Raw genomic sequence first — 72,089 nt, 5'->3', positions numbered from 1 at the left:
TATAGTAATAATATTATTAATAACAATAATACTAATTATGCTAATATTATTAGTAATAACGATAATATTGATAATAATAATAATAATGATATATCAGTTTATATATATATATCAACTTATTCATACAAAGTTTCACTATATATATATATATATATATATATATATATATATATATATATATATATATATATATATATATATATATATATATATATATATATATATATATATATATATATATATTCTATTAGAAATAATAATAATATTAATGATACAAATATTAACATAATAATAATGGAAGTACTAATAGTAATAATAAAATAACAATCATATTTTTAATGTGTGATTATATTTAACCTATTAATTAATAGTATATTTATAACTGTACCACCTATAACATATGTTGAATATTATTTATTTGTTTTACTATAATACATTATATATTATGTGTTTGTATTTTTAAATATAATTGTCTTATATATATAAATATTATACGTATAAATTTACTTGATATGTTATATTCTCTTATTAAAATAAATTGTGACATATAATATCTATAACTTATATATATATATTTCAATATACATACGATAATAATTATTATAGAAATTATGTATATCTATACATAGATCAACTTATTTGTATAATATTTCTCATGTTTAATTTTTAATGAGTTAATAACATTTTATAATTTCCAATACTTACATTTATAATTATGTATATATTTATATATACTTAGTTGTTTACAAATAGTTGTTCATGAATCGTCGGTACAGTCAAAGGGTAAATGATTATACGAACAAATTTCAAAGTTTTTGAAACATCAACATTACAGACTTTGCTTATCGTATCGAAATCAAATAAGATTTAAGTTTAAATTTGGTTGGAAATTCCCGGGTCATCACAATAATTATCAAAATAATTATCAACCGCCAAGGCCGAACTTTAATCGAAATCAAAACGTTCTTTACAATCCAAATGGAACAAACAATAACTCGTATAACCAACAAGGTCCGAATAACCAACCAACTCAAAACAACACTTTCAATCAACAAAGACCTGGTTTGTATAAACCACCACAACAAACTGAAGAGAAAAAGTCAAATCTAGAAGAAATGATGGCAAAGCTAATGGAATCTCAAGCACAATTTATTACATCTCAAACCCAAACAAATGAGAGGTTTGATCAGTCATTAAGAACTCAACAAGCTTCCATTTTGAATCTAGAAAAACACGTAGGTACTCTTGCTAGCATGATGAGTGAGAGGGAACAAGGAAAGCTACCGAGTAATACTGAAGTAAATCCTCGGAATGAGAATGTTAATATGGTGTCAACAAATTCTGAAAAATCAGCACCAGAAGATGGGAAGGTTTTAGATGTGAGTAACAATGAAGAAGTTACACCACCACCACCACGTGAGTATGTAAAGCCAGTGGTGGTACCATACAGACCACCCATCCCGTTTCCAAGAAAAGGAGTTGAGTATGAGCAAGTAATAGGTAATAAAGTTTGTGATACCTCTGGAAAGAAGAAGAAGAATAAGAAAGTGCAAGAAATAAAAACCGTAGAAGTAAACCCGGTAAAGACAGTTCCACCAAAACTTCCACCTAGGTTGGGTGATCCAGGTGAATTTATTGTTCCTTGTCTACTTAGTGATTGTGTCATGTATGATGCACTAGCAGATTTAGGTACAAGTATAAGTGTTATGCCTCTTTCATTATATAAGAGATTAGGAGTAGGTGAGCTAAGTCCAACAGAAATGAGTGTTCGACTCTTTGATCAAACCATTAGGCACCCAGTTAGAATTGCTGACAACCTACCCATTCAAGTAGGTAATTTAACCTTTCTAGTCGAATTCATTGTCATTGACATAGAAGAGGACCCAAACATTCCTCTAATTTTAGGTCGACCATTCTTAGCGTCCACCGGGGCGTTATTTGATGTAAGAGATGGTAGAATGACACTTAGTAATAATGAAAAATTGATCACCTTTGTGAGTCGAAAGTCTAAATCTCCACCAACCAAAACTGTTGAACCAACAAAAACGATTGGTAAGAACCATGTTATTTTACCAACTCCAACGGTAGTGCTTAACAATAATAAAACGCCTAAGTGTGGGAAAAATGAAGTAACACCTAATGATGACCTGATAACAAAGAACCCCGTTGTTGATACAAAATTAAATGACTCCGTTATTAACAGTTCAATGAAGAAACTTATTAAATGGATTCGCGATGCTAGAACCAAGGGGAACTTTAAGTTATGTAACCGGTTAGTATCCAATCTATCTCCTAGAGAAAAGGCGAAACTAGTTGAATTTGTGGATATTACACAGGAATCCGACCAATGGCTTAAAGCAAAAGTCACAGATATGCAAGTTGATTATGGTCCAAGAGAAATTGACAATGAAGTTAACCACAATTTTGACACCACAGCTACCTAAGTGTGGGGAGATTCAAATGTTCTAAGAAATAATGCTATCTAGGGTTAGTTGTTCTGTTCTTGTGTAGTTCCGAGAATGGAATTCGATTGATCTTTTTCGCTAGCAGACACTAAAGGACTAGTTTTCTCCCCCCATTCTGATTTTTTCAAATATTTTGTAGGTTTTATATGAAATTAATATGCTTTTTAAATTTAATTTTTGTGTGATTTTAAAAAAATAAAAATTACTTTATTTCATTAAGTTTAAAAAAAATGATTTCTAAAATTCATCGTAAGTTGAAGACTAGGTCATGGAACCGAAATTGCTTTACCCGAGGGCGGGGCGACAAATTTTGTTATCATTATTTTTAATTTTATTGATCTAAAGTATATGATGTTATGCGAGTGTATATGAAATAGCTTATATTTTACTAGGAAAAACTATTAAATACGATACAATTTTACACAAGATATTTATTTATTTATAGAATGGATATACTTAAACCTTACTACAACACTTATAGGCAGTGTACCTAATCGTACAGTAGTGTAGTTTTTAGTAAGTCCGGTTCGTTCCAGAGGGAAAATCTTTTAAACAAAGCTTAACGCTATATTAGTTTTAATTTATAAAAATACAAATATATAAGTAATATTATTATTATAAAGGGGGGTTTTTACCGTTTAATGACCGGTTTATCGATTTTTAAAACTTAGTCGCAGTTAAAACTTAATGTAAAATATTAAATAAATAAAACTTAATTTAAAGCGTAAAGTAAATAACGATAATGAAATTGCGATAAATAAAAGTGCGATAAAATAAACTTGCGATAATTAAAAAGTACAATTAATTAAAAGTGCAATTAAATACAATAACAATAAATAAAAGTGCGATAATTAAAAGTACAATTAAATATAAAATAAAAGAAATTAAATATGAAATAAAATAATTATGCTTATTTAAACTTCCGTAATCATGATGTTTGACGTGTTGATTTTAGTTTTATGCCCATGGGTTAATTGTCCTTTGTCCTGGATTATTTAATATGTCCGTCTGGTTTTTGTCCATAACAGTCCATCAGTCATAAATATAAAGTGCGAGTGTCCTCGTCAAATTATCCTTATATCCGAAGTCAAATATTCCAACTAATTGGGGACTTAAACTGTAACAAGGTCTTAATACTTTGTTATCAATTATGCCAAGTGTCCTTGTACATAATTTCACCCCTGTTTTAATAATTCCATAGACTATTAATCCATTCCCGTGTCTGGTTAAATGAACGATTATTCGTACATATAAATACCCTGCCCATCGTGTCCGTCGAGTGTATATGGTTATTTATAGGTACATCCAATTGTAAATCTTTATATTAAAATTAACAAACTATCATTTAATTAAACAAATATAAAGTACATTAATAGCCCATAGTCTAATTTCCACAAGTGTCGTTCTTTTGTCCAAACCCCAATTATGGTACAAAGCCCAATTACCCAATTTTAGTAATTAGCCCAACATCATGATTACTTCGGTATTAAATAAAAATAATAATAACTTATTTACAATACATTAATTTAAAAAGGAGAACATAACTTACATTGATTATTTATCGCGTAGTGTTACACGGACAGAACTTCGACTTCAATACCCGTAAAATAACTTTTACATAACCCAAACTAATCTAATATAAAACTAAACTAATATATATATATATATATATATATATATATATATATATATATATATATATATATATATATATATATATATATTACATATGGAGTATTATTATTATTATTATGTATATTATTCGTCGAATAAGCTGGCTATTTATAGGACCTGACCAACTGTCATAACCCGACCTTAACCATAAGGACGAATACAATAACATATGATTTCATCTCGAGGTATTGACCTCTATATGCGACGTTTTTCAAAAACTGCATTCGTTTTTACAATACAAACCATAACTTTTATTACAAATACAAGGTTTAAACAAGATAATAATGATTATCGTTTAGCGATAATCTTAGACTTACAAACTTTACATGTGATAATAACAATACGACTTCCAACATATTTTACATTACAAATCCTCCGATATGCAGTTTTATTTTTGACACAAATATGCATACTCAAGATCTTGCTTAAATTAAACATGTTGCAGCGGAAGCTTTTAGTTATCACCTGAGAATAAACATGCTTAAAACGTCAACATAAAGTTGGTGAGATATAGGTTTAATGCCGGCAGCGTTATGAATATAGACCACAAGATTTCATATATAAACGTTTTAATAAAAATATTCTAAGTTGTTGAGCACTTGATAACCATACTTAACATTTAATCAACGTCGCATATTCCCTTTATTATGAAATCTTACTACACCGTACCAAGTGTAGTCACCGAAACGAAGTACTGTGCAACCGTTGAATACTGGTCGTCCAGTCCGGTTGGGGTTGTCAGGCCCGATAGATCTATCAATAGGATTCGCGTTTACAATACCACATGTAAATAGTAGTTACCAAGTTACAGGGAGATATGCCAGTGGTACAACTCAACGTAGAATATATAATTTTAATCACTTGTGTCCATAACGTAAATCATAAAATGCATGTATTCTCATCCCGAAATATTTAGAGTTTAAAAGTGGGACTATATACTCACCTTTTCCTTGAAGGTATTTAACTCGACTTGGTCTCCGATAGATATCACGAACCTAGCTATATATATAATATATCAACATATTTTCTTTTCAAGTAATCGTTACATATATATATACTTTTAATACTTTTAATATTTTCTTAGTCCGTAGTTAGCAGTCTGTTGTTAATGGTCCACAATTAGTTGCTCAATAAAATAAATAAAGACCCCATCGTATTCGTATTGATCAGAATTAATCTCGACCCATGGTACCATGTTGTCAAATGACGTGTTGCGTACATAAAGTACCGTGTTGTCAGATGACGTGTTGCGTACAATCATGAGGTCTTATGATTAATCTTCTCGTATTGTTTACGGGTGGTCCTGAAATATATAAAATCAAATCATAAGTAAATATATATTAAATATTATGTTAATTAGCCAAGATATGATTAATCTGATTTTGTCATAATATGATATATTACAGGTTTTGAAGTGTTTTAAAAATCAAATTAGAAGGAACTATTTAGTTTGCGAACAGGTTTGAAATCATTCAAACTATGTTCTTGTTGTTAAAAATTTTATAACACAAACTAAGATAGCTATATAAATATGAATCGAATAAGATCATGAATAAGGTTACTACCTCAAGTTACTTGGATAAAGCTACTGGAAAAGATAGAAAATAATCTTGATCAAACTTTCTTATGATGATTATAGGTTGTTCATGAAGCTAGTTCTTCATGAGTATTTGCTGAGATTGTGAAGAACACTTAGAGTTCCTAAGAGTGTGTTTTTGGTTAGAGAAAGATGGTTGTAAGAATGAAATAAAAAACCAAGGTGATGGTGATACTTATAGGACCGTCTGGTTGTTGAGGGAACAAGGACAAATTATTGTGTTGAAATTTTGAGTAATAATGTATGCTAGCTTACAAATAAGATTCCCTCTTATCTAGGGCAAATCTAAGGCTGATAAGGATATTGATTTGATGTGTATTTACCAATAGTAAATACGTATAGATGATGGGTATGATACGGTAAAAGAAGCTCAAAATCGGGCTTTTATTTTGGGTCCAACCGGGCCAAAAATAAAATTTTAAGACATTTTTAATAAAAAGGGGCTCTGCCCCTTGGACCCTGCCAGGGGTTGCCACCCCTTGGACCCCGCTTATCGGGGGCGCTGCCCCCGAACCCCCATCATAATCAAGATAAGTTCAAACAAGTGTGCACTCCACACTTCCCCAAACTTGTTTGATATTTATCAAGATTATTTTGGTTACAAATTAATCCCATTACACTTAAATCATATTGGTGACATAAATCACAACACATTATAGATTGTAAGTATATATGTCAAAGAACGTTACATATAGTTATCGTTTTGAAAACTTAAGTTAGTGGTCTCAAAGTATACTTATAACTCATTGTTGTTAGTTCACAATGAAACGTTAAACCATCCTTAAATCATGTTAAATATGTATAGATATGTACATATACATAATCGTATAATTATCGTGTGTTATATAGTTCGTGATATCATCGGTCAAATTGGACGGTCAAACGTTGTGTAAAACTCTTTTCAAAAATATAAGTCTCAACAGTTTGAATTGCTTATCATGTTGGTAAGGTTTAATTTATGTAAATATTAATCTCATAAGTATAGAACGATCGGAAAATTCCGGGTCATTACACCAACTTTTTCGGGCCATGCGATCGCATGGGATATGTGCTTTCTGGCCATGCGATTGCATTGCCGCCTGGGACAGCTCACATTTTTTTGTTTTCTTATTTGACGACATTTTTATTTAATAATATAATATATAAATAATTTATATAATTATTTAAATATTATATTATATTCTTGTGCATAGTAGACTCATAATTTTTGGTCCGTTGCGTCAGGCGTTGATAGTTGGCTCAGGTCCCGGTTTCGGATTTTCGAACGTCCTTTCGTATAATTTAATATCTTGTACTTTGCGTTCTGCAACTTGTACTCTTGTCATTTTTTGACGTTTCTCATCAATAATTTGAACCACTTGGATTGTATCTTGTACATTTGAGCTTTTTGGACGTTTGCGTCTTCAAATCTTCGTTTTCGCCTTTTGTCTTCGCACTTATTTAATATAAATGATTACAACTTAAAATAGGACAATTATAACTAAATAATTTACATATTGGGAGGATATTGCTACTAAATAAATGTTCATTTGGAGCACTATCAAATATCCCCACACTTGAACGTTGCTTGTCCTCAAGCAATACATAACTTGAAATAAAATCACACTTCACTCGAATCACTTTTTTATTCTCACACTTTATACATCAGTGATTTTGATACAATGGTATAAAAATGATAGTAACGATGTGGTTTACAGTCCCACATGACTATGAAAATTTAGATCCTTTAAGGAAATTGGATCTTTATGAAAACATTTGATCTTTTGAAAATTCAATCTAGCTTTTACCCTAGATAAGTTTTCCGGAATAACCCTTCACCGGTGTTGCAAAATGTTTTTGTGGGTTTCAGATTTGAAAATTTTAGCTCAACACTTGCGGTTTTGTGTTACCCACTTGCTAACCTTGTATTAGGAAAGCAACACGTCCAGTTTACTTGTCCCGTATATTACCTTTCGGCAAGCTACCGTCCGGTTGTAAAGGAAAGCGATGAACAAGAAACCGTTAAGGCAATGTCCCCTGACATGCTTTTAATTATGGTCTATAACGTGTCGGATGCAATTACTATCCTTGGTAGGAGCAATAGTAAAGCTCACCCTTATAATTTGTCGGTTTGGCACAAGGTCCTGTCTTTGACCATACTATGCAACCACCGTTCTTACGGTTGACACCCGATTTGGTTCAGGTGACCTAATGAATTTCAGATGAATTCCTAGGATTTTACGTTCAATGGTAATGAACGCATTGAAAAATGGGTTTTCAGAAAACAAATCGGTTTGTAATTTTGATCAAAATATTTTCTCGTTCAAGCTCGAGTTTAGATATCATTGAATTCCATGAGTTTGTAATTCTCAATCTTTAAGGTCAATCTCTAGGATTGAGTAATATCAGTCTTAAAAGCTGATTTTTAATCTTTAAGGAGATTATCCTTTCTGGGAATCGGATTCATTAGTCTTATCAAGCTAATTTGCACGGCGCCCTCCCCATTTTACGAGACAGATCCTCTCATGGTTAGGATAAGTCTGACCACTTGGCGACCCTGTTTGTTGCTGAGGTCCGTGGATTTCCTGCTAATTTTAGAGATGACTTTTCTAGATTTTTCGTCAACCTACAGCTGGTCTGGACGACAACTTCTTGACCTAAATCAAGAAGCGCGTGTCTTTTTTGGAAGACTTTACTTCCATTTAATGATGGAATTGATTCATCGTGTAGATCCATCTTTTCTTTTATCTTTATTATAATATTGCGGGTAAAACAGTCAATTTAGTCCAAAACAAAAGCACCTGCAATAACTTTACAGAAACATGTGATAGATAGTTTTTTTAATTGAATAACTTGGTACATTCTCCTCACACTTAGTTTCTTTCTTTGCCTTTTTATTCTCCTTTATTCTATTTTAAATGATTCAAGTGTTTTAGGGTGTTTCTCAATTTTATGTCCTTTTCGAGGTAACGATAATTTCGGTATTAACACCTAGTTTTCATCGTTCATAAATATGTATAAACATGATTTTGAATTCATTTAGTTGAAATTTTTTCAAATTTTCACAAAATTTGGCAATTAAACCAAGTGTAAACCTGAGAGAATTTATAACCCTTCCCCACATTTGAGATCATGCAATGCCCTCATTTGCATGAAATCAGACTCTAATTATAAATTCATGAGGATGATTAGTGCAGAATAATAGTTAAAGATACCCAGTTTTGTAATTACAAAGCTCGTCGAATGATAGATGGCGCTCATCGTTCATTCCTTCTTGTTTTATCACACATGTTTTTCTTCAAAAACGGTTGCTTTTCTGAACTGTTTGCTAATCTTTAAAAATGCATCTTTTACCCTAATTTATTATGCATGTTTATTAACGAGTTATGCACTAACCCGAACCCCGAATTTAACGTTAAGTGGGGTTAGACTTCCCCATACTTAGCTGACGACATGTGAAGTCGATAGAATAAGTTCCACGAATTAAAATAGTGAGCCAGTTATTTACATCTCGGGTGGTATAAAATATATCAATGGGTTTAAAGTTTAGAACCACTCGATCGTCACTACTTAATTCTTTTTTTAAGTGTAGCTTTTAGTAAATGGATATGTCTCTTTTCTGGTTCTTGGTCAAATGGATCGATATACACCGACATACATATTTCTATAGGGTGGATAATTCCTAACATTTCCTTCCGTTTATTCTCGGGATCAAAGTTTTCACCTCTATTACCCAATTGGGTGAAATTCGAGGTGTCAATATCTATTACAGCTTGTAGTTCATCTTTGGTAGATGACTCGTCTATTGAGAATATTGGGTTGGAAGGTTGTGGAATGGTGAATTTCGGGATCAAATCAAATTCTTCTTCATTAATTGGTCCCACCATTTTGGTCTCGGGGGTAAAATTTTCAACGTTTTCGTTTTTCCAAGAGTACCAATTTGTCACCCTTACTTCTTTTTCTTCATCCATTGATGGATCGTTGATTTCGTCGGTAGAGGCTAATGTGTCGATATGTTGTGAAATTGGTAAAGCTGAATAAAAAGTATCATCGGGATAATTGGTGATTTCGGAGCTCTCGAATTCATCAAAATTCGATGATATGAGATTTTCTTGCACAATACTCCTCAGATCAACAAGTGTGTAATCTGATAGAGTTTCAGCTTGCCGATTTACAAACTCTCTCATTTGTTCATTTTGAGCATCGAGTTCTTCGAGTTTGATTTTCATATTGTCTAAAAGATTTTCAGACACATAATTTTTCTCGCCTTCTGGTTGTTGAGTTTGGATATATTCTAGGGAATAATCCCAATTTGAATTGTATTCTTCATAATCGTTCCATTCAGGTTCCGTGGGTGCGTAATTTTCCATAGGAACGTAATAATAACATTCCCATGTTGAGTGATAATCTCCACAGATTTCACAACCAGTTATTGTTTCGTCATTCGTGATCCAAGATTGATCGAACGAATTGTCATCAACATCCATTTGAGAGTATTGATTAAATTGATTTCGGATGTCATAAAGAGTTTCCAAAATATTCTCGAGATTTTCCATAATGCGCTTATTACCAAATTTTAGCTACAATGTGGTGCATTTACTTAATTATCCTATTAGTTATAAAAATAAAAATTATATAAGTTATCAAATTAATAAACTTTTCTGCTTTTACCCACGTTTCGAATAGCCAATAGATACAGCAGGGAGCCAGAACCCTTTAAATCGGAAGCTCACAACTCAGCCACTAACAAATCCAACTATTACTACGAAGCAGAAAATTTGGAGGTCTATCAATTTAACCGCTTAAAATAATTTTTCGTTTTTAAAATTTTAGAGAAGAAATAGAAAATTCTATGTCCTAAAAACTAGATCGTCGAGAAATAAAAAAGAAAAAGAAGTGCGTCAGAAAACGTCGAAAATAAATGGCGAAAAACAAAAATAAGAAAGTAACGCGTCGAAACTTAAAAGGAACTAAAAACTAAGAATTAAAAGTTGCGTCAAAAAATATAAAAGCTTAAAAGAAATACTATATCCCAAATGGCAATAACTTAAAAAGGTACTAAAACTTAAAAAGGCGTCGTAAAATTCTAAAGCACCTAAATCTTAGTCTAAAGAAAAAGCACTTAAGGGATTTTACGGCAAAGCCTAAAAATCTAGAAATAAAAATAACTATGGCAAAAACTATGTCTTAAAACTAAATACGAGCGAAAAATACAAAAATTACGCTAAAACAATTAAAAGGGGTACAAAATATAAAAATAAACTTAAAGTTGTAAAAAGTACAATTTTTATAAAAATATTATTTTTATATTATTTATTTTATAAAACTATTAATTTTATAATTTAATTAAACTAATTAAACTTAATAATACCAATAAAATCTAAAAACTAAACTAAATAATAAATAATTAAAAACCTATTTAGGGTTTAAATAATAATAATAATAAATATTACACCGTAATTAATGCAGAATTAAGGTAAACTGTGGCGTGTCAGACAGCTTCATGCGATCGCATGAAGTTTTGCCTTCGGGCTCATGCGATCGCATGAGCTAGGGTTTCGGGCCAGTTTACGGGCTGCTACAGTACTGGGCCTCGAATGTTTTTTTTTTCTGTTTTAATTTTTTCTGTTTTATGTAAACACAAAATATTTAAATAAAATTTATATTTTTACAAAAATAAAAATAAAGAAACTTTATAGAACTTAAATATTTAACAAACTCTTAAAAATATTTATATTTTTATTTTTCTTTTTATATTTTTGGTTTTAAAACGTATTTTTACAAAAGCGTATTTTTTTATAGAAGTTAAACTAAAAAATAAAAATCTTTTTTTTTATATTAGCGTTGCACTTCCGACTTTTAAGCTAGATTGTTCCCCGGCAGCGGGGCCAAAAATACTTAATGTTATGCGAGGTGTATATGAAATAGCTTATATTTTACTAGGAAAAACTATTAAATATGATACAATTTTACACAAGATATTTATTTATTTATAGAATGGATATACTTAAACCTTGCTACAACACTTATAGGCAGTGTACCTAATCGTACAGTAGTGTAGTTTTTAGTAAGTCCGGTTCGTTCCACAGGGAAAATCTTTTAAATAAAGCTTAACGCTATATTAGTTTTAATTTATAAAAATACAAATATATAAGTAATATTATTATTATATAGGGGGTTTTTACCGTTTAATGACCGGTTTGTCGATTTTTAAAACTTAGTCGCAGTTAAAACTTAATGTAAAATATTAAATAAATAAAACTTAATTTAAAGCGTAAAGTAAATAACGATAATGGAATTGCGATAAATAAAAGTGTGATAGTACAATTAATTAAAAGTGCAATTAAATACAATAATAATAAATAAAAGTGCAATAATTAAAAGTGCAATTAAATATAAAATAAAGGAAATAAAATATGAAATAAAATAATTATGCTTATTTAAACTTCCGTAATCATGATGTTTGACGTGTTAATTTTAGTTTTATGCCCATGGGTTAATTGTCCTTTGTCCTGGATTATTTAATATGTCCGTCTGGTTTTTGTCCATAACAGTCCATCAGTCATAAATATAAAGTGCGAGTGTCCTCGTCAAATTATCCTTATACCCGAAGTCAAATATTCCAACTAATTGGGGACTTAAACTGTAACAAGGTCTTAATACTTTGTTATCAATTATGCCAAGTGTCCTTGTACATAATTTCACCCCTGTTTTAATAATTCCATAGACTATTAATCCATTCCCGTGTCTGGTTAAATGAACGATTATTCGTACATATAAATACCCCGCCCATCGTGTCCGATAGAGTGTATATGGTTATTTATAGGTACATCCAATTGTAAAACTTTATATTAAAATTAACAAACTATCATTTAGTTAAACAAATATAAAGCACATTAATAGCCCATAGTCTAATTTCCACAAGTGTCGTTCTTTTGTCCAAACCCCAATTATGGTACAAAGCCCAATTACCCAATTTTAGTATTTAGCCCAACATCATGATTACTTCGGTATTAAATAAACATAATAATAACTTAGTTACAAGACATTAATTTAAAAAGAAGAACATAACTTACATTGATTATTTATCGCGTAGTATTACACGGACAGAACTTCGACTTCAAAACCCGTAAAATAACTTTTACATAACCCAAACTAATCTAATATAAAACTAAACTAATATTATATATATATATATATATATATATATATATATATATATATATATATATATATATATATATATATTACATATGGAGTATTATTATTATTATTATGTATATTATTCGTCAAATAAGCTGGCTATTTATAGGACCTGACCAACTTTTTCGGGCCATGCGATCGCATGGGATATGTGCTTTCTGGCCATGCGATCGCATGGCCATCTGGGACAGCTCACATTTTTTTGTTTTCTTATTTGCCGACGTTTTTATTTAATAATATAATATATAAATAATTTATATAATTATTTAAATATTATATTATATTCTTGTGCATAGTAGACTCATAATTTTTGATCCGTTGCGTCGGGCGTTGATAGTTGGCTCAGGTCCCGGTTCCGGATTTTTGAACGTCCTTTCGTATAATTTAATATCTTGTACTTTGCGTTCCGCAACTTGTACTCTTGTCATTTTTAGACGTTTCTCATCAATAATTTGAACCACTTGGATTGTATCTTGTACATTTGAGCTTTTTGGACGTTTGCGTCTTCAAATCTTCGTTTTCTCCTTTTGTCTTCGCACTTATTTAATATAAATGATTACAACTTAAAATAGGACAATTATAACTAAATAATTTACTTATTGGGAGGATATTGCTACTAAATATATGTTCATTTGGAGCACTATCAGTATACCAAAAAAAATTAAAAAAATTTAAAAAACCAAAAATCTTTGCTTTTAAAACAATCGCTTTAAAAATGACAAATTTTAAATTTTGTCGATGGACGGACTAGGTAAACATACCGAAACTACCTAAAGTAAAAGGAAACAAAATTTTAAAAATCATTCATTTAAATTGTTTTAATAAATAAAGGTTTTATAAAAAAAATATATTTTTGTATATATTATATATATGTTTGTAGTTTATCTTATGTACAAAACATGGTAAAACAACGCACTTTCAAAGACTGATATTAAGGTCAGCAAAAGCTACTAATTTTGATGATAAGACGCAAAACATATGTGAAATTACAATAAAAGAAATAAACAATGAGGAACGCCATCTATCATTCGACGAGCTTAGAAATTTCAAACTCGGTATTTTTAATCACTTTTCTACACTAATCACCCTCATGAATTTATAATTATAGTCTGATTTCATGCAAATGAGGGCATTGCATGATCTCAAGTGTGGGGAAGGGTTATAAATTCTCTCGGGTTTACACTTAGTTTAATTGCCAAATTTTGTGAAAATTTGAAAAATTTTCAATTAAATGAATTCAAAATCATGTTTATACATATTTATGAACGATAAAACTAGGTTGTAATACCGAAATTATTGTTACCTCGGAGAGAACATAAATGGAGAAACAACCCAAAACGTTAGAATTCATTTAAAATGGAATAGAGGAAAATAAAAAGGCAAAGAAAGGAAAATAAAAGCTAAGTGTGGGAAGAATTTACCAAGTTATTTAAAACACATATCACATATGTTTGTACAAGATTATTGCAGGTACTTTTGTTTTGGACGATTTTAATCTGTTTTACCTAATTTATTGTAATATATTTGAAAGAAAGATGGATCTGCACGATGAATCAATTCCATCATTAAAAGGAAGTAAAGTCTTCCGAAAAAGACACGCGCTTCTTGATTTAGGTCAGGAAGTTATCGTCCAGACCAGTTGTAGAGTCTACGAAAAACCTTGAAAAGTTTTCTCGAAAATCAGCTGGAAATCCACGGACCTCAACATCAAACAGGGTCGCCATGTGATCAGACTTATCCTAACCATTAGAAGATCTGTCTCGTAAAATGGGGAGGGCGCCGTGCAAACTAGCTTGATAAGACTAATGAATCAGACCCCCAGAAAGGATAATCTCCTTAAAGATTAAAAATCAGCTTTTAAGCCTGATATTACTTAATCCTTGAGATTGACTTTAAAGATTGAGAATTACAAACTCAAGGGATTCGATGATATCTAAACTCGAGCTTGAACGAGAAAAGATTTTGATCAAATTAAAATCGATTTATTTTCTGAAAACCTATTTTCAATGCGTTCATTACCATTGAACGTAAAATCCTAAGAATTCACTGGAATTCATTAGGTCACCTGAACCAAATCGGGTGTTAACCGTAAGAACGGTGGTTGCATAGCATGGTCAAAGACAGGACCTTGTTCCAGACCGAAAAACTATAGGGTGAGCTTTACTATTACTCCTACAAAGGATAGTAATTGTATCCGACACGTTATAGACCATAATTAAAAGCATGTCACGGGACATTGCCTTAACAGTTGCTTGTTCAACGCTTTCCTTTACAATCGGACGGTATTTTACCGAAAGGTAATATACGGAGCAAGTATACTGGACGTGTTGCTTTCCCAGTACAAGGTTAGCAAGTGGGTGACACAAAACCATAAGTTTTGAGCCAAAATTTTCAAATCTGAAACCCACAAAACCCACAAAAACAATTTCGCAAACACCGGTAAAGGGTTATTCCAGAAAACTTATCTAGGGTAAAAGCTAGATTGAATTTTCAAAAGATCAATTGTTTTCATAAAGATCTAATTTCCTAAAGGATCTAAATTTTCATAGTCATGTGGGACTGTAAACCACAACGTTACTATCATTGTTCATACCGCCAAATCGAAATCACTGATGTACAAAGTGTGAAGAATAAAGAAGTGATTCTAGTATTTTTTTTATTTCAAGACTATATTGCTTGAGGACAAGCAACGCTCAAGTGTGGGAATATTTGATAATGATAAAAACGAACATATATTTCATAGCATTATCCCTCAAGAAAGACAAGCTTTTAGTTGCAATTGTTCTATTTACAAGTGATATTCGTTTAAATAATAAAAGGAGAAGACAAAAGAAAGATTTGACGATTTGAAGACGCAAACGACCAAAAAGCTAAAAAGTACAAAGTACAATCAAAGTGGTTCAAATTATTGATGAGAAACGTCTCAAAATTACAAGAGTACGAGCCTCAAAACGCAAAGTACATGATATTAAATAGTACGCAAGGACGTTTGAAAATCTGGAACCGGGACCAGAGTCAACTCTCAACGCGCGACGCAACGGAGCTAAAATTACAAGTCAACTATGCACATGAATATAATATAATATATAAATAATTCTTAAAATTATATATATTATATTATATAATAAAACGTCGGCAAATAAGAAAACAAAAATATGTTAGCTGTCCCAGGCGGCCATGCGATCGCATGGCCAGAAGGCACAAAATCCATGCGATCGCATGGGCATCAGAATCTGGCCACATCTATAAATTGCAACGTTTTTTAGCGAATTTAACACATCTTTCTTTTCCTTCTCTGTAACATAATTATATTTTTAATTATAATTTTAATTTTAAATTAAGTTTAATAATAATTGGGTTATTGTAAGGAATGTTTTACGGGTTTTAAGTTGGAACTCTGTCCGTGTAACGCTACGCGATTAATCACCATTGTAAGCGATGTTCTTCCCTTTTAAATTAATGTCTCGTAGCTAAGTTATTATTATGCTTATTTAAGCCAAAGTAATCGTGATGTTGGACTAAAAATTAAGTTTGGGTTATTAGATTTTGTACCATAATTAAAGTTTGAACAAAAGACCGACACTTGTGGACATTGGACTATTGACTATTAATAGATAGGGGGTATTGTCTAATCAAATGACAAATCATTAGAATCTGTCGAACCTATCTTCAAATTAGTTAATCTAATAATTATTAAAATGATTATGTATGTTCTATTTAGTGACGTTTATATGACATCGTTTACAATCATTTAATTAATTATTCGGGCTGGGTAATTGATTATTCATTCTGATCAAGTGGGTAAATTAATATTCATATCTCATTAAAACAGGAGTGGATTACATACAAGGATAATTGGTGTAATTGTTAACAAAATAATAAAACCTTGGATTATACGCAGTCGATAACCTGGTGTAATCATTAAACAAAGTATTAAAACCTTGTTACAGTTCGAATCCCTAATTAGTTGGAATATTTGACTTCGGGAATAAGGTTAATTTGACGAGCATTTTATAATTATGACCGATGGACTATTATGGACAAAAACCAGATAGGTATCAAATAAACCAGGACAAAGGACAATTAACCCGGGTAACAATTAATCAAAACGTCAAATATCATGATTACGGAAGTTTAAATAAGCATAATACTTTTATTTCATATTTCATCGTACCTTTATTTACTGTCATTTTAATTACTGCAATTTACTTTATCGCAATTTAAATTCTGTCATTTATATTATCGTCATTTATCTTTACACTTTATTTAAAATCGACAAACCGGTCATTAAATGGTAAAAAAACCCCCTTTTATAATAATAATAATACATATATATATATATATATATATATATATATATATATATATATATATTTATATATTCACAAATATAGTTGTTAAAAATATAGCGTTAAACTTGGCTAGTTCCCTGTGGACGAATCGGACTTACTAAAAACTACACTACTGTACGATTAGGTACACTGCCTATAAGTGTTTTAGCAAGGTTTAGATATATCCCATCTATATAAATAAATAAAACTTGTATCATATTACGCTGTATTTCATATTAAAAATAGTACTATTTCGTACTACACCTCGCACACATCAGCAGGGGGACGATGACGGGCACCGTGTGCTCTTAGAGTCTAGTCTACACCCCGACCTATAGCTTTAGAATATTATTATTTGCATTATAAATACATCTCTCTTACTCTCTGACTCTGGGGTCAAGGTATTCTTTAACTCACGCGAGTTATCTTTATAAGACCACCTTGGTTAAACCGAGGGATGTCACTCCTGACTTCTTTCATCTATCATGGTTATGTGCATAACGTATGTATTACGTGAAATGTCATCCATGATTTTTGAAATTTCTGCCATTCCTATGTCAGTTACTACTTATACCTACACGTATATAACCTCCTTGTTATATTACGTACCTTTATGCCCTTGTGCCTTTGTGTATTGGTTTGCGAACCAAAAAACATCATTATTGGCCCATAAAGATTCTCGATAACTCAAAGACATTATTATGTCATCACTATTCATATTCATTACTTTTAAACCTTTTGTTTTCTCGTGCTATCCTTAGTGCGTTAGTTAGGGAAATGCTTTTGTTTAGGAACTTTGTAAACAGCAATTAAGTCCTTAGGGAGTTTTTCTAATAGTTAAAGTCCTGTAGAAAATCAAATTTTGATCACGTATCCTAACCTTCTGGAGTGACCTTGGAATGGAAGTTTGAATTAGTGAAATGTAGTGACGCCAACTCAACGTGATTATATTACGGTAATTCATATAAAAATTCCAATATCATGACATGAGGAATAGAAAGTGAATCAAAGAAAAATTCTCATCTTCTTATTCATAGATATATGAAGAAATCGTTTTAATCAAACTATCTATCTCATACTTATGAGCATATTGGTAATCTATGATATACCTTAAAGGTTGTGAATCGAGGAACCATGAAATTTTACATTCATTTTTCCTAACGTCATTCTTGATAGTTAATCATCACTTGTTGTATCCGGGTTCACTCTATTATTACGCTCTTAGTGTAGATTTTCATATGATTTTCATGAACCCATTTCATTTGAATTCTCAAACGTCGATCTTACAAACACCACATTCACTATTACGTTCTCTATGCCGAGATGGTAAATATGTCTTGGTCATAATCTCTTAAAGAATAGAATCTTCCTATGAGTATCTTTTGATTACCATAATCAAGAAAAATTTCCGCGCTCGTGCATTCATTAATAGTAGATTACTTGGAACCATGCGAGTAATGATGTCGTACTCAAATAATAATTGATAACCGTCAATATAAAATCTAAGGTGAGGTACACCATCTGAGGTTCCTCCATTTTCTGCGGGTTGCAGCTTGAGCTAAACTCATCCTGATTACATCTGAGAACTACTATCACAATTAAAGGAATTCTATAATACCCTGACTTATCCTCTCGGGCAGTGAAGGTTGCAGTTTAAATGTGTTTCTATCACTACATTGGAATCAGGTGATCCTTCACACATCAATATGATCAAGGTAGCAATGATATGATTATCATTATGTTACCTAATGTCAAATATCGCGCAAATTGTGCTATCTAAGCAAAAAGTCGTGACTTTTGAGTCATAAACCACTTCCTGAACATTTCATAATACTTCATTTCACCTCGGTGTTAAAAATCATGACTTTCACTAACTAACCACTATTCACTCTATAGAAGTGTAGTGCTTACGTTTAGTAATGGATATATCACCCGCAACACCTCAGTCCCGTTAGATTGCATTGCCTAACCTCACGTTGAGATTGGCACTTCCTCATTAACAACAATTTGTTTTGAATATCATATTCTTCTCACACAAACTTCCACATAGATAAAAGTTGCAATCGTCAATTTCACGTCATAACCTCACCATCCAAAAGCACACTTTAGTGAGTGAACCTTATGCTTCTTGGTACATAAGAGCTGCGAGATTTACTAATCACAATAGATCTATCTACGCATGTTAGTGGCACATGACATCATGTCTTTACATCACCTTTACCCATTATGGAATTCATACCATCCTGGAAATAATCACAGCTTTATTGAGAACATGATAAATTGAATTTTTAATAATCATCACAAAAGCCACTGCTTTAGCATTTCTTCATACTTGTATAAGCGAACATTGGAATCTTTAGGACCGTCAGAATCAAGCGATTCATGACACGTCATAAAGAGCCCTCGGACATCAACTATCACTTGAATGATTCAAATTCTAAGTACCCAAGTATCTTATTTTCCACGCCTATTGGAATAATACTCTTTCTTACGTAACTCTAAATCTTAACTTATTCCAAGAGATTTCTCATTAGTGATATTTGCACCACCAGTTTTCCAACTTAAATATTAGTCATAACCAGTTTGGTATATTATAAAATCAATAGGTGATTAACTTTCATCCTCATACTCCAGCATTCATACCTCACTTGCCAGCAACATGTTTACACATGCACATTTTGGGTCCAAGAACTTATGCCCTGATAATAGTCATCAACCACATTTTAATTCATTTGTAACATTTGTTGCTCAAATGTCATCGAGTTTTTCAAGGTCCTTCACTTAACTTTTCCTCAATCTTTCTTCAACTCATAACCTCCGAAATATGAATATTCTGTTTAAAAATTTTTACACACATCATTTCATTGTGCGATCCTCTCGATATTTTATTGATAAATTTATTTACTGTCACACGTGCAAATTTTATAAATCATATATATATATATATATATATATATATATATATATATATATATATATATAATTAAATATATAAATTCACCTTTACCTATTTTTGTTAGTACATATTAAAACCTTCTTTTCTTTTAAATCAATTCTTTTATGAGTGGTTTAACTAGCTTAAATAATTTTATTGAAAATGGTATACATTGTACATACCACTAACTACTAAGAACTTCATTCCTTTATATTATCACATCAAGCGTCTCAAACTTTTTTCAAAATTACTTGACTTAATATATAAAAATTTTCGTATTACTCTACACTATGTTTGGATCACATTCCTTCTCATCTCAAGGATGAAACATTACCTCTTTGCGGTCCTCAACTATTCCTTTTTAGGATCGGCCATGGCATAAATGTGGGCTATATAATCAGTGTCTGAGGTACGCTCAGCGGTCACGCTAGTTAGAGGAAATACACTGAGTCGGTTTCTACCCTAACTGTTATTATAGTTGGTATCACAGATAGAGATTTCACTAAGCTCGTTGAGAAGTTTCTACTTCCGTTCTTTCACGGCTAAACCGCAACACTCTCGTAAACTTCAATTCTACGATTCAATATTTTGTGGCACAAGAAATCATTTTCGTAGATTTTCTGACATCGGGTCAACTATTATTTATAGCCAATGATTCGCTTATTCTCTCATCCGCACCTAAACTTATAAGTAAGGATGAATCCTAGATCGACTCACCGGTCTGTGCGAGCGCTTCTCTCTCGTTAAGATATCACACCTTTCGTGTGGTTTCTTTTTAAAAATGTAAAGAGAATTATTCCAAAAGTCTATGATCCTCGTTATCCTCTCTGAAGGAGATACCTCAAACGTTTATGACATTGATGTGTTTACTCTAAACATTTCTTCCTTCATTGGCTGCAACTATATGTTATCCTAGTAGAATTTCGACCTCTGTTTCGACATGTGACTGAAATCATGATCATGTAGTTGCATTTTTGCAAAAATTTCTTACAAGGCTAATTTCACATGTATTATAATATAATGAACGCTATCTTTCATTAATCGCTCAGACCATTCTGAGGGCATTTTATAATTATGGCTCGCTTTGCATATAAGCCTGAGTAAGTGGCTCTTCAGCTGGCATCTTGCTTCGTTTATTCACGTTGGACATTTCTTGAAATCCAGAGGCATCATTCTATGGTTACTATCTGAAATTAAAAATTAGTACCATCTATAACAAACACGAATACATACATCATACTACATGGCTATGATCTCCACGTACTCCTCTCTGTTTTGTCTGCCCTAGTATTGCAGTATAAACGCTCAAGGTTTTAAATAAGCTCAATATTGTTCATAACACATTTCATGTGTCCAATTACTGAAATGCTTGTATAGCATCATCATCATCCCTTTTGAGGAAACCTAGTAAGATGACACTCTTGTTATTCCTTTAGATAACTTCTGCATTGATGATAAAATGCATTTCGTTGAAGAACCTGTAGAGGTTATGGACCGAGAAGTTAAACGTTTGAAATTGAGCAATATTCAAATAGTTAAGATCCATTGGAATTCATGACGTGGCCCCGAATATACCTGGGAACGGGAGGACCAAATGAAACAGAAAAATCCCCGTCTCTTCTCAAACACTGATGCATCCGAGAAGTCTACCTAAAACTTCGGGACAAAGTTTTCTTTAACGGGGAGGTACTATAACAACCCTCATTTTACCACTTTTGAAAAGATGATTATACCCCTAGAGTTTTGTCTGCATGCATGTTTAAATATTAATTAATTAGGTTGTTATCCGAACGTAATTAATATACGATTTATTTCATCGTTGACCAAATATTAATTTTTAGTCGACACACTTTGTTAATTAAAACTTATATTGTTCTTAATATACATTAATTAATATTAACATGTATTAAATAATTGTGGCACAATTATAAATTATAAAAATATAATGTAAAACTATAAATTAATTAAATGAGTAATTGATATAATTATTTAATCAAAAATATAATAAAAAAACCAAAAATAATATTTATGTTATTTGAAAATTGATTTAATTAATAAATAAAAGAAATAGTACATTTTTATTTAATTTCTAGAATCTTTTAATTATCTTAACACTTATTTAAATTAAGATAAGATTTGATTTTTATATTATTATAACCAAATTTTTTAATATTATTATATTAATTTCGGATCTATTTAAATAAATAAGATAATATCAAATTTAATATGAATTCATCTAAATAGATATATATATATATATATATATATATATATATATATATATATATATATATTCAACAAAAAGTCACGGCGAGCTTTAAAAAAAATATTTAAATTTGTATTTATCTTTTAAAACCTAACTTGTTTTTCAAAAAAAAAACATTTTAGTATAAATGCATGTCATGGCTTCTCATTTTTTTGTACTATTTCTAGAAAACTCTCTCAAACACTTGAAAAAATTCTTCAGGTAATTCTTTTATTTTTCTTCTTTTTCTTTTATATTTTTTTTCTTCAATTTCTTTTTCTAAACCGATACTGTTTTATTTTTTTTAATTCGAAATATATTAAATTAATTAGTATTATTATTATGTTATAAGTATTAATAAGTATTAATATTAGATCTGATAAATTATTATTGAAGATTTAATTAATACAAGTACTTATTGATAATTTTATAAGTATTATACATATACGGTATTTGTTTATTATTTATAAATATATGAAAATTATTTATATTTTATAAGTATGATAATATTTTTTATATTAGTTACTTCTTATCAAAAATATAATTTTTAATTAACTATATATTCGAGTATTATTTATTTATTATTTAAGTATTAACCGAATCATTAATATATATTAAATCTTTTCAAATTAGTTTTATTTTTATAAATTGATAAACATTATTAATTTTACAGGCCTGATATTATAAAATATTTATTTATTTATATAAATAATCTCAATAAATTTTATCTATTTATTTAATCATATTATATATTTAATATGTATATTCGGGTTAAAAATTATTAAAAATAGTTAAAAACTGAACAAAATTATTTTTAGTTTCTGGAAAACTTATAATATTTATTTTGATATAGAAAAATCTAAATCATAATTTTCATAATCAATGTAGTATTTTATTTATATATAAAACTATTTTGTGATTAAACCGAAAACAAAAAAACAGAAATTATTAAATAATTGATTATACAAGATAAAATAATTTTTATAAGTTTTATACAGATTATCTTACTGATATTTATTTATTAAATAAAATTAAAATTATTTATTATTTATTTATTTATAAACTACATTATAAGACATATATATATATATATATATATATATATATATATATATATATATATATATATATATATATATATATATATATATATATATTTTTGTCTAAATATATTTATATATATAATTTAATTAATTTTTTATATTATCATTTAATAACAATAGCAAACTAAATATTATTAATTATAATTAATTATGTATTATTATAATTATTTAATATATAATAAATTGGTTATTATATATAAGTTGAAATTATGAAATATATATATATATATATATATATATATATTATAAAAATCAGAAAATAAGGATATAATATGTATTTATATATTTATTTTAACATATAAAAAATATCTAAGTAATTATGTATATTTAAAAAAAAATTATATATATACTCTATCTTTAAACCGAAAACAAATAAATTAGTTAAAGAATGAGTATTATTATATATTTTTTCTATAAGTACAATATTAATATTTTATTATTATTATTATATTTAAAAGATTTGATAAGATAACATTACATATTTAATATATTATCCTAATTCAAATCACACAAATCTTTAATATGTATCTAAAATTACTTTTATTAAATTATTATATATTATATATACTATAATTTGAAATATATAAAGTATATGTACATATTAACTTACTAATATTAATATACATATTATAATGATAACACAATAATTCACTAAGTATAATAATAATACTAATATTATACGAACAAGATATATAGTATATGAGAATTAATCAAAAGGGAAGCACTTTTTTAGGGGGAAGTAATTTTTTTTTCATTTTTTCGATTTTTTTTCAGACATCAAGATCACATGAAAATATGAACATTTAAAAAGACACTTTGTAATGATTGTTATTATTTTGGCAGTAAAACGCTCAAAGAAAAAAATGAAAACATTCAATGCATTGTATGTTTTGCTTCTGAGTTTTTTTAAGGGGTTAGAAATTAGGATTTAGAAATTAGGGTTTAAAAATTAGGGTTTAGCTATTAGGGTTTAGAAATTAGGGCTTTGGGTTTAGAAATTAGGGTTTAGATTGAATATTTAAACACGAACGGTTTAGAGTTTAGGGTTTAGGGTTTGGGGTTCGGGGTTTAGGGTTTTGGGTTTTGGGTTTAGAAATTAGGCTTCAAATACTTGTTTTACTTTCCGATGGCAAAGAAATTTGTGACTGACTGGTGGTATGAACCAAGTTTCTTCTCAAGTAGCCGCGGTTATATTTTTTTTTCTTACTCGTACAATGGAAGCGTGCTTGGGATGAGAAGATGGGTGTTTTGAAATTCATAGCTATGAGGAGGTCAGTATACCAGCGAGAAAGTGAAAATTTGAAAAGGTGGTAGATTTCAAGGTTGTGACTACATTCTCACCGGAGCCTTGATGAAGAGTCTACAAGGGTATCTGTTGGATTTTTTGATTACTGAGAAGGAAAATCATAGATAGACGGTGAAATCTTGTACGAGGGTGATCATTGACATGTGGGTTCGGTATTGGACATGTTTAGAGTGATCGGTGAGACGGTGTAGTCTCATGAAGAATCCTATAATTGAAGAGTCGTATACTTCAATTAGTCTTCTGTTGTAAGAAGATGATCTTCGTGTTAGAAGATGGTGGTGCAGAAATCTAGATGACCCAAGCTAATAACTATGAGATTGGATTATCGCTCAGCAATGTTTTTTGGTGTCAAAAGACTTCACTTGCTCGTGGGTTAACGAGTGAAGTGCGGCGTGATTCGGGTGTCTCACCCGGCGGTATCAAAAGGAGTTGGTAATCGGCTAATCTGGAGTTATTGGGAGAGTTGAAGAAAGAACATAGTTGACGGGTTGGTGAACTTTGTTTAAAGTCTCCTTCAAGTGGGAGATTGTTGAGGTGTGAATAAGCTTAACAAACAAGGAAGGAACGAGGAAGGTGACACAAGGTGGAGATCGCGACCGCGATGATGGGGTCGCGACCGCGATGTGAGGTCGGCCAGGAAACTTCCAGAATATTATTTACTTATTCCCTAAGCTATTGTTCTCCTATAAATAGGACCCTATGTAACCCTACACTGTGTGCTCAAAAATAATAGTGAAAAATCTATGGTTTGTACCCGTGGAGTAAACCCTTCTCCGTGTTTTGGAGTTGGGATATAACCATGTTAAATCTCGTGTCGTTTATTTATCGTTTTGCTTTAATTATTTGTCTGTCGTTCATAGATTAGTGATTATGATCAATCACTTGTCTTGTTGGGGCATTCACAAATTCCTAACACACTACTCTCTCATTTTGAAGTGTTACTTTTATCTGTAATTAAGTATTGTATTTATATTTTATATAATAAAATGCTTTTACTATAAATGTATATATAGGGGCATGTTCAAACGAGAGCCACAAAAATGGTGAAAACTTCGAGAACTTTTTGATTTAATAATCTTTATACATTTAAGTGCAACAAATTACATGCAAATGTTAATTCATGTTGATATCATTAACAAACATATATTCATTACAACAAGTTACATGTTAAATTCTTAATTAAATGAAAAGTTCACATGTTACACAAACAAGTATACAACTATGAATCGGAAATTATATATTTGATTATATAGGTGAAATATAAGTTTTTTCAAATTATTTTATGTACATTCTTACTCTCCATCGATATTTATGGGTGATTATGATTCACGTATGTAAATTCATTTTCAACATTTATCTCTATTTTTTTTTTTTACTAAAAAGACAATTACTATTAAAAGATTAAATCATCAAAAGATGAGAAACCGAACAAACATACAAAGAAGATGAAACGGCTTGTAACTAGAAACCGTGATCCTACCGGCTATCTAAAACCGATCCAAACAAAACATCGCAAACTAAAACAACACGAGAAACACTTACAAAAAAGAAAACGACACAACACTAACAAGACATATACATAGAAAATCACCCTAACGGTCGTCCCTCTTCGTCTTCCTGTCAATTGTCTCACGATCAATTCGTTTACCATTATGATTAACAATATTGTAGGTCAAAACATTAGCGTTCCCATCACCAACCAAAACCGCCGTTGGGGCGATAGTCCCGCGATCTTCAACGTCTTGGAAAAGGCCTTTCCCGTCAATATGTTGTCCCGATTCCGAAGAGCTAGCCCCACGATCAACCACACAAGCATCCTTGAAAAGATTCTGAATCGAATCCCCTATATCATCATCATCATTATCAAACAAACTGAAAGAACTTGAAACATCTCTAGCCTTCTTTTTGCTCGCCCGTTTACCTCCCTCGTTAGCCACATACTCTTTAAAACCTGCATCCTTCAATTTTCCTTTATTAACTAATCCGTTGATGACAGAAGCCAATGCACGAAGCAATGTCTGAATCGCAAAACAATCTACCACCACGACCAAACTTTGAAGGAACAAAAGGAACATTATTAACTTCTGGCCGACCACCATTGCCATCACCACCACTACTTGAAGAAACTGGATCCATAACACCATTCCCAAAGTCAGAAACCTTTGGAACGTCAGAATTGACCTCAATTGGTTTCTTAACAAATTTTCTCCTAATAGACTCAAACTTCCTGACAGAATCATGTGTAACACCTTTATCACCATCATAACCAACGCCAATATCAGTTCCAAAAATATCTAACCCTTCTTTGTAAACCATCCCCTGATCTGAATAGTAAGCATCTAACACAATATTATCAGTTGAACCAAATAACAAACGAGGAGATGAAACTGAATTTGAGTTACCAGACATAACAGAAGGAACAACATGTTCAACTTGTAGCGACCCGACAAAATCGTCATTGATGGCTCCGTCTACTTAGGTCCCGTTACGTGGTCATAAGTCTTTAAAACAACGTTTGACCAAAAATATGTCGCATTAATTTCAAATGTAAAGATTGTTTCAAAGTTTACAAGAATAGTTCAACCACTAGTTACATTACAATGTTATAAGTACAAATGAAACCTATGCGACACAGTTTTAAATAAAGTCAAAAGACGCTCCATGTATGCATGTATACTCGACATCCAATGCAAGTATCAAAATAATGAGCGGAAGCATGTATCACATATCGTTCAAGGACCTGAGAAAAACATATAAAATCTGTCAACGAAAACGTTGGTGAAATCATAGGTTTAGTAAGTGAGTACGTAAGTAAGTAAGTTGAACCACAAGTTTAGTATAAGTAGATTATTCCAATCGTTTGAATTCCATAAATTTTGTTGTTTATTGAGCACCCAATTATCAAAGCTTAACTGTATCATTTACCTCCGCATAAAAGTGTTAGAACGTACACCGTAACAGAATATATTTCATTCGCTTAACGGTAGCGAACCGTCCGAATGAGGGTTAGTCAAACCCGTATGGATCCACACAACATAGTCTCGCTTACACCATCAGGTGTAACTAATGATAACTGAATTGAGGATTTTTGTTCAAACTCGTTCGTGAAATGTTTGTTTTCGTGCTTGTGTTCACTTTGTAAAATGAAACGTTTATGTTTTCTCATCCCAAATGTAAGTTTAAAAGAGTAAGAGTGGGACTATGATCTCACCTTGAGTGCAGGAGTAATAAAGTACTTCACAAGTAAACGTGTGCAAGGACAATTGCTAGTCTTGACCTAAACAAGTAGGTTGTATCAATAACGCTAAACATGATAGGTTAAAGTTGTTCAATTAGTCCTATGGCTCGTTACGACTCTATTAATGTAGCATGTGAATCAAATTGTCAAGTTTCATGCAAGATTCAAGTATAAAAGCATGTTAGAAGCGATCGCATAAGTATTCGGTTAAGTTTGATTAAAAGTCAAACTTGGTCAAAGTCAAAGTCAAAGTCAACGGGGTCGGGAATCCGACAATTTTTATATGAAAGATAAGCATATATAAGTATGTTGGCCAAGATTCATGTTAATCGGACATGTATAGCACAGCGGGAATTAAACGAAGAAAAAAAAACTTGGACAGCAGCCTTCAGATGCGCCGCATCTGCAAGTGATGCGCCGCATCAGTCTGCAGATGCGCCGTATCCAGAGGTGATGCACCGCATCCATGTCTGATTCAGTGAAACTGCTTAAAAGTTTTACAAGTCTCGGACCAAACTTCAATTTATCATAACTAATGAACCGTAAACACCTAAAATGCATACCATACATCGTTGGAAAGGTAATTTAACGAGGAATACAACTAAACACTTTTCATCACACAAAAATGTTATTTACAATAAACGAATTCTCGTCAAGTGATCATTAAAGGTTCATTATCAAGGTTTCAAGTTCACAAAAATGCATACGATGATTCGGGAACTTAATACACACATATAATACGCCATTTCGTAGGTAATTACGCATACAATACTACTAAATACTTACTAACAACATGTTATAGCATTCAATGTATCAAAAGTTCATTTCAAAGTTCATCAAACCCTAACCAAAATCAAGAATTCAATCATTTTGTAAATGGAGCTTTTCTAAATCAACCTACACATCAAAATGAAGCTAATGATGCTAGTAACACATTTAACACATGAACTTTAACATTTAAACAATATTTAATCACTCAAAACTCAAGATTATGCACACCCATTTTTCATATTCGTGCTAGTTACTCAAAACAACAAATCGAGCATACAAATCATATATTCATGTTAGACTTGAGCCATAGACACTAATTAACACTTTTATAAGTCAAAAACATCAAGAACAAAGAATCTAGTGATTTTAGAAAGTTACCCAAACTTGATGAAATTTGTATCAAATCGTAGAGGATGAAGAGAGTATCACGAATATGTAGTCGGATTTGTTGTGAGCTTCCTAGATCCGAATTAGATGATGAATTAGTGATTTGGTGAGTTGAGAGTAAAAAGAGAAGTAAGAAAAAGAGAAGGAGGAGATGGAATGAATGAGTGGTGGTGGTGAAGTGGTTGACTAGTTGACCTAGTCACCACTTTGGCCACTAGTCACAATTAGTCCCTCAAGTTTGTAGTCGGGTGCGCGAATTAGCCGAACGAATATTTTAAATACGCGAGAGTAAATGGGAGATGTTATAATTCAATAACGAAAATATTAAGAACATTAGCTAACAGAGGATACGAATCTAGATACGAAAGATATTATTAAAATAAAAAGACGGGCGTTAAAATAATTTAACGGAAAAATGCTGGATGTTACATTACCCACACCTTAAAAGAAATTTCGTCCCAAAATTTTGTTGGATGTAGTAGTATGTCTCTTCTTCGAGACTTTGCGTTGTCAATTCTATGAACAAGTGAAGATACGTCCTTGGGCATTCTCATGAACTTTGACAGTCGTAATTTACGTTGTCTTAAGGTTTGGTTTTCAGATTCCATAATTTCAACCGGTTCTCCTATGAAGTGGAGTTTGTCATTAATAGTAAGCTCATCTAGGAAGAATAACGAGTTCCTGTTCCGCAGGACACTTCTCAAAATTCAATACCTGGAATGTAGGATAAACGGAAACTTAATTGAGTCGGAAGACCTAAACGGTAGGAAGCGGTTCCAATACGCCCCAAGATTTCAAAAGGATCAATATTGTGGATATAACTTTCCTCGATTTCCCGAAATGGATAACACCTTTCCAAGGTGCGGTTTTTCAATATTACACGGTTACTCACTTGGAATTTGAGAGGTTTACGTCTAATCATCGGCATAACCCCTTTTGGTGACTACGGGCCGTCTTGAGTCCTTCTCAGACTTGAATGATCTTAACGGTTATTTCTTGAATGTGTTTGAATTCGGTGATTTGTTGTCACCTACTTTGGCCTAACGAAAAGGAGAATGACATTTGCGGTCATATAAAGCTTCGAAAAGTGCAGCGTTAATACACGAGTGGTAACTGCTGAAGTAAGAGGGAAACAACTAAAGGCAACAATACATGTTTGTAACATGTCTTTCCAAGAATTGAATCGTACGTTTGCTTGGTCTGTCGGTTTATAGATGATATGCGGTACTCATGTTTAAATGTGTTCCTAAGGCTTCTTGTAATACCAGAAGTGAAACAAGTATTGTGATCTGAGATAATTGACAATGGTACACCGTGTTGGAATAGAATTCTTTAAGATGTGTCTGAACAAGTTAGTTAGGGCTCGAAAACATTTGTTGAAACAAGTTTCTTATCGGTTATTGAAAACGTTTGTTAGGGCTATTCACCCTCGTGGCGAATACTAGTAATGCATGAAGAGTCTCCCTCTCCATTGAGAATTTAGATGAAAGGTTTTCTTATTCGTAAGTACGAGCAAAAAAAAGATAGGAGTGAAATGAGAATTTAGAATAGGATGAGTTTACATCTTGATGTAGCCATATCGCGCATCTTGTGGCCAAATGTTGAGACTTGGTGGGAACAAGATAGTACACGTAGTTGTATAGTCCGGAGTTGAGTAGTAGTTGGCCATATATCAGAAGCATAAGTGATGGAATTCAACATTTCAACAAGTTCTTAATGTTAACTTATTCATGAAACCAATTCATTAAGAGTTACAACAAGCGGAAGCAAAATATTAAGAAAGCATGTTAATATGTTAAACCACTTTAGATAAATTCCATATAGTTATCAAGTCATGAAATAATGCTTACATATAACAAAGAAGGAAGAAGATTATACCTCCTCTATGATGAGTTATGAGCTGAATTTGGACAGCAAAATGATGATGAAAATGATGGAAGAAAGCTACCAACTTGAACCCTCAAGTGTGCAATACCCTAATCCTTTGATGCACCAACACCACCCTTTAAGTTAGTTAAGATTTAGACACTTAACTAGCTAATTAAGCAAGCTTAAAACCCTTTTAATTGCACCCAAAATTCTGATCAGCAGCAACTAGAAAGAAGATGATGAATGGAGCCTCAAAACTATGAAACCTCAAGTGTTTATACCCCAAACTTATAACCAACACTTATTGCTTTGGTTAGGATTTAATAACACTTGAATTTCTCACTTGCAAAACCACTTGAACCCCTTTTTGTTCAGCTCAAAATTCGGCCAGAATCATACAGCAGAAAGTTTGAAAAAGTTTTCTAACTTGTAAGTACAAAATAAGAGTCAAAACTTGGTTTTAAGTGTTAAGCATGCACTTGGGAATATTTGTATCAAAAGTAACAAGAATAAACTAGCATGGGACTTGTCTTGGAGTCCCAAAATCTGCCCATCCATGCCATTATTTTATAACAAGAATGTTTATAAAAAACTTGATGTTTTATATATAAAACTTGTTATAAAATATATGCATTGTTTAGTTACTTATATACTTTATAAACTTTTTATAAAATATAACACAATATAATTATTTAAACCTATAAACAATTATATATAATTATCCAAATAATTTATCTCAAGTGATAATATTTTAAAAAACCGATTTTCTAAAATTCAAGTGTCGCGTATTTACTTAACGATCCAATCGCTAAGATTAAATACATTTAAAGTGTTGGTAAGCTTGTTATTGGGTATGACCCGACTTGGATCATAATATATTAGCCACATTAATTAAATATGTCTCTCGGGCATACGAAAATCCTTCAATCTCCCACTTGCACGAGAAACATAAGAAATTAATGCAAGTGATGGATACCACCTAACGACCGTCCATCACCCCCAATATGTTATGACTTTGTGCCATTCAATAACATCATCCCTTTCGAGTTTCCCATCTCGAATATGAATAAATGAATCTTTCATTATTTCCTTTCGTCCTAGATGTCATGCTAAATCCAAGAGACACAGAGTGATCACTCTCTTCTAGATTTAACTTTATCAGGCCTTAGACATCTGACTCTCAACGAATAAGAGGGACAAATTCCATCTTGATCACATACGTCCTAGATATATATACTTTGCATTACACCTGAGCTCTTCCTTATGAACTACCATATTTCAGAATAGCAAAGGAAAAAATCAAGGCACAATACTTGGTAAATATCTGAACCCAATATGTATCTCAGGTCAGAGGATACAATGATATTCACCTTTACTCAAGATTACATGTGATCAACCACAAAGGCTCCATTTAGTAAATCTTGAGGGCGGGTCTTCCAATATTTGTATCCCACAAATATCTATGAACCTTGGTTGCAACCTTGCCCCACATTCATCCCGTGAATGTATACCAGTCCAAGTTCATAATAGTCTAAACCTCACACTTGCTCCCACAAATGTGATCGACTACGAAATTTAGAATAATAGCTTATTCATGGATAAAATATGCAAAATAGGAACCTGACTCAAGATTAATAAATTAACACCATAATTATATTAATGAGTTTGAACAATTTCGTTCTGTTACAATACTTAAAACAGATCATGACCAATCACTAGAATATCGAAGCCCTAAAGCACAAGCATGTCCTGCATGTTTTGATCCATGTAAGAGCTTCGTGAGTGGATCCGCTATGTTAAGATCTGTGTGAACTTTGCGAATACATATCTTTCCCTTTTCAACTTCATCCCTTATGTAGTTGAATCTCCGCTCAATGTGACGGGTCTTTTGGTGAGCACGAGGTTCTTTGATTTGAGCAATCGTACCCTCGTTATCACAAAAGATCTCAAGAGGGTCCTGAATGGAAGGGACTACTCCTAAGTCGTCGATGAATTTCTTCATCCATGCAGCTTCCTGAGCTGCCAATGATGCGGCAATGTACTCCGACTCTGTAGTGGATAAAGCAACAACATCCTGTTTTGAACTCTTCCAAGAGACCGCACCTCCATTTAACGTGAAGATGTAACCGGATTGTGATCGAGAATCATCTCGATCAGTTTGGAAACTTGCATCTACGTAACCTTTTACAGCGAGTTCCTCCTCACCAGACCCGTATATAAGAAACATATCCTTAGTCCTCCTAAGGTATTTCAATATACTTTTGACAGCAATCCAATGACTGTTTCCTGGGTTATTCTGGTATCTACTTGTCAGGCTAAGAGCGCATGACACATCCGGTCTAGTGCATATCATTGCATACATGATTGACCCAATAGCAGACGCATATGGGACTTTCTTCATTCTCTCCTGTTCATCTTTCGTGGTGGGGCACTGAGATGAACTGAGAAGTGTTCCCTTTTGAATAGGTACCAAACCTTTCTTAGAGTTCTCCATCTTGAACCTTTTCAAGATCTTTTCAATGTATGCACTTTGAATCAAACCTATCAGCTTCTTGGATCTATCCCTGTAGATCCCAATCCCCAAAACGTATTGTGCTTCTCCAAGATCCTTAATGGAGAAGCATTTACTTAACCAAGTTTTAACTCCTTGCATTGCCGGAACATCATTTCCAAATAGTAATATATCATCCACATATAATACAAGGAACATGATAGTGCTCCCACTAGCTTTCTTGTATACACAAGCTTCATCACCATTTTTAATGAAGCCAAATTTCTTGGCCTCCTCATTAAAACGATGATTCCACATTCTAGATGCTTGTTTCAATCCGTAGATTGACTTCTTTAACTTGCATACCTTCTTAGGATATTTCGGATCAACAAAACCTTCAGGCTGAACCATGTAGACATCTTCCTCAAGATGTCCGTTTAGGAAAGCGGTCTTGACATCCATTTGCCATATTTCATAATCATAATGAGCAGCAATGGCAAGTAATATCCTAATAGACTTTAGCATTGCCACAGGCGAAAAAGTTTCATCATAGTCAACCCCTTGAGTTTGAGTGAAACCTTTTGCTACAAGTCTAGCTTTATATGTATCCAAGTTTCCATGTATGTCGGTTTTCATCTTGAAAAGCCATTTACAATCAACTAGCCTTGAGCCAGTAGGTTGTTCAACAAGTTCCCAAACTTGGTTGTCATACATGGATTGCATCTCAGCGTTCATGGCTTCCTGCCATTTATCCATATCAATCCTTGATAAAGCATCTTGGTAGTTTGTTGGTTCATCTAAATCAACCACATAGCAACCATCCATGAGAAACCCATATCTCTCAGGAGGATTACTAATCCTACCAGATCTGCGAACGTCTTGTGTATTTTGATCATCCATTTGATCACTCTCAACATTTTCATGTTGAGTGCTAGTGTCAACCAATTGTGTATCATCTACTTGATCTTGAACCTCTTCAAGATCTTTCTTCCTTTCACTATTTCCTTCCATTAGGAACTTAGTTTCAAGGAATTCAGCCTTTCGAGCAACAAATACATTTTGCTCGGATGGATCATAGAAATAATATCCCATATCATCCTTGGGATATCCTATGAAGATACACTTCATGGATCGAGCATTCAACTTATTAGGGACGTAACGCTTAGGATAAGCTTCACATCCCCATACCTTTAAGTATGATAGAGATGGAGGTTTTCCAAACCACATCTCATGAGGAGTTCGTTCCACTTTCTTGGTTGGGGCCATATTTAAAATACGAGCCGCGGAGCATAGACAATAACCCCAAAATGATAGAGGTAACGAGCTTCTAGCCATCATTGATCAAACCATATCCATTAGGGTTCGGTTCCTCCTTTCGGATACACCATTAAGCTGTGGTGTCCCGGGTGGAGTAAGTTGCGAGATAATCCCACAACTTCTAAGATGATCTTGGAAGGCATCGCTTAGGTATTCACCTCCTCTATCGGTACGGAGTACCTTGATTGTCTTATTGAGTTGATTTTGTACTTCGTTTTGATACTCTTTGAATGCTTCAAAAGTTTCGTCCTTATGTCTTAACAAGTAGACATATCTGAAACGACTGAAGTCATCAATGAAAGTAACGAAGTATCTTTCACCATTCCTAGTTATGGGCTTAAAGGGTCCACATACATCCGAATGTATTAATCCCAATAAGTTCTTAGCCCTTTCGTAGGTCCCTTTGAAAGGTGCTTTAGTCATTTTGCCTTGTAAACAAGATTCACATACATCAAACGAGTCTAGTTCATTTGATTTCAAAAGGCCATTCTTTTGAAGTGTATGCATTTGATTCTTGTTTATGTGACCAAGGCGACAATGCCATAAGTAGGAATCACTCAAATCCCTTTTGAGTTTCTTGGTACTAGTATGGTATATTGAGCTACTAGATGATGTGTCATCATGAATCAATTCATAAATTCCATTTGAAGGCGAGGCCTTAAAATAGAATACATTACCTAAATAAATGTGGATATCATCATTAACAAAATTAAGATAAAAACCACATTGTTTTAAACGGGAAACTGAAATAATGTTTCGACATAAATCCGGTGCATACAAAACATTGTTCAAAATAAGTTCCAAACCACTTGGAAGCTTTAATACAAAGTCTCCTTGAGCCTTCACTTGCACTTTGGCTCCATTACCCATAAAGACACTTGATGTTCCCGTTTGCTTGCTACTTCTTTTGAACTCCTGCAAAGAATTGCAAATGTGAGTTCCACATCCAGTGTCTAATATCCATGTATTAGAAGAAGTAATACTAAGCTCTATATATACCATATATATATTACCTGAGGTTTGCCCCGTATCCCTCTTTTCCTTCAACTCCTTAAGGTAGACCGGGCAGTTGCGTTTCCAGTGACCCATTTCACCGCAATCGAAGCACGTGTCTTCCTTGGGGTTTGCTTGTCCGACAACCTTTTGCTTCTTGTTCTTGTTTTTGGTTGGGGTAACCATCCTCCCCTTTCCCTTGCCTTGATGGGCGGGTCCTTTCCTCTTAGCCGCCTTTGGCTTAGAGGTGTTGTTACCTTTGGACCCACCATCATTGATCATTAGCACGGGTGAAGCCCTCTTACCCATGCTAGTTTCCGCCGTCCTAAGCATGCCATGAAGTTCTCCAATGGTCTTATCCATCCCATTCATATTGTAATTAATTACAAATTGGTCAAACCTCTTTGACAAGGAGTTTAGGATAAGATCCGTGGCTAGCTCATTGGATATGTTGAGATTAAGACGGTTTGCGCGATCAATGAGGCTTTTCATCTTAAGGACATAAGATGAAACGGATTGGGAGTCGTCCATACGACATGCATGAAGCGCTCGAACGGTCTCGAAGCGCTCGACACGTGCTTGTTGAAGGAACATCTCCTTCAATTGCGTGATCATGTCGTATGCAGTATGATGCTCGAAATCCTTTTGGTGTTCGGGTATCATAGTCCCAAGCATTAGGCAAGCGACTTGCACCGAATCGGTGCAATACTTATCCCAATAAGCCATGCCTTCCGTATCATCCTCGTCGGGTTGATCGGGAATGGGGTCCTCCAACACATACGCCTTATCCTCGAGTTTGAGGACAATCCTAAGATTACGGAACCAATCCATAAATTTCGTATGGTTGAGTTTGTCTTTCTCGAGGAGAGACCTTAATGATAGGTTGTGTAAGTTAATTGGTGCATTTTGCGTGTTGTTGATGTTATTAGCGGCCATCTACAATATTTAACAAAGTTCATTTAAGTATTGATTTTAAATTTAATAAACAATACCCTTTTATATTTTAATTGACATATTAAATATTAGAATCCAACGGTAAATCAAATTTCGGTTAGGTGACCTTTATCCCGTTATTTGATTTAGCTAGGTAGTCATAATGACAATTGCAATCCTTTTGCAACTTCTAAATTATGGGATCATGCAATCCTTTTGCATGGCATATTTATCCCATCAACGCCTATTTGTTCCTCATGCTTCGGTGACCCTAAGTTCATGATTCCCAAATCAAGTCGTCCTACTTGTGTAAACGTGTAAACTTAACATACAAGTGGTTAGGTGACCTTTATCCCACAAGCATGCGAAATTCACCTCAACCATATTAGTTTGTTCATGACGGTTAGGTGACCTTTATCCCATCATGAGTTCCCTAATATGTCTAAGTGTCACACAAAAGGGTGGCGTTTAACTTGTTTACCTTGTTAATAGAAGGGATTTTAAGTTTCCATTAATTCTAGTTTAAGAAAACTTTTATGCCATACACCAACATGCATTTAGTGTATGGTTCATTTGAAATCCATTTTCAAGTCATGTAATTTTAGCCAATTACTTGATATAAACCATTTTATACATATGATCATTATCATGTTCTTAATAACCATTTATTAATATCCTTTTTACCATTTCAATTTATCCGATTAAATTGTGGTTTGGTAAATATCATGTTGTTAATAATTTAACCAATTAAATTTTAGTTTTGCTTGTTGTTAACTTGTGTGATAACTTGTTGTAGTAACATGCACAATCCACAATCATACAAGAAATTAAAACAACCACGCATGCAAAACAAATGTTCACAATCAAGCCTTTTGGTAGACATTTTGTTTAGCCGAAAACAAAATGCCACCGGTCAATGGGTAAAACACAAAGTAAGAGGTTTTAACCTCCCACTTAACCTTGCATCCACATGCTTCTTGTGTTCTTCCTTGTGATCTTCATGCATCTTCATCTTGTTACAAAATATATACTAATACATTTTGTCTAGAAAATGAAAACACATCCTAATCTATTTTACATGCCAAATATAAAATAAATTACATAACCAAAATTAATATTACATACCAAATAAATAATTAATTTTACAAACCAAATTGAATGAATATTACAACCATTCAACCAAACAAATATCCATTCAAACACACATGCATACATCATAAGGTCAAGGCATTGATTGTGAACTACAATATACAACAAATATGACCAATTTACAAGTTCCAAACCCACTTTTGGAACCCTTAAAATTCGGCCAAAATCATGAACCCACCCAAACCCTAATATTTTTACATTCTACTTTCATGCATGTACATAGAATGCAAAGTTGGTGGGTTTTAAAGACCATATATAAGAAGCATATTTCATAGACTTCGGCTCTAGATACCATTGATGGAATTCAACATTTCAACAAGTTCTTAATGTTAACTTATTCATGAAACCAATTCATTAAGAGTTACAACAAGCGGAAGCAAAATATTAAGAAGGCATGTTAATATGTTAAACCACTTTATATGAATTCCATATAGTTATCAAGTCATGAAATAATGCTTACATATAACAAAGAAGGAAGAAGATTATACCTCCTCTATGATGAGTTATGAGCTGAATTTGGACAGCAAAATGATGATGAAAATGATGGAAGAAAGCTACCAACTTGAACCCTCAAGTGTGCAATACCCTAATCCTTTGATGCACCAACACCACCCTTTAAGTTAGTTAAGATTTAGACACTTAACTAGCTAATTAAGCAAGCTTAAAACCCTTTTAATTGCACCCAAAATTCTGATCAGCAGCAACTAGAAAGAAGATGATGAATGGAGCCTCAAAACTATGAAACCTCAAGTGTTTATACCCCAAACTTATAACCAACACTTATTGCTTTGGTTAGGATTTAATAACACTTGAATTTCTCACTTGCAAAACCACTTGAACCCCTTTTTTGTTCAGCTCAAAATTCGGCCAGAATCATACAGCAGAAAGTTTGAAAGAGTTTTCTAACTTGTAAGTACAAAATAAGAGTCAAAACTTGGTTTTAAGTGTTAAGCATGCACTTGGGAATATTTGTATCAAAAGTAACAAGAATAAACTAGCATGGGACTTGTCTTGGAGTCCCAAAATCTGCCCATCCATGCCATTATTTTATAACAAGAATGTTTATAAAAAACTTGATGTTTTATATATAAAACTTGTTATAAAATATATGCATTGTTTAGTTACTTATATACTTTATAAACTTTTTATAAAATATAACACAATATAATTATTTAAACCTATAAACAATTATATATAATTATCCAAATAATTTATCTCAAGTGATAATATTTTAGAAAACCGATTTTCTAAAATTCAAGTGTCGCGTATTTACTTAACGATCCAATCGCTAAGATTAAATACATTTAAAGTGTTGGTAAGCTTGTTATTGGGTATGACCCGACTTGGATCATAATATATTAGCCACATTAATTAAATATGTCTCTCGGGCATACGAAAATCCTTCAATAAGGACGATAAGTCAAAGAAGAAAGGGGTATTCTTGGGTTGTGTGTTATCTTGGGTCCCAGTAATATCTGACGGTAATAGTGAAATAATAGGGTTATGTATCGTGGTACGTGGTGATGAGAAGATTGATCAGATCCATAATTAAGTATTCAAATTCTTCGTGCAAAATAACGAATTTTAGTTTCCTTGATTTCGAGTCGAGAGAGTATGCCTTTCAGGCGTTCACGTAGAATTATTTCCATATTTGAGTTCTATCTTGCGCTACACGAATTTGGCTAGTAAGGTTGGTGTGAATAATCACGTTTAAGGTTCGGACACGGAGAGGTTTAATTTTTTCCCTTAGTGAGTCAACGAGGTTAAAGGTCGAGTAATACGGGGAAAGTTGGGAACGGATCTTCGGTAACAATCGGCGAGATCCAAGAGTTTACGAATATAAGTCGGAGTCGTGAGTGTCTCCCAATTACGTGTGGCTTCGACTTTCGCGAGATATACTTTAATACCTTGACCGCTAACCACATGGTTTAGAAATCGGACTTCGTTTAACCAAAATTCTTAATTGGAGAATTCGGCATAGAGTTGCTCTTTTCTCAAGAGTTCGAGCGTGGGACGGAGACTGTAGTGACCCAAACTTTTCCATGTTATATATATATATATATATATATATATATATATATATATATATATATATATATATATATATATATATATATATATATATATATTAAATGAAACTTATATTTACATGATTAAGTGTTTCCAACATGTTAAGCAATCAAACTTGTTAAGACTTGATTAATTGAATTAGGTTTCATATAGACAATTGACCACCCAAGTTGACCGGTAATTCACGAACGTTAAAACTTGTAAAAACTATATGATGACATATATATGGATATATATATATATAGTTAACATGATATTATGATAAGTAAGTATCTCGCTAATTATATTAACAATGAGTGATATACATAAAAATGAGTTTATTGACTTAAGAAACTCGAAACGATATATATAACGATTATCGTTATAACAACGTCTTACTAAATACATATGAATCATATTAAGATATTGTTACACTATGTTTAAATATGATAATTGATAAGTAAACATATCATTAAGTATATTAACAATGAACTACATATGTAAAAACAAGACTACTAACTTAAGGGTTTCGGAACGAGACATATATGTAACGATTATCGTTGTAATGACATTTAAATGTATATATATCATATTAAGATATATTAATACATCATATTATCATGATAATATAATAATTTAACATCTCATTAGATATAATAAAGAATGGGTTAACAACATTTAACAAGATCGTTAACTTAAAGGTTTCAAAACAACACTTACATGTAACGACTAACGATGACTTAACGACTCAGTTAAAATGTATATACATGTAGTATTTTAATATGTATTCATACACTTTTGAAAGACTTCAATACACTTCTCAAAATACTTCTATTTAACAAAAATGCTTACAATTACATCCTCATTCATTTTCATCAACAATTCTATTCGTATGCACTCGTATTTGTACTCTTACAATACACAGCTTCTAAATGTATCTACTATTGGTATATACACTCCAATGATCAGCTCTTAGCAGCCCGTGTGAGTCACCTAACCATGTGGGAACCATCATTTAACATCTAGCATGAAATATCTCACAAAATTACAAACTAATGGAGCCTATATGGAACCCCTAAAATTACATGAACTAGAGGACTCACAAACACATTTCTATTTCAATTTTCTTGAATCAAATTACTCTCTCTCAAGTGTTCTTACATTGTTCTAAGTGTTCTTCATCATCTTCATCAAAATCTAGCTCAATCTAGTTCATAAATCCATACATAAACCAAGTTACAAAACAACTACTCAAGAACACACCAACAACACTTCCAAGTTTGCTAGCTTACTTTCAATCTTCCAAATCCATTTTGAGTGATCATCCAACCTCAAGAAATCCTTCTTATTTATAGTAAGATATCTTTCTAATACAAGGTAATACTCATATTCAAACTTTAATTCAATTTCTATAACTATAACAATCTTATTTCGAGTGGAAATCTTACTTGAACTTGTTTTCGTGTCATGATTCTACTTCAAGAACTTTCAAGCCATCCAAGGATCCTTTGAAGCTAGATCTATTTTTCTCATTTCCAGTAGGTTTATCCACAAAACCTGAGGTATTAATGATGTTCATAACATCATTCGATTCATATATATAAAACTACCTTATTCGAAGGTTTAAACTTGTAATCACTAGAACATAGTTTAGTTAATTCTAAACTTGTTCGCAAACAAAAGTTAATCCTTCTAACTTGACTTTTAAAATCAACTAAACACATGTTCTATATCTATATGATATGCTAACTTAATGATTTAAAACCTAAAAACACGAAAAACACCGTAAAACCGGATATACGCCGCCGTAGTAACACCGCTGGCTGTTTTGGGTTAGTTAATTAAAAACTATGATAAACTTTGATTTAAAATTTGTTCTTCTGGGAAAATGATTTTTCTTATGAACATGAAACTATATCCAAAAATCATGGTTAAATACAAAGTGGTAGTATGTTTTCCAAAATGGTCATCTAGACGTCGTTCTTTCGACTGAAATGACTACCTTTACAAAAATGAGTTGTAACCTATATTTCCGACTATAAACTTATACTTTTTCTGTTTATATTCATAAACTTAAGTTTAATATGAAACCATAGCAACTTGAATCACTCAAAACGGATTTAAAACGAAGAAGTTATGGGTAAAACAAGATTGGATAATTTTGCTTGTTGTAGCTACGTGAAAATTGGTAACAAATCTATATTAATCATATCCTAGCTAACTCATATTGTATTATACATGTATTCTAATATATTATGTAATCTTGGGATACCATAGACACGTATGCAAATGTTTTGACATATCATATCGACCCATGTATATATATTATTTGGAACAACCATAGACACTCTATATGCAGTAATGTTTGAGTTAGCTATACAGGGTTGAGGTTGATTCCAAAAATATATATACTTTGAGTTGTGATCTAGCCTGAGACGTGTATACACTAGGTCGTGGATTGATTCAAGATAATATATATATATATATCGATTTATTTCTGTACATCTAACTGTGGACAACTAGTTGTAGGTTACTAACGAGGACAGCTGACTTAATAAACTTAAAACATTAAAACGTATTAAAAATGTTTTAAATATATTTTGAACATACTTTGATATATATGTACATATTTGTTATAGGTTCATGAATCGACCAGTGGCCAAGTCTTACTTCCCGACGAAGTAAAAATCTGTGAAAGTGAGTTATAGTCCCACTTTTAAAATCTAATATTTTTGGGATGAGAATACATGCTGTTTTATAAATGTTTTACAAAATAGACACAAGTACGTGAAACTACATTTTATGGTTGAATGATCGAAATCGAATATGCCCTTTTAGCTTAGTAGCCTAAGAATTAGGGAACTGGCCCCTAATTGACGCGAATCCTAAAGGTAGATCTACGGGAACTAACAACCCCCATTCTGGAATTTGGAATGCTTTAGTACTTCGAGTTTATCATGTCCGATGGGTGTTCTGGAATGATGGGGATATTCTATATGCATCTTGTTAATGTCGGTTACCAGGTGTTCACCATATAAATGATTTTTATACAGATTGTATATTATTGAAAGATGAAATCTTGTGGTCTATTATTATTACGATTTGATATATATAGGTTAAACCTATAAATCACCAACTTTTTTGTTGACGTTTAAAGCATGTTTATTCTCAGGTGATTATTAAGAGCTTCCGCTGTTGCATGCTAAAATATGGACAAGATTTGTTGTCAGCATGTTTGTATAATATTGTTTAAAACTGCATTCGAGATTTACTTTGTTGTAACATATTAATATTGTAAACCAATATGTATTGGTAGTGTGTAAGTGTGATATTTTTAGATTATCATTTCTGGATAATCTAGGTGGTGTCCTTTTAACCTTGTCGATAAAATAAAGGTTATGGTTTGTTTTAAAAACGAATGCAGTCTTTGAAAAACGTCTCATATAGAGGTCAAAACCTCGCAACAAAATCAATTAATATGGAACGTTTATAATCAATATGAACGGGACATTTCAGTTGGTATTAGAGCTGGTATAACCGCGTCCATGTGTGGCAGGTTAGTCGTAAAGGAGGTTCTCACAGTGTTACCTGTGATGAAGCATTGGCTCTTACTCCTTGCGATCCCTTACGAGGGTTGGCAGTAGCCGAGAGGCAGGCCCTAAAATCAGTATCTGAGGTACACTCAGTGGTCACCAGGCAGTTAGCTGGGAAGGCACTGGGTGGGACGGTGGTTATCTCCACTAATTTCAGTTGGTATCTGAGCGTTGGTCTTAGAGAACCAGAATTATTGCATTAGTGTGTCTTACTAACTTTGTTAGGATGCATTAGTGAGTCTGGACTTCGACCGTGTTTTCTTTAAAAACGATTGCTTAACATTTTTTTTAGAAACTATATATTATTAACATGTAAATATCATGTGATATATTAATCTTTTAACGTGTTTGATATTGTGTGATAGATGTCTACCTATAGTACAAATCCCATCGACTCACCTAATAATAATGAAGAGTCGAATATATTTTGGGAAGATTCATAAATTCCAGAAGAGGAACCGGAAGAGGAGGAACTGGAAGAAGAGGAACCAGAAGCGGAGGAACCGGAAGAGGAGGAACTGGAAGAAGAAGAGGTTCCGGAGGAAGAAATATTGATACCTACAGTAAATCGATTAAATAAAAGAAAATTCTCAACCAACGGACCAAAATTAAAAATGATCAATGGTGTTTCCACCGAGGAAGAAAAATATTGGGAAGATTACCAATTTTCCGATGAATCGGATCCCGATGAGGATTCTGATGATGTTATAGAAATTACCTCGACCCAATTTAATAAAGCAAAAGAATATAATAAGGGAAAAGGTATAAAAATAGAGAAACCTGATTCCAACCCCAATGAACTTTATATGCATCGGCAACATCCGTATTTCCTAAATTGTAACAAAAACTCGGGAACCTCTAAACCACCAGGTTTTTCTAAACCATGGTGGAAAATGACAGCTCGTATTAGAGGAACACCATATATCCCTAGAAAATTAGAAAAATGAACCAAGTCCGAAGAAGAAGAAACCAGTGATTCAGATTAGAGGGTTGTAATCATGTTGTGTATTATATGTATTGTAGTGTGCTTGTACTTTTATGTTCTATGTAAAAATTGCTTATATTATTTGTTAATTATCTTTTACGAATCTAATCATTGTCTATTTTACAGTATAAAAACAAAATGGACGTTAAGGGTAGACAACCGAATATTTTAGAAGACCTACCAGAGGATATGATTGAGGAAATCTGAAATGTCCCGTTCTTATTGATTAAAAACGTTCCATATTAATTGATTTCGTTGCGAGGTTTTGACCTCTATATGAGACGTTTTTCAAAGACTGCATTCATTTTTAAAACAAACCATAACCTTTATTTCATAGATAAAGGTTTTAAAAAGATTTACGTAGATTATCAAATAATGATAATCTAAAATATCCTGTTTACACACGACCATTACATAATGGTTTACAATACAAATATGTTACAACAAAATAAGTTTCTTGAATGCAGTTTTTACACAATATCATACAAGCATGGACTCCAAATCTCGTCCTTATTTAAGTATGCGACAGCGGAAGCTCTTAATAATCACCTGAGAATAAACATGCTTAAAACGTCAACAAAAATGTTGGTGAGTTATAGGTTTAACCTATATATATCAAATCATAATAATAGACCACAAGATTTCATATTTCAATACACATCCCATACATAGAGATAAAAATCATTCATATGGTGAACACCTGGTAACCGACATTAACAAGATGCATATATAAGAATATCCCCATCATTCCGGGACACCCTTCGGATATGATATAAATTTCGAAGTACTAAAGCATCCGGTACTTTGGATGGGGTTTGTTAAGCCCAATAGATCTATCTTTAGGATTCGCGTCAATTAGGGTGTCTGTTCCCTAATTCTTAGATTACCAGACTTAATAAAAAGGGGCATATTTGATTTCAATAATTCAACCATAGAATGTAGTTTCATGTACTTGTGTCTATTTTGTAAATCATTTATAAAACCTGCATGTATTCTCATCCCAAAAATATTAGATTTTAAAAGTGGGACTATTACTCACTTTCACAGATTTTTACTTCGTCGGGAAGTAAGACTTGGCCACTGGTTGATTCACGAACCTATAACAATATATACATATATATCAAAGTATGTTCAAAATATATTTACAATATTTTTAATATATTTTGATGTTTTAAGTTTATTAAGTCAGCTGTCCTCGTTAGTAACCTACAACTAGTTGTCCACAGTTAGATGTACAGAAATAAATCGATAAATATTATCTTGAATCAATCCACGACCCAGTGTATACGTATCTCAGTATTGATCACAACTCAAACTATATATATTTTGGAATCAACCTCAACCCTGTATAGCTAACTCCAACATTCACATATAGAGTGTCTATGGTTGTTCCGAAATATATATAGATGTATCGACATGATAGGTCGAAACATTGTATACGTGTCTATGGTATCTTAAGATTACATAATATACAATACAAGTTGATTAAGTTATGGTTGAAATAGATTTGTTACCAATTTTCACGTAGCTAAAATGAGAAAAATTATCCAATCTTGTTTTACCCATAACTTCTTCATTTTAAATCCGTTTTGAGTGAATCAAATTGCTATGGTTTCATATTGAACTCTATTTTATGAATCTAAATAGAAAAAGTATAGGTTTATAGTCGGAAAAATAAGTTACAAGTCATTTTTGTAAAGGTAGTCATTTCAGTCGAAAGAACGACGTCTAGATGACCATTTTAGAAAAAGTACTTCCACTTTGAGTTTAACCATAATTTTTGGATATAGTTTCATGTTCATAATAAAAATCATTTTGACAGAATAACAACTTTTAAATCAAAGTTTATCATAGTTTTTAATTAACTAACCCAAAACAGCCCGCGGTGTTACTACGACGGCGTAAATCCGGTTTTACGGTATTTTTCGTGTTTCCAGGTTTTAAATCATTAAGTTAGCATATCATATAGATATAGAACATGTGTTTATTTGATTTTAAAAGTCAAGTTAGAAGGATTAACTTTTATTTGCGAACAAGTTTAGAATTAACTAAACTATGTTCTAGTGATTACAAGTTTAAACCTTCGAATAAGATAGCTTTATATGTATGAATCGAATGATGTTATGAACATTATTACTACCTTAAATTCCTTGAATAAACCTACTGGAAAAGAGAAAAATGGATCTAGCTTCAACGGATCCTTGGATGGCTCGAAGTTCTTGAAGCAGAATCATGACACGAAAACAAGTTCAAGTAAGATCATCACTTGAAATAAGATTGTTATAGTTATAGAAATTGAACCAAAGTTTGAATATGATTATTACCTTGTATTAGAATGATAACCTACTGTAAGAAACAAAGATTTCTTGAGGTTGGATGATCACCTTACAAGATTGGAAGTGAGCTAGCAAACTTGAAAGTATTCTTGATTTTATGAAACTAGAACTTTTGGAATTTATGAAGAACACTTAGAACTTGAAGATAGAATTTGAGAGAGATCAATTAGATGAATAAAATTGAAGAATGAAAGTGTTTGTAGGTGTTTTTGGTCGTTGGTGTATGGATTAGATATAAAGGATATGTAATTTTGTTTTCATGTAAATAAGTCATGAATGATTACTCATATTTTTGTAATTTTATGAGATATTTCATGCTAGTTGCCAAATGATGGTTCCCACATGTGTTAGGTGACTCACATGGGCTGCTAAGAGCTGATCATTGGAGTGTATATACCAATAGTGCATACAACTAAAAGCTGTGTATTGTACGAGTACGAATACGGGTGCATACGAGTAGAATTGTTGATGAAACTGAACGAGGATGTAATTGTAAGCATTTTTGTTAAGTAGAAGTATTTTGATAAGTGTCTTGAAGTCTTTCAAAAGTGTATGAATACATATTAAAACACTACATGTCTATACATTTTAACTGAGTCGTTAAGTCATCGTTAGTCGTTACATGTAGATGTTGTTTTGAAACCTTTAGGTTAACGATCTTGTTAAATGTTGTTAACCCAATGTTTATAATATCAAAAGAGATTTTAAATTATTATATTATCATGATATTATGATGTACGAATATCTCTTAATATGCTATATATATATTAAATGTCGTTACAACGATAATCGTTACATATATGTCTCGTTTCAAAATCATTAAGTTAGTAGTCTTGTTTTTACATATGTAGTTCATTGTTAATATACTTAATGATATGTTTACTTATCATAATATCATGTTAACTATATATATAACTATATATATGTCATCATATATTTTTACAAGTTTTAACGTTCGTGAATCACCGGTCAACTTGGGTGGTCAATTGTCTATATGAAACCTATTTCAATTAATCAAGTCTTAACAAGTTTGATTGCTTAACATGTTGGAAACATTTAATCATGTAAATATCAATTTCAATTAATATATATAAACATGGAAAAGTTCGGGTCACTACAGTACCTACCCGTTAAATAAATTTCGTCCCGAAATTTTAAGCTGTTGAAGGTGTTGACGAATCTTTTGGAAATAGATGCGGGTATTTCTTCTTCATCTGATTTTCACGCTCCCAGGTGAACTCGGGTCCTCTACGAGCATTCCATCGAACCTTAACAATTGGTATCTTGTTTTGCTTAAGTCTTTTAACCTCACGATCCATTATTTCGACGGGTTCTTCGATGAATTGAAGTTTTTCGTTGATTTGAATTTCATCTAACGGAATAGTGAGATCTTCTTTAGCAAAACATTTCTTCAAATTCAAGACGTGGAAAGTGTTATGTACAGCCGCGAGTTGTTGAGGTAACTCAAGTCGGTAAGCTACTGGTCCGACACGATCAATAATCTTGAATGGTCCAATATACCTTGGATTTAATTTCCCTCGTTTACCAAATCGAACAACGCCTTTCCAAGGTGCAACTTTAAGCATGACCATCTCTCCAATTTCAAATTCTATATCTTTTCTTTTAATGTCAGCGTAGCTCTTTTGTCGACTTTGGGCGGTTTTCAACCGTTGTTGAATTTGGATGATCTTCTCGGTAGTTTCTTGTATAATCTCCGGACCCGTAATCTGTCTATCCCCCACCTCACTCCAACAAATTGGAGACCTGCACTTTCTACCATAAAGTGCTTCAAACAGCGCCATCTCAATGCTTGAATGGTAGCTGTTGTTGTAGGAAAATTCTGCTAACGGTAGATGTCGATCCCAATTGTTTCCGAAATCAATAACACATGCTCGTAGCATGTCTTCAATCGTTTGTATCGTCCTTTCACTCTGCCCATCAGTTTGTGGATGATAGGCAGTACTCATGTCTAGACGAGTTCCTAATGCTTGCTGTAATGTCTGCCAGAATCTTGAAATAAATCTGTCATCCCTATCAGAGATAATAGAGATTGGTATTCCATGTCTGGAGACGACTTCCTTCAAATACAGTCGTGCTAACTTCTCCATCTTGTCATCTTCTCTTATTGGTAGGAAGTGTGCTGATTTGGTGAGACGATCAACTATTACCTAAATAGTATCAAAACCACTTGCAGTCCTTGGCAATTTAGTGATGAAATCCATGGTAATGTTTTCCCATTTCCATTCTGGGATTTCGGGTTGTTGAAGTAGACCTGATGGTTTCTGATGCTCAGCTTTGACCTTAGAACATGTCAAACATTCTCCTACATATTTAGCAACATCGGCTTTCATACCTGGCCACCAAAAATGTTTCTTGAGATCCTTGTACATCTTCCCCGTTCCAGGATGTATTGAGTATCTGGTTTTATGAGCTTCTCTAAGTACCATTTCTCTCATATCTCCAAATTTTGGTACCCAAATCCTTTCAGCCCTATACCGGGTTCCGTCTTCCTAAATATTAAGATGCTTCTCCGATCCCTTGGGTATTTCATCCTTTAAATTTCCCCCTTTTAAAACTCCTTGTTGCGCCTCCTTTATTTGAGTAGTAAGGTTATTATGAATCATTATATTCATAGATTTTACTCGAATGGGTTCTCTGTCCTTCCTGTTCAAGGCATCGGCTACCACATTTGCCTTCCCCGGGTGGTAACGAATCTCAAAGTCGTAATCATTCAACAATTCAATCCACCTACGGTGCCTCATATTCAGTTGTTTCTGATTAAATATGTGTTGAAGACTTTTGTGGTCGGTATATATAATACTTTTGACCCCATATAAGTAGTGCCTCCAAGTCTTTAATGCAAAAACAACCGCGCCTAATTCCAAATCATGCGTCGTATAATTTCGTTCTGAATCTTCAATTGTCTAGACGCATAAGCAATCACCTTCGTTCGTTGCATTAATACACAACCGAGACCTTGCTTTGATGCGTCACAATAAATCACAAAATCATCATTCCCTTCAGGCAATGACAATATAGGTGCCGTAGTTAGCTTTTTCTTTAATAACTGAAACGCTTTCTCTTGTTCATCATTCCATTCAAATTTCTTCCCTTTATGCGTTAATGCAGTCAAGGGTTTTGCTATTCTGGAAAAGTCTTGGATGAACCTTCTGTAGTAACCAGCTAGTCCTAAAAACTGGCGTATGTGTTTCGGAGTTTTCGGGGTTTCCCACTTTTCAACAGTTTCTATCTTTGCCGGATCCACCTTAATACCTTCTTTGTTCACTATGTGACCGAGGAATTGAACTTCTTCCAACCAAAATGCACACTTTGAAAACTTAGCGTACAATTCTTCCTTCCTCAATACTTCTAACACCTTTCTCAAATGTTCACCGTGTTCTTGGTCATTCTTTGAGTAAATAAGTATGTCATCAATGAAAACAATAACAAACTTGTCAAGGTATGGTCCACACACTCGGTTCATAAGGTCCATGAACACAGCTGGTGTATTAGTTAAACCAAACGGCATGACCATAAAATCGTAATGACCGTAACGTATTCTGAAAGCAGTCTTTGGAATATCATCTTCTTTCACCCGCATTTGATGATACCCGGAACGTAAGTCAATCTTTGAATAAAAAGACGAGCCTTGTAGTTGATCAAATAAGTCGTCGATTCTCGGTAGTGGGTAGCGGTTCTTGATGGTAAGTTTGTTTAACTCTCGGTAGTCGATACACAACCTGAATGTACCATCTTTCTTCTTGACAAACAAAACAGGAGCTCCCCACGGTGATGTGCTTGGTCGATTGAAACCACGCTCTAAAAGTTCTTGTAATTGGCTTTGTAGTTCTTTCATCTCGCTGGGTGCGAGTCTGTAAGGAGCACGAGCTATTGGTGCAGCTCCTGGTACAAGATCTATTTGAAATTCAACGGATCGATGTGGGGGTAATCCCGGTAATTCTTTCAGAAATACATCGGGAAATTCTTTTGCGACGGGAACATCATTGATGCTCTTTTCTTCAGTTTGTACTTTCTCGACGTGTGCTAGAACAGCATAGCAACCTTTTCTTATTAGTTTTTGTGCCTTCAAATTACTAATAAGATGTAGCTTCGTGTTGCCCTTTTCTCCGTACACCATTAAGGGTTTTCCTTTTTCTCGTATAATGCGAATTGCATTTTTGTAACAAATGATCTCTGCTTTCACTTCTTTCAACCAGTCCATACCGATTATCACATCAAAACTCCCTAACTCTACAGGTATCAAATCAATCTTAAATGTTTCGCTAACCAGTTTAATTTCTCGATTCCGACATATATTATCTGCTAAAATTAATTTACCATTTGCTAATTCGAGTAAAAATTTACTATCCAAAGGCATAAATGGACAACTTAATTTAGCACAAAAATCTCTACTCATATAGCTTCTATTCGCACCCGAATCAAATAAAACGTAAGCAGATTTATTGTCAATAAGAAACGTACCCGTAACAAGCTCCGGGTCTTCCTGTGCCTCTGCCGCATTAATATTGAAAACTCTTCCGCGGCCTTGTCCATTCGTGTTCTCCTGGTTCGGGCAATTTCTAATAATGTGGCCTGGTTTTCCACATTTATAACAAACTATATTGGCATAACTTGCTCCGACATTACTTCCTCCGCCATTACTCGTTCCGACACCATTTTTTCCTTTCGTTCTATTAACCCCTGGTCCGTAGACCTCACACTTCGCCGCGCTATGACCATTTCTTTTACACTTGTTGCAAAATTTGGTGCAGAACCCCGAGTGATACTTTTCACACCTTTGACATAGCTGCTTCTGATTGTTGTTGTTGTTGCGGTTATTATTGTTGTTGGGATGATTGTTGTAGTTGCTGTTGTTGTTGTTGTTGTTGTTGTTGTTGTTGTTGGGCCGTTTGTTGTAGTTGTGATTGATGTTGCGATTGTTGGGATAATTGTTGCGATTATTGTTGTAATTGCTGTTGTTGTTGTATTGGTGATTCTTATCACCGTTTTCCTCCCACTTTCTTTTGACTTGCTTCACATTGTCCTCTTCAGCAGTCTGTTCTTTAATTCTTTCTTCAATTTGGTTCACTAGTTTGTGAGCCATTCTACATGCCTGTTGTATGGAGGCGGGCTCGTGTGAACTTATATCTTCTTGGATTCTTTCCGGTAATCCTTTCACAAACGCGTCGATCTTCTCTTCCTCATCTTCGAACGCTCCCGGACACAATAGGCACAATTCTGTGAATCGTCTTTCGTACGTGGTAATATCAAATCCTTGGGTTCGTAACCCTCTAAGTTTTGTCTTGAGCTTATTGACCTCGGTTCTGGGACGGTACTTCTCGTTCATCAAGTGCTTGAATGCTGACCACGGTAGTGCGTAAGCATCATCTTGTCCCACTTGCTCTAGATAGGTATTCCACCATGTTAACGCAGAACCTGTGAAGGTATGCGTAGCGTACTTTACTTTGTCCTCTTCAGTACACTTACTTATGGCAAACACCGATTCGACCTTCTCGGTCCACCGTTTCAATCCGATCGGTCCTTCGGTTCCATCAAATTCCAAAGGTTTGCAGGCAGTGAATTCTTTGTAGGTGCATCCTACACGATTTCCTGTACTGCTAGATCCAAGGTTATTGTTGGTATGTAGCGCAGCCTGTACTGTGGCTATGTTTGAAGCTAGAAAAGTACGGAATTCCTCTTTATTCATATTCACGGTGTGTCGAGTAGTCGGTGCCATTTCCTTCAAAATAGTCAAATGGAACAAGTTAATCATACAGAATATTAAGAGTAGTTAATAGTATTTCGTAGCATAATATGAACTCATTTATAAAATCTTTTTCTTCATATTAGCGTTTTATAAGTTAAAATTCGGGTAGTACCTACCCGTTAAGTTCATACTTAGTAGCTAATATACAATTCAACTACTACAATTCTATATGAAAAACTGATTATAATAATATTTCGCGTTCAAACTTTTATACAATATTTTACAAACTTACAATACCGCTTATTTTACATAAAGCACGAAATATAGCACACAATAACTTTGATACAAGATAGTTGTGAAGATAATTCTAGCTAGTACACAAGTCGTTCAGCAAAGGCAATAAAGACACGTAATTCATACGTCCAGAAACAAGTCATGCATTCTGGTTTTACTAGGACTACTTCCCATCCTTGGTCTTGTGGAACATAACCGTTATGGCCGTTGATAAGACAGCGTGTTGTAACGTCGTCAAAGGGACGAGGGTTACGTAATGTCCAACAGTCCCGTAACAATCTAAAAACCTCATTTCTTACCCCAATTACCGACTCCGTCACTTGTGGGAACGTTTTGTTTAATAGTTGTAGCCCGATGTTCTTGTTCTCACTTTGGTGAGAAGCGAACATTACTAATCCGTAAGCATAACATGCTTCTTTATGTTGCATGTTAGCGGCTTTTTCTAAATCACGAAGTCCAATATTCGGATATATTGAGTCAAAATAATTTCTTAACCCATTGCGTAAAATAGCATTTGGGTTCCCCGCAATATATGCGTCAAAGTAAATACATCGTAACTTATGGATTTCCCAATGTGATATCCCCCATCTTTCGAACGAAAGCCTTTTATAAACCAAGGCATTCTTGGAACGTTCTTCGAATGTCTTACAAACTGATCTCGCCTTAAATAGTTGTGCCGAAGAATTCTGACCGACTCTAGACAAGATTTCATCAATCATGTCTCCGGGAAGGTCTCTTAAAATATTGGGTTGTCTATCCATTTTGTGTTTTTATACTGTAAAATAGACAAGAGTTAGATTCATAAAAAAAAATACTTATTAATACAAGCAATTTTTACATATATCATAAAGCATAAGCACACTATATTACATATATTACACCACACGAATACAACTATCTTATTCCGACTCGCTTGTTTCTTCTTCTTCTTCGGTTTTGGTTCGTTTTGCCAAGTTTCTAGGGATATATGATGTTCCCCTAATACGAGCCGTCGTTTTCCACATTGGTTTAGAAAAACCTGGTGGTTTAGAGGTTCCCGGGTCATTGTTACATCTTAAGGACTTCGGGGGTTGACGATACATATAAAGTTCATCGGGGTTGGAATTAGATTTCTCTATTTTTATGCCCTTTCCCTTATTATTTTCTTTTGCCTTTTTAAATTCAGTTGGGGTAATTTCTATAACATCATCGGAATTCTCGTCAGAATCCGATTCATCGGAGAATTGGTAATCCTCCCAATATTTTGCTTCCTTGGCGGAAACACCATTGACCATAATTAACCTTGGTCGGTTGGTTGAGGATTTTCTTTTACTTAACCGTTTTATTATTTCCCCCACCGGTTCTATTTCTTCATCCGGTTCCGATTCTTCTTCCGGTTCCGATTCTTCTTCCGGTTCCGACTCTTCTTCCGGTTCCTCTTCGGGAACTTGTGAATCAGTCCACGAATCATTCCAATTTACATTTGACTCTTCATTATTATTAGGTGAGTTAATGGGACTTGTTCTAGAGGTAGACATCTATCACATAATATCAAACGCGTTAAGAGATTAATATATCACATAATATTTACATGTTAAAAATATATAGTTTCCAACAAAATTTGTTAAGCAATCATTTTTCAAGTAAACACGGTCGAAGTCCAGACTCACTAATGCATCCTAACAAACTCGATAAGACACACTAATGCAAAATTCTGGTTCTCTAAGACCAACGCTCGGATACCAACTGAAATGTCCCGTTCTTATTGATTAAAAACGTTCCATATTAATTGATTTCGTTGCGAGGTTTTGACCTCTATATGAGACGTTTTTCAAAGACTGCATTCATTTTTAAAACAAACCATAACCTTTATTTCATAGATAAAGGTTTTAAAAAGATTTACGTAGATTATCAAATAATGATAATCTAAAATATCCTGTTTACACACGACCATTACATAATGGTTTACAATACAAATATGTTACAACAAAATAAGTTTCTTGAATGCAGTTTTTACACAATATCATACAAGCATGGACTCCAAATCTCGTCCTTATTTAAGTATGCGACAGCGGAAGCTCTTAATAATCACCTGAGAATAAACATGCTTAAAACGTCAACAAAAATGTTGGTGAGTTATAGGTTTAACCTATATATATCAAATCATAATAATAGACCACAAGATTTCATATTTCAATACACATCCCATACATAGAGATAAAAATCATTCATATGGAGAACACCTGGTAACCGACATTAACAAGATGCATATATAAGAATATCCCCATCATTCCGGGACACCCTTCGGATATGATATAAATTTCGAAGTACTAAAGCATCCGGTACTTTGGATGGGGTTTGTTAGGCCCAATAGATCTATCTTTAGGATTCGCGTCAATTAGGGTGTCTGTTCCCTAATTCTTAGATTACCAGACTTAATAAAAAGGGGCATATTTGATTTCAATAATTCAACCATAGAATGTAGTTTCATGTACTTGTGTCTATTTTGTAAATCATTTATAAAACCTGCATGTATTCTCATCCCAAAAATATTAGATTTTAAAAGTGGGACTATAACTCACTTTCACAAATTTTTACTTCGTCGGGAAGTAAGACTTGGCCACTGGTTGATTCACGAACCTATAACAATATATACATATATATCAAAGTATGTTCAAAATATATTTACAATATTTTTAATATATTTTGATGTTTTAAGTTTATTAAGTCAGCTGTCCTCGTTAGTAACCTACAACTAGTTGTCCACAGTTAGATGTACAGAAATAAATCGATAAATATTATCTTGAATCAATCCACGACCCAGTGTATACGTATCTCAGTATTGATCACAACTCAAACTATATATATTTTGGAATCAACCTCAACCCTGTATAGCTAACTCCAACATTCACATATAGAGTGTCTATGGTTGTTCCGAAATATATATAGATGTATCGACATGATAGGTCGAAACATTGTATACGTGTCTATGGTATCTTAAGATTACATAATATACAATACAAGTTGATTAAGTTATGGTTGAAATAGATTTGTTACCAATTTTCACGTAGCTAAAATGAGAAAAATTATCCAATCTTGTTTTACCCATAACTTCTTCATTTTAAATCCGTTTTGAGTGAATCAAATTGCTATGGTTTCATATTGAACTCTATTTTATGAATCTAAATAGAAAAAGTATAGGTTTATAGTCGGAAAAATAAGTTACAAGTCATTTTTGTAAAGGTAGTCATTTCAGTCGAAAGAACGACGTCTAGATGACCATTTTAGAAAAAGTACTTCCACTTTGAGTTTAACCATAATTTTTGAATATAGTTTCATGTTCATAATAAAAATCATTTTGACAGAATAACAACTTTTAAATCAAAGTTTATCATAGTTTTTAATTAACTAACCCAAAACAGCCCGCGGTGTTACTACGACGGCGTAAATCCGGTTTTACGGTATTTTTCGTGTTTCCAGGTTTTAAATCATTAAGTTAGCATATCATATAGATATAGAACATGTGTTTAGTTGATTTTAAAAGTCAAGTTAGAAGGATTAACTTTTATTTGCGAACAAGTTTAGAATTAACTAAACTATGTTCTAGTGATTACAAGTTTAAAACTTCGAATAAGATAGCTTTATATGTATGAATCGAATGATGTTATGAACATCATTACTACCTTAAGTTCCTTGGATAAACCTACTGGAAAAGAGAAAAATGGATCTAGCTTCAACGGATCCTTGGATGGCTCGAAGTTCTTGAAGCAGAATCATGACACGAAAACAAGTTCAAGTAAGATCATCACTTGAAATAAGATTGTTATAGTTATAGAAATTGAACCAAAGTTTGAATATGATTATTACCTTGTATTAGAATGATAACCTACTGTAAGAAACAAAGATTTCTTGAGGTTGGATGATCACCTTACAAGATTGGAAGTGAGCTAGCAAACTTGAAAGTATTCTTGATTTTATGAAACTAGAACTTTTGGAATTTATGAAGAACACTTAGAACTTGAAGATAGAACTTGAGAGAGATCAATTAGATGAAGAAAATTTAAGAATGAAAGTGTTTGTAGGTGTTTTTGGTCGTTGGTGTATGGATTAGATATAAAGGATATGTAATTTTGTTTTCATGTAAATAAGTCATGAATGATTACTCATATTTTTGTAATTTTATGAGATATTTCATGCTAGTTGCCAAATGATGGTTCCCACATGTGTTAGGTGACTCACATGGGCTGCTAAGAGCTGATCATTGGAGTGTATATACCAATAGTGCATACAACTAAAAGCTGTGTATTGTACGAGTACGAATACGGGTGCATACGAGTAGAATTGTTGATGAAACTGAACGAGGATGTAATTGTAAGCATTTTTGTTAAGTAGAAGTATTTTGATAAGTGTCTTGAAGTCTTTCAAAAGTGTATGAATACATATTAAAACACTACATGTCTATACATTTTAACTGAGTCGTTAAGTCATCGTTAGTCGTTACATGTAGATGTTGTTTTGAAACCTTTAGGTTAACGATCTTGTTAAATATTGTTAACCCAATGTTTATAATATCAAAAGAGATTTTAAATTATTATATTATCATGATATTATGATGTACGAATATCTCTTAATATGCTATATATATATTAAATGTCGTTACAACGATAATCGTTACATATATGTCTCGTTTCAAAATCATTAAGTTAGTAGTCTTGTTTTTACATATGTAGTTCATTGTTAATATACTTAATGATATGTTTACTTATCATAATATCATGTTAACTATATATATAACTATATATATGTCATCATATATTTTTACAAGTTTTAACGTTCGTGAATCACCGGTCAACTTGGGTGGTCAATTGTCTATATGAAACCTATTTTAATTAATCAAGTCTTAACAAGTTTGATTGCTTAACATGTTGGAAACATTTAATCATGTAAATATCAATCTCAATTAATATATATAAACATGGAAAAGTTCGGGTCACTACAAAATCTTGTCTAGAGTCGGTCAGAATTCATCAGCACATTTAGTTATGGCGAAATTAACTTGTCAAACATTTGAAAGACTTTCCAGAAATGCCTTAGTTTATAAAAGAATTTCCTTTGATAGGTGGGTATATGAAATGTCCCGTTCTTATTGATTAAAAACGTTCCATATTAATTGATTTCGTTGCGAGGTTTTGACCTCTATATGAGACGTTTTTTTCAAAGACTGCATTCATTTTTAAACAAACCATAACCTTTATTTCATCAATAAAGGTTTAAAAAGCTTTACGTAGATTATCAAATAATGATAATCTAAAATATCCTGTTTACACACGACCATTACATAATGGTTTACAATACAAATATGTTACAACAAAATAAGTTTCTTGAATGCAGTTTTTACACAATATCATACAAGCATGGACTCCAAATCTTGTCCTTATTTAAGTATGCGACAGCGGAAGCTCTTAATAATCACCTGAGAATAAACATGCTTAAAACGTCAACAAAAATGTTGGTGAGTATAGGTTTAACCTATATATATCAAATCGTAACAATAGACCACAAGATTTCATATTTCAATACACATCCCATACATAGAGATAAAAATCATTCATATGGTGAACACCTGGTAACCGACAATAACAAGATGCATATATAAGAATATCCCCATCATTCCGGGACACCCTTCGGATATGATATAAATTTCGAAGTACTAAAGCATCCGGTACTTTGGATGGGGTTTGTTAGGCCCAATAGATCTATCTTTAGGATTCGCGTCAATTAGGGTGTCTGTTCCCTAATTCTTAGATTACCAGACTTAATAAAAAGGGGCATATTCGATTTCGATAATTCAACCATAGAATGTAGTTTCACGTACTTGTGTCTATTTTGTAAATCATTTATAAAACCTGCATGTATTCTCATCCCAAAAATATTAGATTTTAAAAGTGGGACTATAACTCACTTTCACAGATTTTTACTTCGTCGGGAAGTAAGACTTGGCCACTGGTTGATTCACGAACCTATAACAATATATACATATATATATATCAAAGTATGTTCAAAATATATTTACAACACTTTTAATATATTTTGATGTTTTAGGTTTATTAAGTCAGCTGTCCTCGTTAGTAACCTACAACTAGTTGTCCACAGTTAGATGTACAGAAATAAATTGATAAATATTATCTTGAATCAATCCACGACCCAGTGTATACGTATCTCAGTATTGATCACAACTCAAACTATATATATTTTGGAATCAACCTCAACCCTGTATAGCTAACTCCAACATTCACATATAGAGTGTCTATGGTTGTTCCGAAATATATATAGATGTGTCGACATGATAGGTCGAAACATTGTATACGTGTCTATGGTATCTCAAGATTACATAATATATAATACAAGTTGATTAAGTTATGGTTGGAATAGATTTGTTACCAATTTTCACGTAGCTAAAATGAGAAAAATTATCCAATCTTGTTTTACCCATAACTTCTTCATTTTAAATCCGTTTTGAGTGAATCAAATTGCTATGGTTTCATATTGAACTCTATTTTATGAATCTAAACAAAAAAAGTATAGGTTTCTAGTCGGAAAAATAAGTTACAAGTCGTTTTTGTAAAGGTAGTCATTTCAGTCGAAAGAACGACGTCTAGATGACCATTTTAGAAAACATACTTCCACTTTGAGTTTAACCATAATTTTTGGATATAGTTTCATGTTCATAATAAAAATCATTTTCTCAGAATAACAACTTTTAAATCAAAGTTTATCATAGTTTTTAATTAACTAACCCAAAACAGCCCGCGGTGTTACTACGACGGCGTAAATCCGGTTTTACGGTGTTTTTCGTGTTTCCAGGTTTTAAATCATTAAGTTAGCATATCATATAGATATAGAACATGTGTTTAGTTGATTTTAAAATTCAAGTTAGAAGGATTAACTTTTGTTTGCGAACAAGTTTAGAATTAACTAAACTATGTTCTAGTGATTACAAGTTTAAACCTTCGAATAAGATAGCTTTATATGTATGAATCGAATGATGTTATGAACATCATTACTACCTTAAGTTCCTTGGATGAACCTACTGGAAAAGAGAAAAATGGATCTAGCTTCAATGGATCCTTGGATGGCTCAAAGTTCTTGAAGCAAAATCATGACACGAAAACAAGTTCAAGTAAGATCATCACTTGAAATAAGATTGTTATAGTTATAGAAATTGAACCAAAGTTTGAATATGATTATTACCTTGTATTAGAATGATAACCTACTGTAAGAAACAAAGATTTCTTGAGGTTGGATGATCACCTTACAAGATTGGAAGTGAGCTAGCAAACTTGAAAGTATTTTTGATTTTATGAAACTAGAACTTTTGGAATTTATGAAGAACACTTAGAACTTGAAGATAGAACTTGAGAGAGTTCAATTAGATGAAGAAAATTGAAGAATGAAAGTGTTTGTAGGTGTTTTTGGTCGTTGGTGTATGGATTAGATATAAAGGATATGTAATTTTGTTTTCATGTAAATAAGTCATGAATGATTACTCATATTTTTGTAATCTTATGAGATATTTCATGCTAGTTGCCAAATGATGGTTCCCACATGTGTTAGGTGACTCACATGGGCTGCTAAGAGCTGATCATTGGAGTGTATATACCAATAGTACATACATCTAAAAGCTGTGTATTGTACGAGTACGAATACGGGTGCATACGAGTAGAATTGTTGATGAAACTGAACGAGAATGTAATTGTAAGCATTTTTGTTAAGTAGAAGTATTTTGATAAGTGTATTGAAGTCTTTCAAAAGTGTATAAATACATATTAAAACACTACATGTATATACATTTTAACTGAGTCGTTAAGTCATCGTTAGTCGTTACATGTAAGTGTTGTTTTGAAACCTTTAGGTTAACGATCTTGTTAAATGTTGTTAACCCAATGTTTATAATATCAAAAGAGATTTTAAATTATTATATTATCATGATATTATGATATATAATATATCTCAGTATGATGTATATACAGTTAAATGTCGTTACAACGATAATCGTTACATATATGTCTCATTTTGAAATCATTAAGTTAGTAGTCTTATTTTTACATATGTATTTCATTGTTAATACACTTAATAATATATTTACTTATCATTTAACATAATTAACCAAGTGTATCAATATCTTAATATGATTCATATGTACCTAGTAAGACGTTGTTATAACGATAATCGTTATATATATCGTTTTCGAGTTTCTTAAATTAATAGTCTCATTTTTATGTATATAACTCATTGTTAAAATACCTAATGAGATACATACTTATAATAAAAACATGTTAACTATATATATAACCATATATATGTCATCGTATAGTTTTTACAAGTTTTAACGTTCGTGAATCACCGGTCAACTTGGGTGGTCAATTGTCTATATGAAACATATTTCAATTAATCAAGTCTTAACAAGTTTGATTGCTTAACATGTTGGAAACATTTAATCATGTAAATATCAATCTCAATTAATATATATAAACATGGAAAAGTTCGGGTCACTACAGTACCTACCCGTTAAATAAATTTCGTCCCGAAATTTTAAGCTGTTGAAGGTGTTGACGAGTCTTCTGGAAATAGATGAGGGTATTTCTTCTTCATCTGATCTTCACGCTCCCAGGTGAACTCGGGTCCTCTACGAGCATTCCATCGAACCTTAACAATTGGTATCTTGTTTTGCTTAAGTCTTTTAACCTCACGATCCATTATTTCGACGGGTTCTTCGATGAATTGGAGTTTTTCGTTGATTTGGATTTCATCTAACGGAATAGTGAGATCTTCTTTAGCAAAACATTTCTTCAAATTCGATACGTGGAAAGTGTTATGTACAGCCGCGAGTTGTTGAGGTAACTCAAGTCGGTAAGCTACTGGTCCGACACGATCAATAATCTTGAATGGTCCAATATACCTTGGATTTAATTTCCCTCGTTTACCAAATCGAACAACGCCTTTCCAAGGTGAAACTTTAAGCATGACCATCTCTCCAATTTCAAATTCTATATCTTTTCTTTTAATGTCAGCGTAGCTCTTTTGTCGACTTTGGGCGGTTTTCAACCGTTGTTGAATTTGGATGATCTTCTCGGTAGTTTCTTGTATAATCTCCGGACCCGTAATCTGTCTATCCCCCACCTCACTCCAACAAATCGGAGACCTGCACTTTCTACCATAAAGTGCTTCAAACGGCGCCATCTCAATGCTTGAATGGTAGCTGTTGTTGTAGGAAAATTCTGCTAACGGTAGATGTCGATCCCAACTGTTTCCGAAATCAATAACACATGCTCGTAGCATGTCTTCAAGCGTTTGTATCGTCCTTTCGCTCTGCCCATCAGTTTGTGGATGATAGGCAGTACTCATGTCTAGACGAGTTCCTAATGCTTGCTGTAATGTCTGCCAGAATCTTGAAATAAATCTGCCATCCCTATCAGAGATAATAGAGATTGGTATTCCATGTCTGGAGACGACTTCCTTCAAATACAGTCGTGCTAACTTCTCCATCTTGTCATCTTCTCTTATTGGTAGGAAGTGTGCTGATTTGGTGAGACGATCAACTATTACCCAAATAGTATCAAAACCACTTGCAGTCCTTGGCAATTTAGTGATGAAATCCATGGTAATGTTTTCCCATTTCCATTCCGGGATTTCGGGTTGTTGAAGTAGACCTGATGGTTTCTGATGCTCAGCTTTGACCTTAGAACACGTCAAACATTCTCCTACGTATTTAGCAACATCGGCTTTCATACCCGGCCACCAAAAATGTTTCTTGAGATCCTTGTACATCTTCCCCGTTCCAGGATGTATTGAGTATCTGGTTTTATGAGCTTCTCTAAGTACCATTTCTCTCATATCTCCAAATTTTGGTACCCAAATCCTTTCAGCCCTATACCGGGTTCCGTCTTCCCGAATATTAAGATGCTTCTCCGATCCTTTGGGTATTTCATCCTTTAAATTTCCCTCTTTTAAAACTCCTTGTTGCGCCTCCTTTATTTGAGTAGTAATGTTATTATGAATCATTATATTCATAGATTTTACTCGAATGGGTTCTCTATCCTTCCTGCTCAAGGCATCGGCTACCACATTTGCCTTCCCCGGGTGGTAACGAATCTCAAAATCGTAATCATTCAATAATTCAATCCACCTACGCTGCCTCATATTCAGTTGTTTCTGATTAAATATGTGTTGAAGACTTTTGTGGTCGGTATATATAATACTTTTGACCCCATATAAGTAGTGCCTCCAAGTCTTTAATGCAAAAACAACCGCGCCTAATTCCAAATCATGCGTCGTATAATTTTGTTCGTGAATCTTCAATTGTCTAGACGCATAAGCAATCACCTTCGTTCGTTGCATTAATACACAACCGAGACCTTGCTTTGATGCGTCACAATAAATCACAAAATCATCATTCCCTTCAGGCAATGACAATATAGGTGCCGTAGTTAGCTTTTTCTTCAATAACTGAAACGCTTTCTCTTGTTCATCATTCCATTCAAATTTCTTCCCTTTATGCGTTAATGCAGTCAAGGGTTTTGCTATTCTGGAAAAGTCTTGGATGAACCTTCTGTAGTAACCAGCTAGTCCTAAAAACTGGCGTATGTGTTTCGGAGTTTTCGGGGTTTCCCACTTTTCAACAGTTTCTATCTTTGCCGGATCCACCTTAATACCTTCTTTGTTCACTATGTGACCGAGGAATTGAACTTCTTCCAACCAAAATGCACACTTTGAAAACTTAGCGTACAATTCTTCCTTCCTCAATACTTCTAACACCTTTCTCAAATGTTCACCGTGTTCTTGGTCATTCTTTGAGTAAATAAGTATGTCATCAATGAAAACAATGACAAACTTGTCAAGGTATGGTCCACACACTCGGTTCATAAGGTCCATGAACACAGCTGGTGCATTAGTTAAACCAAACGGCATGACCATAAACTCGTAATGACCGTAACGTGTTCTGAAAGCAGTCTTTGGAATATCATCTTCTTTCACCCGCATTTGATGATACCCGGAACGTAAGTCAATCTTTGAATAAACAGACGAGCCTTGTAGTTGATCAAATAAGTCGTCGATTCTCGGTAGTGGGTAGCGGTTCTTGATGGTAAGTTTGTTCAACTCTCGGTAGTCGATACACAACCTGAATGTACCATCTTTCTTCTTGACAAACAAAACAGGAGCTCCCCACGGTGATGTGCTTGGTCGAATGAAACCACGCTCTAAAAGTTCTTGTAATTGGCTTTGCAGTTCTTTCATCTCGCTGGGTGCGAGTCTGTAAGGAGCACGAGCTATTGGTGCAGCTCCTGGTACAAGATCTATTTGAAATTCAACGGATCGATGTGGGGGTAATCCCGGTAATTCTTTCGGGAATACATCGGGAAATTCTTTTGCAATGGGAACATCATTGATGCTCTTTTCTTCAGTTTGTACTTTCTCGACGTGTGCTAGAACAGCATAGCAACCTTTTCTTATTAGTTTTTGTGCCTTCAAATTACTAATAAGATGTAGCTTCGTGTTGCCCTTTTCTCCGTACACCATTAAGGGTTTTCCTTTTTCTCGTATAATGCGAATTGCATTTTTGTAACAAACGATCTCCGCTTTCACTTCTTTCAACCAGTCCATACCGATTATCACATCAAAACTCCCTAACTCTACTGGTATCAAATCAATCTTAAATGTTTCGCTAACCAGTTTAATTTCTCGATTCCGACATATATTATCTGCTGAAATTAATTTACCATTTGCTAATTCGAGTAAAAATTTACTATCCAAAGGCGTCAATGGACAACTTAATTTAGCACAAAAATCTCTACTCATATAGCTTCTATCCGCACCCGAATCAAATAAAACGTAAGCAGATTTATTGTCAATAAGAAACGTACCCGTAACAAGCTCCGGGTCTTCCTGTGCCTCTACCGCATTAATATTGAAAACTCTTCCACGGCCTTGTCCATTCGTGTTCTCCTGGTTCGAGCAATTTCTAATAATGTGGCCTGGTTTTCCACATTTATAACAAACTACATTAGCATAACTTGCTCCGACACTACTTGCTCCGCCATTACTCGTTCCGACACCATTTGTTCCTTTCGTTCTATTAACCCCTGGTCCGTAGACCTCACACTTCGCCGCGCTATGACCATTTCTTTTACACTTGTTGCAAAATTTGGTGCAGAACCCCGAGTGATTCTTTTCACACCTTTGGCATAGTTGCTTCTGATTGTTGTTGTTGTTGTTGTGGTTATTATTGTTGTTGGGATGATTGTTGTAGTTGCTGTTGTTGTTGTTGTTGTTGTTGTTGTTGGGCCGTTTGTTGTAGTTGCGATTGATGTTGCGATTGTTGGGATAATTGTTGCGATTATTGTTGTAATTGCTGTTGTTGTTGTATTGGTGATTCTTATCACCGTTTTCCTCCCACTTTCTTTTGACTTGCTTCACATTGGCCTCTTCAGCAGTCTGTTCTTTAATTCTTTCTTCAATCTGGTTCACTAGTTTGTGAGCCATTCTACATGCCTGTTGTATGGAGGCGGGCTCGTGTGAACTTATATCTTCTTGGATTCTTTCTGGTAATCCTTTCACAAACGCATCGATCTTCTCTTCCTCATCTTCGAATGCTCCCGGACACAATAGGCACAATTCCGTGAATCGTCTTTCGTACGTGGTAATATCAAATCCTTGGGTTCGTAACCCTCTAAGTTCTGTCTTGAGCTTATTGACCTCGGTTCTGGGACGGTACTTCTCGTTCATCAAGTGCTTGAATGCTGACCACGGTAGTGCGTACGCATCATCTTGTCCCACTTGCTCTAGATAGGTATTCCACCATGTTAACGCAGAACCTGTGAAGGTATGCGTAGCGTACTTCACTTTGTCCTCTTCAGTACACTTACTTATGGCAAACACCGATTCAACCTTCTCGGTCCACCGTTTCAATCCGATCGGTCCTTCGGTTCCATCAAATTCCAAAGGTTTGCAGGCAGTGAATTCTTTGTAGGTGCATCCTACACGATTTCCTGTACTGCTAGATCCAAGGTTATTGTTGGTATGTAGCGCAGCCTGTACTGCGGCTATGTTTGAAGCTAGAAAAGTACGGAATTCCTCTTCATTCATATTCACGGTGTGTCGAGTAGTCGGTGCCATTTCCTTCAAAATAGTTAAATGGAACAAGTTAATCATACAGAATATTAAGAGTAGTTAATAGTATTTCGTAGCATAATATGAACTCATTTATAAAAGCTTTTTCTTCATATTAGCGTTTTATAAGTTTAAATTCGGGTAGTACCTACCCGTTAAGTTCATACTTAGTAGCTAATATACAATTCAACTACTACAATTCTATATGAAAAACTGATTATAATAATATTTCGCGTTCAAACTTTTATACAATATTTTACAAACTTACAATACCGCTTATTTTACATAAAGCATGAAATATAGCACACAATAACTTTGATACAAGATAGTTGTGAAGACAATTCTAGCTAGTACACAAGTCGTTCAGCAAAGGCAATAAAGACACGTAATTCATACGTCCAGAAACAAGTCATGCATTCTGGTTTTACTAGGACTACTTCCCATCCTTGGTCTTGTGCAACATAACCGTTATGGCCGTTGATAAGACAGCGTGTTGTAACGTCATCAAAGGGACGAGGGTTACGTAATGTCCAACAGTCCCGTAATAATCTAAAAACCTCATTTCTTACCCCAATTACCGACTCCGTCACTTGTGGAAACGTTTTGTTTAATAGTTGTAGCCCGATGTTCTTGTTCTCACTTTGGTGAGAAGCGAACATTACTAATCCGTAAGCATAACATGCTTCTTTATGTTGCATGTTAGCCGCTTTTTCTAAATCACGAAGTCCAATATTCGGATATATTGAGTCAAAATAATTTCTTAACCCGTTGCGTAAAATAGCATTTGGGTTCCCCGCAATATATGCGTCAAAGTAAACACATCGTAACTTATGGGTTTCCCAATGTGATATCCCCCATCTTTCAAACGAAAGTCTCTTATAAACCAAGACATTCTTGGAACGTTCTTCGAATGTCTTACAAACTGATCTCGCCTTAAATAGTTGTGCCGAAGAATTCTGGCCGACTCTAGACAAGATTTCATCAATCATGTCTCCGGGTAGGTCTCTTAAAATATTGGGTTGTCTATCCATTTTGTGTTTTTAAACTGTAAAATAGACAAGAGTTAGATTCATAAAAAAAATACTTATTAATACAAGCAATTTTTACATATATCATAAAGCATAAGAACACTATATTCCATATATTACACCACACGAATACAACTATCTTATTCCGACTCGCTCGTTTCTTCTTCTTCGGTTTTGGTTCGTTTTGCCAAGTTTCTAGGGATATATGATGTTCCCCTAATACGAGCCGTCGTTGTCCACATTGGTTTAGAAAAACCTGGTGGTTTAGAGGTTCCCGGGTCATTGTTACAACTTAAGGACTTCGGGGGTTGACGATACATATAAAGTTCATCGGGGTTGGAATTAGATTTCTCTATTTTTATGCCCTTTCCCTTATTATTTTCTTTTGCCTTTTTAAATTCAGTTGGGGTAATTTCTATAACATCATCGGAATTCTCGTCGGAATCCGATTCATCGGAGAATTGGTAATCCTCCCAATATTTTGCTTCCTTGGCGGAAACACCATTGACCATAATTAACTTTGGTTGGTTGGTTGAGGATTTTCTTTTACTTAACCGTTTTATTATTTCCCCCACCGGTTCTATTTCTTCATCCGGTTCCGATTCTTCTTCCGGTTCCGATTCTTCTTCCGGTTCCGACTCTTCTTCCGGTTCCTCTTCGGGAACTTGTGAATCAGTCCACAAATCATTCCAATTTACATTTGACTCTTCATTATTATTAGGTGAGTCAATGGGACTTGTTCTAGAGGTAGACATCTATCACATAATATCAAACACGTTAAGAGATTAATATATCACATAATATTCATATGTTAAAAATATATAGTTTCCAACAAAAATGTTAAGCAATCATTTTTAAAGAAAACACGGTCGAAGTCCAGACTCACTAATGCATCCTAACAAACTCGATAAGACACACTAATGCAAATTTTCTGGTTCTCTAAGACCAACGCTCGGATACCAACTGAAATGTCCCGTTCTTATTGATTAAAAACGTTCCATATTAATTGATTTCGTTGCGAGGTTTTGACCTCTATATGAGACGTTTTTTTCAAAGACTGCATTCATTTTTAAACAAACCATAACCTTTATTTCATCAATAAAGGTTTAAAAAGCTTTACGTAGATTATCAAATAATGATAATCTAAAATATCCTGTTTACACACGACCATTACATAATGGTTTACAATACAAATATGTTACAACAAAATAAGTTTCTTGAATGCAGTTTTTACACAATATCATACAAGCATGGACTCCAAATCTTGTCCTTATTTAAGTATGCGACAGCGGAAGCTCTTAATAATCACCTGAGAATAAACATGCTTAAAACGTCAACAAAAATGTTGGTGAGTATAGGTTTAACCTATATATATCAAATCGTAACAATAGACCACAAGATTTCATATTTCAATACACATCCCATACATAGAGATAAAAATCATTCATATGGTGAACACCTGGTAACCGACAATAACAAGATGCATATATAAGAATATCCCCATCATTCCGGGACACCCTTCGGATATGATATAAATTTCGAAGTACTAAAGCATCCGGTACTTTGGATGGGGTTTGTTAGGCCCAATAGATCTATCTTTAGGATTCGCGTCAATTAGGGTGTCTGTTCCCTAATTCTTAGATTACCAGACTTAATAAAAAGGGGCATATTCGATTTCGATAATTCAACCATAGAATGTAGTTTCACGTACTTGTGTCTATTTTGTAAATCATTTATAAAACCTGCATGTATTCTCATCCCAAAAATATTAGATTTTAAAAGTGGGACTATAACTCACTTTCACAGATTTTTACTTCGTCGGGAAGTAAGACTTGGCCACTGGTTGATTCACGAACCTATAACAATATATACATATATATATATATCAAAGTATGTTCAAAATATATTTACAACACTTTTAATATATTTTGATGTTTTAGGTTTATTAAGTCAGCTGTCCTCGTTAGTAACCTACAACTAGTTGTCCACAGTTAGATGTACAGAAATAAATTGATAAATATTATCTTGAATCAATCCACGACCCAGTGTATACGTATCTCAGTATTGATCACAACTCAAACTATATATATTTTGGAATCAACCTCAACCCTGTATAGCTAACTCCAACATTCACATATAGAGTGTCTATGGTTGTTCCGAAATATATATAGATGTGTCGACATGATAGGTCGAAACATTGTATACGTGTCTATGGTATCTCAAGATTACATAATATATAATACAAGTTGATTAAGTTATGGTTGGAATAGATTTGTTACCAATTTTCACGTAGCTAAAATGAGAAAAATTATCCAATCTTGTTTTACCCATAACTTCTTCATTTTAAATCCGTTTTGAGTGAATCAAATTGCTATGGTTTCATATTGAACTCTATTTTATGAATCTAAACAAAAAAAGTATAGGTTTCTAGTCGGAAAAATAAGTTACAAGTCGTTTTTGTAAAGGTAGTCATTTCAGTCGAAAGAACGACGTCTAGATGACCATTTTAGAAAACATACTTCCACTTTGAGTTTAACCATAATTTTTGGATATAGTTTCATGTTCATAATAAAAATCATTTTCTCAGAATAACAACTTTTAAATCAAAGTTTATCATAGTTTTTAATTAACTAACCCAAAACAGCCCGCGGTGTTACTACGACGGCGTAAATCCGGTTTTACGGTGTTTTTCGTGTTTCCAGGTTTTAAATCATTAAGTTAGCATATCATATAGATATAGAACATGTGTTTAGTTGATTTTAAAATTCAAGTTAGAAGGATTAACTTTTGTTTGCGAACAAGTTTAGAATTAACTAAACTATGTTCTAGTGATTACAAGTTTAAACCTTCGAATAAGATAGCTTTATATGTATGAATCGAATGATGTTATGAACATCATTACTACCTTAAGTTCCTTGGATGAACCTACTGGAAAAGAGAAAAATGGATCTAGCTTCAATGGATCCTTGGATGGCTCAAAGTTCTTGAAGCAAAATCATGACACGAAAACAAGTTCAAGTAAGATCATCACTTGAAATAAGATTGTTATAGTTATAGAAATTGAACCAAAGTTTGAATATGATTATTACCTTGTATTAGAATGATAACCTACTGTAAGAAACAAAGATTTCTTGAGGTTGGATGATCACCTTACAAGATTGGAAGTGAGCTAGCAAACTTGAAAGTATTTTTGATTTTATGAAACTAGAACTTTTGGAATTTATGAAGAACACTTAGAACTTGAAGATAGAACTTGAGAGAGTTCAATTAGATGAAGAAAATTGAAGAATGAAAGTGTTTGTAGGTGTTTTTGGTCGTTGGTGTATGGATTAGATATAAAGGATATGTAATTTTGTTTTCATGTAAATAAGTCATGAATGATTACTCATATTTTTGTAATCTTATGAGATATTTCATGCTAGTTGCCAAATGATGGTTCCCACATGTGTTAGGTGACTCACATGGGCTGCTAAGAGCTGATCATTGGAGTGTATATACCAATAGTACATACATCTAAAAGCTGTGTATTGTACGAGTACGAATACGGGTGCATACGAGTAGAATTGTTGATGAAACTGAACGAGAATGTAATTGTAAGCATTTTTGTTAAGTAGAAGTATTTTGATAAGTGTATTGAAGTCTTTCAAAAGTGTATAAATACATATTAAAACACTACATGTATATACATTTTAACTGAGTCGTTAAGTCATCGTTAGTCGTTACATGTAAGTGTTGTTTTGAAACCTTTAGGTTAACGATCTTGTTAAATGTTGTTAACCCAATGTTTATAATATCAAAAGAGATTTTAAATTATTATATTATCATGATATTATGATATATAATATATCTCAGTATGATGTATATACAGTTAAATGTCGTTACAACGATAATCGTTACATATATGTCTCATTTTGAAATCATTAAGTTAGTAGTCTTATTTTTACATATGTATTTCATTGTTAATACACTTAATAATATATTTACTTATCATTTAACATAATTAACCAAGTGTATCAATATCTTAATATGATTCATATGTACCTAGTAAGACGTTGTTATAACGATAATCGTTATATATATCGTTTTCGAGTTTCTTAAATTAATAGTCTCATTTTTATGTATATAACTCATTGTTAAAATACCTAATGAGATACATACTTATAATAAAAACATGTTAACTATATATATAACCATATATATGTCATCGTATAGTTTTTACAAGTTTTAACGTTCGTGAATCACCGGTCAACTTGGGTGGTCAATTGTCTATATGAAACATATTTCAATTAATCAAGTCTTAACAAGTTTGATTGCTTAACATGTTGGAAACATTTAATCATGTAAATATCAATCTCAATTAATATATATAAACATGGAAAAGTTCGGGTCACTACAGTATATCACATTGGGGAGACCGTAAGTTACGCCGTGTTTTCTTTAAAGCGTTAAATGCGGGGAACCCAAATGCAATTTTACGCTACGGGTTAAGAACCTATTTTGACTCAACATATCCCAACATAGGATTTTGTGAGTTAGAAAGAGCTTCTAACATGCAACATAAAGAAGCATGTTATACTTACGGGTTAGTGATGTTCGCTTCTTACCAAAGTGAGAAAAAGAACATCGGATTACAACTTTTAAATAAAACCTTCCCGCAAGTGACGGATTCAGTAGTTGGGGTGAGAAACAAGGTTTTTAGATTATTACTGGGATGTTGGACATTACAAAACCCTCGTCCTTTTGACGACATTACAACATGCTGCCTAGCCAATGGTCATAACGGTTACTTTCCACAAGACCAAGGATGGGAAGTCGTTTTATTAAAACCAGAATGCATGACTTGTTTTTGGACTTATGAATTACGTGTCTTTATTGCCTTTGCTGAACAACTTGCGTATTAATTAGAATTACCTTTATAGCTGCCGTGTAGTAAAGTTGTTATGTGTTATATTTCATCCTATATGT

Source organism: Rutidosis leptorrhynchoides, chromosome 6 (assembly GCF_046630445.1).
Source record: "Rutidosis leptorrhynchoides isolate AG116_Rl617_1_P2 chromosome 6, CSIRO_AGI_Rlap_v1, whole genome shotgun sequence".
Lineage (NCBI taxonomy): Eukaryota > Viridiplantae > Streptophyta > Magnoliopsida > Asterales > Asteraceae > Rutidosis > Rutidosis leptorrhynchoides.
Note: the sequence above shows the minus strand (reverse complement) of the source record.